At 42.5% G+C, this 72,089-nt stretch overlaps 1 protein-coding gene across 2 annotated transcripts; it reads right to left on the bottom strand.

The window, feature by feature from the left end:
• Positions 1-20,853: 20,853 nt before the first annotated feature.
• SULT4A1 (sulfotransferase family 4A member 1) lies at positions 20,854-55,816 on the bottom strand. 2 transcript variants are annotated; one of them, XR_001411757.1, is made up of 8 exons: positions 55,530-55,816; positions 34,425-34,555; positions 32,724-32,804; positions 32,472-32,598; positions 28,661-28,755; positions 27,065-27,203; positions 24,198-24,327; positions 22,043-22,557 (listed from the first exon to the last, which is right to left on the bottom strand). XR_001411757.1 is itself a non-coding variant. In XM_014940158.1 (7 exons), exons 1-7 carry the CDS (start codon positions 55,696-55,698, stop codon positions 22,445-22,447), a joined length of 855 nt encoding a protein of 284 aa, XP_014795644.1. In that variant the 5' UTR covers positions 55,699-55,816; the 3' UTR covers positions 20,854-22,444. The 2 variants fall into 2 exon arrangements, 1 of the variants encoding a protein (XP_014795644.1); XM_014940158.1 differs by lacking the exon at positions 24,198-24,327 and having other exon boundaries at positions 20,854-22,557.
• Positions 55,817-72,089: the final 16,273 nt, after the last annotated feature.

The raw sequence follows: 72,089 nt of genomic DNA, 5'->3' as shown, positions 1-72,089 counted from the left end.
GAAAAGATTAACCTTTTATTCCAGGAAAGGTCCCTCATTTGTTATTTAATTAGTTTTCACTAATTAATTAGAATTTTTTAAGCTCCCCTGTCTCTCTGGGAGAAAGTGGCTTAGGTCCCTCCCTTTTTCTTCTTTTCTTTTGCTGCTCCTCTTCTTCTTCCTGCTTCCTTTCAAAGTCCTAATCCCATTTTTGTATCCTCAGTATTACACTCCTTCATTCTCTCTTTGTCTGAAAGTTTTCTTAGCTTTGCACTTGCTGGGAACAAAGTTGGACTGGAATTTACAGAATATTTTTTGAGGCAACTCTTTATTGAAGGCCAGATCATAGAAACCCACAGGACAAACTGAAGGAAAAGGAATTTCCCTGCAGATCCCCTTGCAGAAATTCACCCTTTATATTTCACTGGAGTAGGCGAGAGGGGGAGGGGTGTGGTGTGAAAAATATTCAGTGCTCCGCTAAGAAAGCTACTGTGAGAGCACAGATTTAGTTTGGTTTGGGTTTTGTTTTTTTTTTATTTTTACATAGAGATGACTCTACTTCCCTTTTTACTTCATTGATATTAAGAATCCAAGCTTAATCCCAGGTCAGACACAGCTGGTGTCTTCTCAACTTTATTATTGAAAAATTACTTGCACTGGAAACGAAGACAAATGTGAGTCAGCTACTCCTAAAGGGTTGAACTCTGAAACGTAACAACTTTCCCATTACTGAGTCCCTTGGCTTAGCTTCTGTGTTTCATTTAAAGACATGTCAAGCTAAGTGGCATGTTTTTAAATCCCTGTTAAACTGAAGCAGTTATAATTTCTTTCATACACAACAACTCGCAGTGTTAACTCAGGCAATAGACTGATTAGTCGTAAAGGTTTGTATTTTTCAAGTAGGAGATCAGTGGCTCAGCAGACCATTCCCTTCCCTTTGGCAATCAGGTAACATTCCTGTGGCAACAACGCCAATTACACATACAGAAAAAGGGATTTTAGAAATAAAAATGTATAATATCTCAATGTCACTAAAAGCTCACATTGGCAGCTGATTCTGCCTTGAGAGCTAGACAACTCACGAGAGATTCATGATTACAATTCAGGAGCAATTTGACTGCATAATATGGAACACTTACCTTTTGAGTGTGCTGGTACTTCTGGCAACTTTAGTGAACTTTGACAGAAAGTCAGGATACGGCACAGTAACTTTGCCAATATTTCAATAGACAAGGATCAGTCCTACATTGACATCATGTTTTTTAAATACTTCACTTGCATTACTCTTTTTCTTAAACAGCAAAAATAAATTTATCTTATAATTTTGGTTTGGTTTTGTTTATTATGCACTACTACTACTCCTCAACTTATCTAGAATTAGGCAGAGCATTAATTTAATATCTGGTAAATCCCTCCCAAAAAAGTTACAACCTAAAGGTCTTTCCAACATGTAAGATAAAGACTTCTTGACTCTCTAGCTCTATGATCTTTCACATGTACATTCATTCTCATCAGCCTTACCAATGCATCCTGCTTCTATTCCAAAAGACTATTTAATGTGTTTCAGGTGTGTATGTGTCCCCTAAATGACAATTTACTCTTAGCAAAGAATTTAACATCAATCTTAGCTGCAATGAACTTAACCCATTACAGACTGATTAGTCTAAAATGCATATGTAATAGATCAGTTCACCAAATTCAACAAGCAAGGATCAAGTACACTAGGAAAAAAAAACCCACCACAAACCACAAAACAACCGCAACTTAATCACTGACACTATCAGAGAAGAAATTTAAATGTACAGTAATGCTGATTGTGCATCAGAATCCTCCTGGCTTTGATAAGTGTCAGTCATGATATCATATAAACACCCAATGTTCCTTCAAGTCCAATCTGACCATGGTTTGTAAGGTAGAAAATACCAAAAGTGAGCTGAGGAACTCCCCTTTTGCAGACAGAATAGAGCTAGTCCCAGACTCAGAGCTCACAACCCAATCTATGCATACTCATAACATCATGTGTATATAAATACAAGCTATAAGATAGGGTTTTTTTAAATCAAAAAATCCGCTAGTAAATTGCAACTCTTTCAAATAGAGAGATACACTATAGAGACAAAATTCTCATATAAACATACCAATCGTCAAATTTAGCTCACCTCAGTTTTACAAGTTTTCTATGACTTTCACTTGAACAGAAGGTTTTGGCTATTTCTAGAATCTTTTTAATAATATTGGTCTGGAAACTGCTCCCACTGAAATTTTGCTCTTGGCATAAAAAGGAACCGCCTCTAAATGATTATAAACAGCAATGACGTAGCATACCTCTGCCAGCACAGCATCAAATTCAGCTTCTGTTAGATGGAAGAGAAAGGTTCCAATCACTCTCCTGAATTCACCCTTTGTGACTGTCAGGGTCCAACCAACATCAAGCATCTGAAATGCTTTTTTCAGTTCCTCTTCCTTTTCAGCTCTCTTTTGAAGTAAGATCTGTCCAATGTCCCAGGAGAATAACGTGGGATCTAGGACAGAGCTTGCAGGCGTAGCTGTTAAATTTATTAGGCAGCCATCAGATACTCCCAAGTCTGGAAAAATCACATATTTTTCTCAGAATTCAATACAAATCAGTTCATTTCAAGAAATATATAAGTAAAACTGTTATTGTTTGTCCACTGATTTGAAAGCAGTAAATAACCAAACACATATTTTCTTATTGAAAATTTTTTTATTCACATATCTTATTTAAAACATTTTCTTATTTAAAGAAAAGATTCTGGGCTTACTCTTTTGGCTGTAGTAGCACAAAGAGAAAGTTGGAATATACAAGTAAGTTTTAAAAGTTCAAAACAAATAAATACAGTTACAGACAGATGTGTTCCATGACAGCAGCCCTCCCACTTCAAACTACAGAGGGGATATCTTTACCCTGCAAAATTTAGAGCCTTTATTCAGTTATTGAGCTTTGGGAAAAGATAACACGTCATAGTGGGGTCAACATTCATTATCTGTATATGGAGTCTATGGCTGGTAAGTATTTTAGCACATGCCAGCCCTGTTCCCTCTAAACCCACAACCAACGGAGAGCAGAAGTACCTGACAGTGCAATATAGTGTACCAGGATGCCTTACATTACTTAAGACACCTCTGGCTCTCATTAGACTTGAATAAGAACTAAACAAGGACCAAAAGATTTGGCCTGACGCTTCCTTTGGATTCATAATGAGCCAAATTCAGCCACAGCTATGAGCATTTACATTCTACGTGAATCAAAGGGGGCTTTGTACACAAATCTGAACACTGGGGCTAGTTCACAGGCAAACTTCAACCTAGGATTTGCTTTTAAAATATAAATGCCTTCAGAAGGAGATTTGTTTACAAAAAGCAAGATGGCAAAACACAGATTTTTGTTATTTACAGCTTTGCTGCGGTTTTATGAGAGCCAAATTTTTCTTATGCTCATCCCTTCCTTACAATGAAAGTATACAATCATGGACACCTTGCACATTTCATTTCAACTTCAAGCCATTCCAACAAAAGAAAGCATTCAAATTCACAGCTGGATACAGCTTCGGTAAAATCAATCCAGCCATCAGAGCTTACTCCTACAAAGAACCTGACCGTAAATCCAACACTACACGGCAAGGAGTAGAGGAAAAGTGACATGAACCATGGTGGAGGAAGCATCTCATGACAATAATTAAAAATTACTTGCAAGAAGAAAGTCCACATTGGGACTAAGAGAAAATTCATATTTGATTGGTACAAACTATAAATCTTACTGCTCCAGAAAATGAGCTTTCTGTGGTAAGCGTATAGCAATTTCAAATGAGTTCCCAAAGGATAAGATGCATATCAAATCTAGTAATGTGTTATAATTGAAAACAGTGCTCTTGTAGTGACTTCAAAACAGAAGTGAGACAGTGGGCCAAAGAAGGCATCTCTTGAGTTCCAATGAACTTCAGAGAAGGGAAGAAAATAAAGACTCTGCTTCCTCACTTACAACCAGGAGGAACAAGAGTTGGGTGAGAAGGGCCATGGCCTCTTCCACCCTCTCTCCATCACTAGAATTAGATTGATTTTGTTTAGTTCCACAGGATCCAGCAAACATGGTGTATCTGTGACAGACAACTTCTCTCAAAATAGTGAGGTGAACGTGCCCCAAACCCTAAACAGCACAAGGGCTTCTTGGCTGCAGCAACCTGCTACCACTGAAAGGCACCACTGAACCCCAAGCGAACAATAGGACAGAAAGGACTGAGAGGATGATGTCATCTGCAAGTTATCACAGAATCACAGAATCAGCATGGTTGGAAGGGGCCTCTGAGATCATCGAGTCCAACCTTAAAAAAAAAACAAAAACAAACCCACAAAAAATCCAAAAACAAAGAAACCAAAAACAAAACCACACCAAACAAAACACAACACCCCACCACATCACACCCACCCACAAACCAACTATCTCCAGCACTAGAGCATGCCCTGAAGAGCCATGTCTACACATTTCTTAAATACCTCCAGGGATGGGGACTCCACCACCTCCCTGGGCAGGCTGTTCCAGTGCCTGACCACCCTCTTAGTCAAGTAATTCTTCCCAATATCTAATCTAAACCTCCCCTGCCCCAACTTCAGACCATTTCCTCTGCTCCTGTCATTATTCCCTTGGGGGAAGAGGCCAACCCCCACCTCTCTACAACCTCCTCTCAGGTAGTTGTAGAGGGCAATGAGGTCTCCCCTCAGCCTCCTCTTCTCCAAACTCAACATGCCCAGTTCCCTCAGCCTCTCCTCATAGGACTTGTTCTCCAGGCCCCTCACCAGCTTGGTGGCTCTCCTCTGGACACGCTCCAGCAGCTCAATGTCCTTCCTGTAGTGAGGGGCCCAGAACTGAACACAGTACTCAAGGTGAGGTCTCACCAGTGCCTAGTACAGAGGCACCATCACTGCCCTATTCCTGCTGGCCACACTATTCCTGATAAAGGCCAGGATGCTGTTGGCCTTCTTGGCCACCTGGGCACACTGCTGGCTCATGTTCAGCCAGCTGTCCACCAGCACTCCTAGGTCTTTTTCTGCTGGGCAGCTTTCCAGCCACTCTTCCCCAGGCCTGTAGTGTTGCCTGGGGTTGTTGTGACGGAAATGCAGGACCTACCACTTGGCCTTATTGAACCTCATTCCCTTATACAGTGCTTGTCCTCTGAGCAATAAAAGGATTTTGATTTAAAATCCCAAGACTGTGAACACTTAGACTTCAGAACAAACCTGCAGCTGGTTTAATTGAGCGCTGCCTGCTGCCACACAATGATGCTCTGTTTCATGTAGAATGAGGTCCTGGGGTAAATATGATGCCTTGAGAGGAGGGGTGCAAGGCACTGAGACCTTCTGCAGTTGTCACTCTGGCCATGGTCTCCCCCCGGGTTTAAAACAGGATTATGAGAATATACCAGAATACAGGACACAAAAAGAAGCAGTGCAGCTGGCAACAGCTGCAAGAGACACAAAAACTGATTTCTTGACATGACATCTAATTAGCTGATAAAAATATTGACCGAGACAGTTCTTGCTGACTAGCAGTGACCAGATGAAAGTAGCTGACAATTTCTGTGCTTGTGCTGGATACTATCACCTATGTCAGCACTCCTGGGGTTATTCAGCCTGGAGAAGAGGAGGCTGAGGGGAGACCTTATTGCTCTCTACAACTCCCTGAAAGGAGGGTGTAGAGAGGAGGGGGTCGGTCTCTTTTCTCAAGTCACAGGCGACAGGACAAGAGGAAATGGCCTCAAGTTGCGCCAGGGGAGGTTCAGGCTGGATATTAGGAAAAATGTTTTCACTGAAAGGGTTCTCAGGCATTGGAATGGGCTGCCCAGGGAGGTGGTTGAGGCACCATCCCTGGAGGTGTTCAAAAGACGGGTTGATGTAGTGCTGGGAGGTATGGTTTAGTGATGATGCTCCTTATTTGTTGTGTGGGTGTCTGTCAGTTAGGTTGACGGTTGGACAAGATGATCTTTAAGGTCCCTTCCAACCTAGAAGATTCTGTGATTCTGTGATTCCTTAGGTAGACTAAGTCCTTTACTAAATAACACAGGTTTAGCTCTGGAAATGTTTTTGGCCATTATCTTGAAGACTATGCACATTAAAGTACTCTAAAAATCTTTTAAAACCTTTTAGTTAAGAAAGCCTATTATTTTAGCAAGCGGTACAGTTGCTTAGATGTTTATTTAGACTTTTAGACTTTTGCAGGAGAAAAACGCGCGTACCAGACACCAGCTCATTACACTAATTACTCTGTTTTATGAAGAGCCATTATTAATTTTCCGCACCAGGAAATCTGAGGCAAACTACACCGTAAGTATAAACAGAAGAGCTAACTGGGAAAATAACAATCAGGCGGCGATGGTACCGTGTGGCATATGCAACAGTTTCCTAAGCAGGGCTCGCTGGTGACCCGCTAGGCAATGTTAAACGCTCTGCATCTGCTCTGCACCGCTCTACAGCCTGAACAGTGCCTGCCACTGCAAACACCATTAGCTCCCAGTAGGAATACTGAGAGCTGACGATGTTCTACAGCTCAAAACTTGGGGAGATGTCGCTCCGGGGTTGGTTTTTTCAGGTATGCCGAGGTATTTGTCTTTGCCCGTGTGGAACGTGCCTTGAGCGTTAATAAAACAAGGGTGATCCAGGTGATGGTGTTATCACTCAGTCTTTTCCATGCCGTTTTACTGTCATTAGTCACAAAATGCTTTCAAATATTGGCAGTCTTATGCACTGGATCACAGGGTAACTCTATTACGGAGTTAACCCGATCTGACTCTTTAAAGGAAATATTTTTAAAGGTCCTGTTTACTACAAACATAATTCAAGATGAGAAATTTGAATTCTCCCCAAACCAAGTGGCACTCAGAGAGCATAATATAGAATCATAGAATCATAGAGGTTGGAAGAGACCCTTGGGATCATCGAGTCCAACCATCTACCCTACTCTACAAAGTCCTCCCCTACACCATGTCCCTTAGCACTGCATCTAAACGGCCCTTAAACACATCCAGGGACGGTGACTCCACCCCCTCCCTGGGCAGCCTGTTCCAATGCCCTATCACTCTTTCGGTGAAAAATTCCTTCCTAATGTTCAATCTAAACCTCCCCTGTTGGAGCTTGAAGCCGTTCCCTCTCGTTCCGTTGTTAATTACCTGTGAGAAGAGACCAGCACCAACCTCTCTACAGTGTCCTTAATTTCCTTATTTGTCCTACAGTGTCCTTATTTCCTTCTCTTTCTGATACGTGCCAATCAATGGCACCTTGCTCCTGCCATTAAACTGCAACAGTAGAGAAAGCAAATGTTAGCCCAGGGAATTCTATGGGTTCTGTAGCCTTCTGAAAACTCCTGCATAAAGCAAATGTTAGCCCAGGGAATTCTATGGTTTCTGTAGCCTTCTGAAAACTCCAGCTATGCACAAATAACAAAAGCCATATAAAGAGCCTCAGTCAATTCTCTGTAAAGGGAGATGAGAAGTAAAAATCAAGCAGACATTGCACGGCCAAGTGAAAACAGCAGGACAAGAGCAAGGCTTACTAGTCCTCCTTGCTAGCCCCAAAATGTAGCACTGTACAGCATTTTACACAGGGAGCAAAAGTCTTCTGCCCCTCCCTCTCTTCCAAAAAAAAAAAAGAAAAAAAACTCAACCAAAAGCCATCCAAAATGAAGAAACAAATACACAATCACAGTTCAAACACTTCGTTTTCATCACCTACCTCCATACTCTGGACTACTAAGGAGAATGAGAGGAAAAACAACAACAACAACAACAACAACAAAAAACAAAACAGAAAAAAACCCCAAACAACCAACAACTTAAGCAATCTCATATTTATCAAACAGAAAATAAGTAGATCTGAGTACACCATCACCATTGCAGCAATGTAAGGAGTTGCTGGGTACTGTACCTTCATCGTCTACACACCCAAACTGTTCGAATAATCTCTGATTGGGTGTTGACCCAAGCTTGGCTCAAGCAGCTTCTTGGGCACATTTCAGGAGTTAGCTTGGTCAGGAACCATTCCCAATGGGCAGTTTGTGTGCAGCCATCGTTTTCCAAAGGGTGAGAAGTGTTTAACAGTCTGGACGTGGGTTATTCTATGCCAGTTCACCTCAGTGCCAAGAAAGAGTCACAAGCACAATTAATTTACTAGCATAGAAGATCTACAGCAGTAACCCCTGGCAGATGTCCTAGCTCTGTAGCCGTCCATTAAAAAAATGAGCCTCCAAGCATTCTTTCTCCACCATTCAGGTGGAAAACAACCTTTTCTTCTTCATCTGATCCATGGCTAAGTGTCATCATTACTATAGTCACTTGGCTGCTAAACTTGCAGTGGCACCGATGCAAGTTTGACTCCATAGAAACTGTTAACAGGGAGGCTCCATTTCTCAGAAGCCAAGAGCTCAAATGAACAGGGTCTGGCTGCAAGATCTATCCCATCATAAATATGGGCAGACAATAAGTGTATTTGAAACAAACCAACGCAGGCCAAGTTTTGGTTGGTTGCCCCCTCAGGCACCACCGAGCTCTATCTCAGGTATTTGGGGGGTTGATACTAAAGAGGCTGTGCCAGCTGTTTGTATCATGCCCAAGCCAAAGGGAAATCCACAGAGTCTCCAACACTGCTCTGCCCTTTTCACAGGGTCAGCAGACATATTTAAATCAATTTGTTAGCAAGAAGGATAGTTCAAATAGCTAAGGCGGCAACGGCCATGTGGCTCAGTAACTAGGCTGCAACAAAAACACGGTAAGAAGCAGCACATCCTGCTGCTGCTGAAGTCACTGGCAAAGCTGTCTTTGCCTTCAGAAAATCAGGATGGAGAACTACTCTTGTAAAAACCAAACGCAACTGCTATTTTTCTGCACCCCTACACGTTTTCTGGTGGAAGTATATATCCATCTGCTCTACCACCGGTCAGCTTGCCTTAGCTCTCTTTCACAGATCCTTCAGAAACAGTTCATGGCCCATAAGAAGTCCATATACTGAAAGTCAAAGATTATTGATACAAAGCAAACAAATTTAAAGATTCATTACTGAGCCTGTTTTCTCTTCTCACTTACACTGCCTTTACACCTGCAAAATATTAGTGCATGATTCAAGAATAACTTACCTGCACTGAATAGCTCCTGATTTATACGTTACTTGGAATTCACATTGGTGCATAAAAGGTCATAAATCAGATTCTTTGCTTATATTTTTAAGTGCGTTCCTACTAGTACGAGGGCAAGATCCTCAGTTACTATAAATCAGAATAGCTCTGCTTGCTTTCCTATCTTCAGAAGAATTACAGCATTTAGAGCCACTAAGGGATTTGGCCCTCATTTCAATAATTTAATTGATAAGAGTTTCCCAAGTGTCTACATGCAAAGTTCCAGCATCTGAGGCATGTTTCACTGTACTCACAAGATGGATGGATCTTGCAAATGGTATAAACATATTTCTGGCCAGTTTAGATACAAACGTAGAAGGCAGTTTCTAACTAACAGAATAATAAGGGTCTGTTAGAGTGTTTCAGTCAGAACCACGCAACCACGTCCTTTTCTTTTCTTAGAAGAATAAACGAAGCTTTAGAATAGAATGATTTTTCTGTTTGTAAAAGCTTTGCTATTTTGATTGTGCTTGGCAGGACAGATAGCAAGTCTCACCTTCGTTCTCTCTTAGTTTTTTTTAAGCCTAACACTTTTTATGTAGCCTAAAATAGAAGGATCTCGGTAACCTTGTCCTTTCTTTTGCTTTATTCTTTTTGAAAGAGTGCCAGTCTCTGCAACTGTCAGAGAACAATTAAGGCTATGAATTCCCCCCATGCAGATCAAGGGTGGACAGTTTGTGGTTCTAGCACAATTTGTTGTTCTCATGATGGGGTTATAGCAAACAACCAGCAGCAGAGCCACATCAGACTATAAGCTCCTGCGTGATCCGAAATGGGCTACCAGAGCCTTCCACAATATGGTGGGTTGACCCAGACTGGCTGTCAGATGTCCACACAGTTTATCTCTTACTCCCTCTCCTCAACAGGACAAGGGGAGAAAAAAAGATGGAAAAGCTCGTGGGTTCAGGCAAAGACAGGGAAATCACTCATCAGTTAACCATCACAGGCAAACAGGCTCAGTCTGGGGAAAATTAATTTAATTTATTGCCACTGAAAAATAGAATAGGATGGTGAGAAACAAAGACAAAGAGCCTAAAACACCTTCCTCCCACCCTTCCCTTCTTCCCAGGCTCAACTTCACTCCCAACTCTTCTACTTCCTCCCACCAGATGTTGCAGAGTGACGGGATACGGGGGGTTGCAGTCAGTCTAACCCTTCCTTCTCTGCCATTCTTTCCTCCTCACACAATTCCCCTGCTCCAGTGTGGGTCCTTCCCACAGGCTACAGTCCTTCATGAGTTGCTCCAGCATGGAGGCTGCATCTTCCTTCAGGCCATGCCCATCTGCTCTGATGTGGGGTCCTCCGTGGGCTGCAGTATGGATATCTGCTCCACCATGGTCCACTGCAAAGAAATACCATCTTCACCATGGTCTCCTGCAGGGAAAACTCTTCTCCAATGCCTGGAGCACCTCCTCCTCCTCCTCTTTTTTCCTCATATTTTAGTACTTTCAAGACAGGTTTCTCACTTCTTTCCCCTTGCTCCTCTCTCTCACACAGCTGTGCTGTATTTACCCTTTCTTAAATATGCTTTCACAAATGCACCACAGCTGAGGGGCTCACCTGTGCCCTGTAGTGGGTGTATTGGAGCCAGCTGGAAGCAGCTGCATCTGGCACGGGCAGCCCTTGCCCTCTTCTTACAGAGGCTGCCCCAGCAGCCCCCCACTACCAACACCTTGACACCTACAGCCAGTTACACAGGGCAAGTCACCCTGAGATCCAAAGGGAAGGTGAAGCAAGGGCTTCCTGGGAAGTCACTGTTACCTTCCATCTCACATCTCTTCCTGGAGCTCCCTGTCTCTGAGGCATGCAGCATTTCTGCCAGTGTTTGTTAGCCATAGAAATGATTCTGATGTGCAAATCACAACATATCCACTGTAAAGATGGTGCTTCCTCATTCTCTTCCTTTCCTTACCTCCCCAAAGCCAATTATTAAATCCTTAATTAATGTATTTTCAGTCTGCAGTTGCTACTTCTTCCTATTCTCTTCCCATGCCTTGAGGGGGAAAGGCTGATTCTAGAAATATCAACTTCTCAGAGCAGATTCTGCCCTACTCAAAGGATTACCAAAGAAGTTTTCTTCTCAATCATACAATCTAGGGGAAACAGTAGGAGCACTTGCTTTGTAGGAAATCCAAAACAGAAGCAAATAAACATGAAATCTCTCTCTAGAAAGAATGAATAATCACTTAAATACCGTATTGTCTCCTGCATGTAGGCTGTCCTCCCCATGAGTTTTCCAGATTCCAGCACGTGTATTTCACACAGACAAACCACCTCCAAGGGCCCTGCTCCTTAAAAAGATCTGATGGTATTCAAGCAGCTGATCATGTTCACTTACTCCTGTGTTTATCAAACAAGGTGGTACCACTAGAAACATATCTCCAACTGATCAGGCAGGGACCTGGCATCACTCTAATCTGTGGTGATAGCCTTGCTACAGCAGATAAAGACTTTTCAGCAAATACAGAAAATTCCACTCCAAGATTCTCTTCTGATGAGTCATGCAAAACACTGAGATAAGCTACAGGGTGTGCATTTTATTTTGTAAAGAGAATTTTTTATGTTATGAGCTCAGGGACTGTGTCATTTGGTGTCCCAGAAGCATAATTCTCCCAAAGTTAAAGTCAACCTGCAACACATCAAAAAAAAGAAGTTCAATAGCACACAGGCTGCCTCCTATACTGCCCTGTACTTCCTCAGTATGGAGCATGTAATTCTGATTGATTACCAGGGCATGCTCTAAGTTGAGCTATGGTGACAGACTACTGGCCCAGAAAGGTCTTGAACTATAAAGCCTCTCCGTTTCAGAGAACTGTAGAATCATCTAGGTTGGAAGGTACCTTCAAAACCATTTAGTCCAACCATCAACCTAACTCTGACAAAAAGCCCATCACTAAACCGTGTCCCCCAGCCCCATGTCTACCCGTCTTCTGAACACCTCCAGGGATGGTGCCTCAACCACTTCCCTGGGCAGCCCATTCCAATGCCTGATAACCCTTTCAGTGTAAAAATTTTCCCTAATATCCAACCTGAACCTCCCCTGGCACAACTTGAGGCCATTTCCTCTAGTCCTGTCACCTGTGACTTGGGAAAAGAGACCGACCCCCGCCTGCCTACACCCTCCTTTTCAGGGAGTTGTAGAGAGCAATACGGTGTCCGAAAGGGAGGTTTCTCCAAAAGAGGAAAGAACTGTGGAATAAACACCACATAAGCCAGATTCTTCTCTAGCAGGGTCAGTTAGGGATGGCCTTCCTCCTAAGATAGTCCCTTTTCTTTCTTTATTCCCCATGAACATAACAGCGGAGGCCCTCAGCCGCCACACTGCCTTGCCTTCGGTCCAAACCTGCAGCCCTCGCCCTGACAGGGCACAAAGCTCTGAGGCACCTTTCCCTCCGCCCTTGCAGCGAGACCTGTGCCAGCAGAGTCCCGGAGCCCTCCAGAGCAGGCCAGAAGCCCTCCCTCGCGTAGGGAGGCAGGTGCCTCACCGCAGGCCGGCCGCCCGCCGTGCCAGGCCCTGCTCGGTGTTGCAGCCGGTGCAAAGCCTCCGTCGCGCCCCGGCCGGTCCCCGCCGCTCCCCACCCGCGTCCCCGCACCAATCTGCGGCGGCCTCCGGGGCTCCCCAGCCCCGGGCTCGTTACCTGCGCGGGGCCCGCCGCTACCGGCAAGCGTTCCGCCCCGCTTCGAAGGCCTCCCGTTGCCGCGACGCTGTTGCCATGGTAACAGCGGTCTGATTGGCTAGAAGAGGCGCCGCCGTTCGCATGGCAACAGTAAGGGCGGTTCCTATTGGGTGAGGGGCTGGGGTCGTGCTGAGGCCTGCCCTGCCCTGCCCAGGCCTGCCCAGGCCTTCTCGTGAGGGGACCGGGCCGGGCTGGGCCTGGTACTGCCGGTTGAAGGCGGGCCACACGCTGGCCATAAGCGGGTAACGGTAGCCGCAGAGCCGCGTTGTACCATCCCCCGAAGCCCCAGCAGCCCATACAACATAAGGTGTAACATCAGCAAGTTTGCAGATGACACTAAGTTAAGCAGGAGTGTTGACTCCCAGGAGGATAGGGAAGCTTTGCAAGAGGATCTAGATAGATTGGATCACTGGGCCAATGCCAATGGAATGAGTTTCAACAAGGGCAAGTGCAAGGTCCTGCACTTGGGCCACAATAACCCCCTGCAGCGCTACAGGCTGGGGGAAGTGTGGCTGGAGCTGCCTGGAAGAAAGAGACCGGGGGTTTCTAGTTGACAAACGGCTGAATATGAGCCGGCCGTGTGCCCAGGTGGCCAAGAAAGCCAATGGCATTCTGGCTTGTATTAGAAATAGTGTGACCAGCAGAAGCAGGGAGGTGATTATGCCCCTGTACTCGGCACTGGTGAAGCCACACCTCGAGTATTGTGTCCAGTTCTGGGCACCTCAATACAAGAGAGATATCGAGGTGCTGGAGCGAGTGCAGAGGAGGGCAACGAAACTAGTGAAGGGCCTAGAAGACAAATCATATGAAGAGCGGCTGAAGGAGCTGGGGCTGTTTAGTATGAGGAAGAGGAGGCTGAGGGGAGACCTCATCACTCTCTACAACTACGTGAAAGGACACTGTAGAGAGGTTGGTGCTGGTCTCTTCTCACAGGTAATTAACAATAGAATGAGAGGGAATGGCTTCAAGCTCGAACAGGGTAGGTTTAGATTGAACATTAGGAAGGAATTTTTCACAGAGAGAGTGGTCGGGCATTGGAATAGGCTGCCCAGGGAGGTGGTGGAGTCACCATCCCTGGATGTGTTTAAGGGACGTTTAGATGCGGTACTGAGGGATATGGTGTAGGGGAGGACTTTGTAGAGTAGGGTAGGTGGTTGGACTCGATGATCCCAAGGGTCTCTTCCAACCTCAATGATTCTATGATTCTATACTGCCGCTTGAAGGCGGGCCACATGTTGGCCATAAGCGGGTAACAGGAGCCGCAGACCCGCGTTGTACCATCCCCCGAAGCCCCAGCAGCCCATACAACAAGCCCTTGCTGCGAGACGGTGGGCTAGTGAGGGTCCAGGGCCCACCTCAGCCGTAGGGAGGAGGCTGGGACCAGAGCTCAGGACCTGACCCTCAGGTAGGGAAGGGGGGGATCCCCCCTGACTCGAGCCTCACGTAGGGAAGGGGGGGATCACCCACTAGACATGGCTGTGGTGGCCTTGGCGGTGGTGTGTGCCCGCTGGCAGGGCCCAGAACTGAGGAGCAGCCGAAGGGCAGCGATGGTGCCCGCTCACCCGAGTTGGTGTGTGAGTGCTTTTGGTTTACGATTTCATTGAGCGTTTCGATGAGAAATTTGGCACTTTAAGGTTTAATTCAGTATATAATAAATACTTTCTCATGGTGTGGTGATCCACGTGAAGGGTTGGTAGGGTGTTGCTCTCTTAAGCCCTTTTTGTTCATTCCAAAAGGGCTGCATAAATTACTGCAGTCTGACATGAGAAAAGAGGCTTTATTCTATGGCCTTCCCTAAGCTTTGGTGTATTTTTTTTTTAATAGTTTGAATGAGATTTGTTGAAAACTATATTGTAGCCATCGTCTGGGAAAAAATAGTGTCTCTTGCAGAGTCCAGACACACTGGCCACACATCAGCAATTAACCAATAATGCTTTCTGTTTTCAAAAGTCCATGAACAAGTTCAGTATTTCAGTAGTTCTTGATACAGAGTAATGCCCTACAGGGCATGTTAAAGCTTTGATTCCCACAAATATTTGTGTATGGAACTTAACTTTCATGTGGACCCTTTGAATTTAGTTACAGTACTCCTTTAGAGGCAATAACTTTAGCAGAAGTATGTATGATTGCAGAATGTAATGACTGTAAATAGCATCGTCATTATTGCTATGGAAAAAAAAAAAAAGAATAGTTTTGAAACTATTTCTTCATTTCAAAGACTTCCTGTAAATTGTTCCAGATTAGTGAGTAAAAAAGTGACCAAACGATCCATACTTGCATGGTTAAACACCAAATGTTTACAGCTTGAATTGGCCTATACCGTATTTTTGTTTATATTCCTTTTTCATCCTGTTTAGAATACACAGGCTTACACAGATCTTTAATAGTAAAAACAAAGTCAGAACTAGTTTTAGCTTCTGATCTCACTGGGATTTACTGAGAGAACAGTGAACATGTCCAAAAGGCTCTGGCTGTTACAAGAGCCTGACCCCTAAGCATGTGTGGCTGAAGCAGGGTGGTTAAAGAACTGAACTGGAAACCCATCGTGGATCTTCCTCTGTGGGTTTAAATCCTACCAACTATGGAGGGGTGGCAATCCCAGGAACGGAAAGTCTCCTGCAGCATTTCCAGGATTAGCTATTTCAGTAGGGTTAGAACCGCCTTTCTGGGGGGGTTGCAGCACCAGAAACAGCTGAGTGCAGAAGCAAAGAAGAGCAGTGCATGAATAACCTGGGAAAAGTTAAAATCTGCAGTGGTGCGAGCTTTGAGTAGGGAATATTCATCATCACCTGTGTTTCCCCTGGTGAATTTTCATGTATTTATTAAACCCCAAGCATTTGATTAGGTGACGTATGGAAAAAAAATAAAATACTGTTTTCCTGGTGGAGCTTGAAATCTAAACATTTTGCTTGGTTCTTGTTTTGTTCTAACTGGTTCACTTGTGCCGAGTTCTTAGAGCTCTCACATATTTTATGGGTGTCTCTTTTCCAAAGCTGTAAGAAAGCAGATGTAAGGCCTGCGAGGGCTGAAGTCTTAGCACACTGTTACACCAGCTGTGTTACTGTTAGCTGCGTGTGAGGATTAAATTGTCATCTTATGTTCAGTGCTGGCAAAAGCTGAGTATGTGACAGAGATGGTGACAGTGGATTTAACGTCTGGGTGGCAGTTACTTTGAATATCGCTCGTACCACACATATCAGGCAAGTTGGCATATTAGTGGCTGTGATTGGAATCGGTCTGAGCAGTCAGCTGCCATGACGTTACCCTTCTTTCTGCATCTTGCATGCTGTCACACAGCATGTCTTACTGCAGCACTCCCTCCTCCAAAACAAGATTCCTTCCAAAAGTGGGTTGTAGTTAATTCGCTCCATGTGGCAGCGCGAATCTGTCTCCCCTTCTTGCTGAAGGACACGATTCCATCTTTATAGACCCTCTTTCACGGGCAGCACTGGGTCCGTATGTGAAAGGGACTGTTCTCAAGTAAGGACTGCCTTTAGCTGATTGCAGAGCTCTTTCAGAAGAGCTCTGACAGGGACTTGGGTGATCACCTCCAAGCCAGGGCAGCACTGGAGGACATGCTTTAGGTCCTTGCAGCTGCGCTTCACAAATCAGCCTATTATCTGAAACCACCATCCATATCGGTTTTAAGTTAGTATGTCAGCCTGTAAATTACAGCAGCTGAGGAGCCAGCACACATTTGCTTCTGCCGTCTCTCCTCCATGGTGGCCGTTTCTGGCAGGGAGACAGAGTGGACAGCTGGAGGTGGTAGCTCCTAAAAACTCCTCCAGCGTGCATTGCCAGGGCTTGTCATCTGTGCGCAGTGAGAACTCCAGCAAAAGTTGTTGCGTGGCTTTACATTTTTAATCATTGATGAGGTGGCAAAATCCAGTAAAATGGTACTGGCACAGCACAGCTTGAACCTCACAGAATCACAGAATCACAGAATCTTAGTGGTTGGAAGGGACCTCTGAGATCATCGAGTCCAACCACACAAAAAAAACAAAAACAAAAACAAAAAACCAAAAAAACACACACCAAACAAATACAAATACAAAACACACCACACCAAACGCCCACCAAAAACACCGCACCCACCAACTAAACCCCACACTCAACACCTCGCCATAAACCAATAACCTTGGGCACTAGAGCATGCCCTGAAGAGCCATGTCTATACGTTTCTTAAATACCTCCAGGGATGGTGACTCCACCACCTCCCTGGGCAGGCTGTTCCAGTGCCTGACCACCCTCTCAGGAAAGTAATTCTTCCCAATATCTAATCTAAACCTCCCCTGCCCCAACTTCAGACCATTTCCTCTAGTCCTCTCATTCTGGTCTTCTCCCTTGGGGAGAAGAGGCCAACACCCACCTCTCTACAACCTCCTTTCAGGTAGTTGTAGAGGGCAATGAGGTCTCCCCTCAGCCTCCTCTTCTCCAAACTAAACATGCCCAGTTCCCTCAGCCTCTCCTCACAGGACTTGTTCTCCAGACCCCTCACCAGCTTGGTGGCTCTCCTCTGGACACGCTCCAGCACTTCAATGTCTTTCCTGTAGTGAGGGGCCCAAAACTGAACACAGTACTCGAGGTGAGGCCTCACCAGTGCCCAGTACAGAGGCACCATCACTGCCCTAACCTCCTTTAGGTTCCTGCATTAGCAGGGAGTACAAAGGCTTCTCCTTTCTCTAGTAGATTGTTGTAAACAGCTTCACTGTTTCTAAAAACCAGTTTAGGGTAAGGAGTCCAACACCGCTAATGGTAATTCCCACACATTGGAGTCCTCAAGTACAGAAAATTGCCCTGCATTTTTGTAAACTTTTCTCGCATTCATGTTTAAAGACCCCGCAGCTCAGATGTTTTCAGAAGGGTGCTGGGTGTTACGTGCACCTGTGTATGATTCAAGCCTCGGAGCTGGAAAAAGGTGCCAGGTTCCAGCCTGCCTGCAGGATTTGCAATTGCTCTCCCATCTTTGAGAGGAGAGATTTCTCTGCAGGTAGAGCAGGGCAGAATGGCATTAGCGTTATTGACTTCCCTGCCACTCCCTGAAGACAGAACAGCAGGTTTTGCTGGAGTATGACTCCACACTTGAAGTCGAAAACTCAAAAAATGCCAAAATCTGAGTAAGTTTCATTTTAAAATGAAGGTGTTCCTTTTTGCAGACTCCCTTTATGTTGCCAGAACGAAGCTGATTATTGGTTGCAGTTATTTCTGTTCTATCTGTGTGATATGCAGCGTGACAGGTAGCAGAAAATACTCATCTACATATGTTTTATAATTCAAACACTAGAGGACACCAGTCTGCAGATCATGCAGTAAAGAAATCAAATGGATTCAGTGGTGAGCACAACCGGCAGCTGAGGACGCAGTGAGATTAGATATCATCATTTCTATACTCTGTCCTTCCCCTTAGTGTGATCTCTGTCTTTGGGATTATTTTTTTTTTTAATGAGTATTGTTTGATTCAGCTGAATCTCTGTTTAGCTTTTTGTTTTGACTGGAGAGGCAAATGCTGCTCCTTAATCCTCCCTCTAAACCTTTGCTGGTAGCTACGGAGTGGCGTTATTTATAGCCCGAGCAAGACTGAATGGCTTATAATAATGGCGAGTCAAGCCTATAAATCTTTATAATTATCACCAGAACTCTTGGTGCTGTGTTGTGCTGTGATGCTTATACAAAAGCGCTGAGAATCTTTAATGGTTACTCATCAGCTTTCTTCTCCTTCCTCTTTACTGCCCAGCTTCGCAGCAAACCTTTTGTATACCAAACCATGCAAAAATGTCTTACCTAGATTCGTTTCCCCTCAGTTCCTTCACGTTAACGCTTTGGAGGGCTCTTACTGGGGCAAGCCACTTGGTGCTGCTGGCATTTGAGGTGCCTCAGCAGCAGAAGCTGCAGGGGTGGATAGCCAGGAGCCATGGGGGTGCTCAGCACAGCCTTGGGGGGCTCTCTGGGCTGCTCACAGCTAAGGCCTTTCAAGTTCTTGTGATGTGCACATGCTTAGTGATGGAGTGATCCAGGAAGGTGGTATATTTGGCGTATCCATGGAGGTATATTGCCAATGATGGCTGGTTTGAACAAATGTTGAGGGTACTCATTGTAGGAAGCGGGGGCAAGCCACTTGGTGCTGCTGGCATTTGAGGTGCCTCAGCAGCAGAAGCTGCAGGGGTGGATAGCCAGGAGCCATGGGGGTGCTCAGCACAGCCTTGGGGGGCTCTCTGGGCTGCTCACAGCTAAGGCCTTTCAAGTTCTTGTGATGTGCACATGCTTAGTGATGGAGTGATCCAGGAAGGTGGTATATTTGGCGTATCCATGGAGGTATATTGCCAATGATGGCTGGTTTGAACAAATGTTGAGGGTACTCATTGCAGGAAATGAGGTTGCCTCTTGGTGATCTGAGATACCATCGAAATGAAGCTGTCCAAGCCTGCCCTGTGTCTTGCAGATTTGTATCACTGAGTGGGCTACCAGCTGCCTAACTATGATAAATCTCACCAGAGCTAACTTTGCAGCAGTTACCTCAGCAGAAGCAGCTTACCAAATTTGAAAGCTGAAGGGAGAAAAAAATCATTGTCTTGGTTTTGTGGTATTTTTCTTCTTCATCTGCAGTGCATTTGTGTCAACGAGGCATTCTCTCCAGAGGCAATCTGGGGCACTTGGCCAGTGGGTGTCTGTGTCTAGGTGGAGAGAATCACGGTGACATTTTGTCACATTTGTGTCAACGAGGCATTCTCTCCAGAGACAATCTGGGGCCAGCGGGTGTCTGTGTTTGGGTGGAGAGAATCACGGTGACATTTTGTCGAGTCCTGAAAGTTCATCAAAATAGGAAGGAGCTTATTACCTGTGGATTTTAACAGAAAGACTGAAATGCTTCAAAGACCAGAGATCCAAAGGCAGAATTTCAGCATGGCTTATGTGGGAATGGGCTTTGACCAGGCACAGAAGAGCACAGAAGGCAACAGAGCTGAGCTGCAGGAAAGAATAGCTCTGGCTGAGGACAGTCTTTCTGGTCCTAGGAAGCAGATTCTTGCCCCACGACAACTTTGTTGTCAAAAACAAGGAGCACCAGCACAGCAGCAGGCACACAAGAGACTGTCACAGAAGTTATTACTCTTTGTGCTAAGACATACCTTTTTGGGCAAACTAGCTGTTCCTCTTCCAGCCTGGCAGCTGGTGGCCCTCTGCACAGGCTCACGTTGGCAGTGACATGTGTGTATACCTGGCTGTTAAAAATGTGGCCTTAAAACGTTTTTGGCTTTGGGGGCTGGTCACCTGCCTGTAGCAAAGGAGACAGGCTGTGCCTGGGAACAGGAGAAGGATTCCCCGGTGTCTTCAGAAAAGCAAAGAAGGCTTTTAGGTAGCCAGTAAGGATGTATTTCTCATATATCCTCAGGATTAAGTGATTTAAGTAGCTTTTTGGTGCTAATGAAATTTTTTCTGACTCTAATCTGCAGGAACTGTGGGGAGATTTTTGTCTTCCGCTGTAGCAAGGAGAAATTCTCCTACTCCTGTCTTCTTGCAGCTCGTTGTAGTGTGTGGGTTTTGGTCTCCTGTATGACAGAGACTCATAGGACTCCTCAGCAAGGAGGTGCCTGAGAGGTGTAAGATAAAAGTGTGTAAAACACTGCACGGATTTACCAGGGACTGTGTATCATCTGTCATAAGGCAAGAACAAAGGAACACCAAATTACACTATCTAGTGGCAGTCTCTAAGCAAACGACTCCTTTTTCACACAGTGTATTTAGATGAATGACTCCCTGCCACGGGATGCTGCCAATGCCAGCAGGAGGGGAAGAAAACCCTGTGGAGCGCTATTAAAGACAAAGATGCTGACAGAGTCCTGTGCTCTCTATTGTACTCTCACCTAAGAGGCAGCTCATTCAGTCAGATGATGGTTGGAGTTGACACCATCCTTCTGTGGTTCTTCTGCCATAACTTAGGAGGTGTGGGCTGGGGAGAGGATCTGTGGCTCATAAAAAGGCCACCTGACCCGAGCAGGAGGTCTAGAAAATGAGCGAACCACAACGCATGGAACACATCTTTTATTCAATAAGCAAGCAAGCACAGAAGTATAATGTGTAGTGCTTAATATTCATACAGTACTAAAAATATAAAAATAGAAATAAAATTTCACTGAAAGCATTTTCACTCACAAATATACAAGGAAAAGTGCTGTCAAGCCACATCATGCTACACCACTTGCCAGTTGCTGAACTGACAGTTTGTTTCCCAACAGAACTGAAACACTAAAAAAAATCTGCTAGTCCTTCCTCATGGCTTTACAGTGAGCCTGAACGTTTGACTAGCAAAAATGGGCCCCCTGCAGCTGAGAACCTAAAAAGCATAGATGTCATTACCTAACGGAACAATAAAATCATTCTGGAGAGGCTTAGGAGGATAGTAGCCTGCTTCAGGCTGTTTGCCTACCTGTCGTAGAGAATAAAAAAATACAGAAATAAACGTGAATCCTGACTATAATTCAGCCCAGCCATGGCTAACACCTACTGAAAGGGTACTCTGCAGGAATATTGGTGCAATACTCCCACCTCGTGGCATATTTTTAAACTCTCTTCCTTGTGCTGCCCTTTTCCTCTCCCTGCTTATACTGGCACTGTCTATTCATCTTCCACTCAGGCTGGGGGGAGTCCAGGAGCACAAACTGTAAACTAAGTGCCCTTAACTGGTAGTGGGACTAGAGGATACCCAGAGGAGATACCTTCTCTTCTCTTACTGCATCTAACAGGTGAAACTCACATCTCTGCAGGGAAGTGATACAGGTCAGAGACTCCCAATTCCTCAAGAAAGGAGGAATCCTGCACCAGATGCCTTGGTTTTAAGTCCCGTTTTGAGGGACCGAAATAGAGTTTGGGGGCTTAAGAAGCTTCTGTTTGCTGACCTTTGGGATGGAGCTGAACGTCATCCCTCAGGAAAACAGCTATGTGCCATCAACCATGAAAGCATGGGTGGGTTTGGGGATTAGAGTGACAATTGCAGCTATATTTCACAACAAGGCCTGTCTTGCAGAGTATGCCAGTGCACAGAACCTACTCAAATTATACAGGTAAGGGTGTGCAGAACCTAATGTGAACCCCACTTTGATCAGTTACTCTTTTGGAATGGGATTTATTTATACTTGATATACCTGCTATAAAAATAAATGTGACAATTAACCCCTGAGATCATTCTAGCATACAGTTTTGGCCTGTTCCTTGTTTCCCTCTGAAATATTTTTTTTTTATTATTTGGTTTACGGACATTTATTTAGGTTCTAGTGAAAAGCTTTTTATAAAACACATTAAATAATCAATGTGGGGCTGAAAAGGTGTACATTCTAGTTGCATATATGATACATACCTTATACGTATATAATACATTCCGTAACAGCTGAGTATTCTAGTATTGTCTAGGAAGTTCTTGCATGTGGACAAAGAATTAAAATACTAGAAGATAAACAGCTGTTTAGGATCAAAGATAATTGTATCTGATATGGTTTACTTAGATTGTTTTTTCTTTCTTTAAATCTTGTTACACATAATAGCTACAGTAGTTTGTCCAGCAGGTAATAAATGAATGCATAAAGCACTTCTAGCTATATTTGGATATCATATGCATGCATTTTTATAAATAAAAATCGAATGTGAGGTCACATTTTCCCATCTTCTGTTTATAAACTAAATCAAATTTCTCATTCATTGAAACAGTGAAGATGTCTTTCCATAGCCCAACTCGCCCTGAAACACAGAGAAGAAACACAAGTCAGAGAGTGGGCATAACAAGACACCATATCCTACAGTCTAATTATGCAGGGCACACATCATCCCTGAGATGCTAATCAGTCTTAGCTTTCACTGAAGGCTCAATGAGAGGCTGTTCGTTGTCTTACCCAATTCCCCTGCTACAAAGCCTTAAAATAAGTACCATACACCTTGTCACCTGCACCAGCCAAGTATTATACAAGAATAATTCAGATTTTTTGTGAGATTTTGCTCTGGTCTTAATCAGAAATGAATAACAGATTTTGGGTTGGGTATTCATTTAAAAGTGGATTTCTGGTTTCAGTGCAAACTCTGGCTGTTTAATAATTCCAACAGCTAACACCACCACATTTCAAAGTTACCATGCCTTCAGCATACACTGGTTAAGGAACTATTCAAAAGGTACACGGAATGCTGAGTATTAATCCAATTATCAAATTCTGATTACTGAGGTGTAACATTATCATTACTAATTTCTATTGTTTTATGTGTAAAGATAAGTTCAACAGATGAATTTATGTTTCTCAAGATGGAGATAACTGTTAAACATGAGTGCCTAGATTACATCTACAGAAAAGAACAAGTGCCGTGCACCCACTTTGCACAATTTAAATTTTAGTTTTGTATAAATACAAAATAGGAAGCTTTTGGTGGATGCAGTATGGAGACTGAACACTTTTTCCTTGTATGGAGTATTCGTCTACTCCATGGACCAGTAACATAACCCGATGACACTGCTGAAGCCACCAGTCAAAGCTGCAGAGCCTTAGCCAGTGTCTCCCTGCAGTCCAAAATCCATTTATCTATCTCCAAGTCAGCCAGGGTTACTTGTTGGAGAACGAGCCCCGTGGAGTAACGAGACTGAGAGGCCCAATTCTCTTCTCATTTATGTTGGATATAAATAAAGACAAAATCCAGGCTTGTTCAACTGGAATAAATGAAAGGAGAATTGGGACTGTGCTACCAGAGAGTTTAATCATAACAGCAAGAACAAAACTACATGCAGGGAGCTTAATTATGCATTTGATGCATAAGAAGAATACCCATTTAATTTAATTACCATTGCTTTTATGCAGCAACACTATAATTGAGTCCAAAGACAAAACTGTCTGAAACATCTACAAATTACATATTAATATGATGGTGCAGTACGTGTGGAAAGGACTGTTTTATGAAATCAGGATTTCCTATAACTCCTGAAGGTATGATAGTGTTCTGGTTTGTTTTCAGGATCCAAAGATCAAAAGAACCTGAAACGGACTGAAAATGCATCATTTATTGTTTTTTTACCAAATTTCTCCTATATTTAAAAAAAAAAATAAATAAGAAAATGCTTGCAATCATAAATTCAAATCAGTATTAGATGTTTTGCTCTGGCAACTACAATTGCATAAAGTACAGCATGAATCATAAAAGCCTGGATTTCCCTTTCAATAATGATAATAAAACCATTTTTTCCTCTGCTTGGGACAGATAAGCATTTTATTTCTGAATGTCCCTAATAACATGTACGGACAAATGACAAGTTTTATGAAGGACATATGCAGTGGATTATCTGTAACATTTATTATTTTTTTTTACCATACGAATTGATAGCTTGTCAAATAGTCACCCACCTGGTTTATGATTTGAATCATGCAACTGTGTAAATTATGATGTGATAAGAGTCAAAGATAAGTAACATATCTAATCATTGTTCTGCTTTCACAGCAGCTCAGGGTTATCTTCAGAGTAAAGATCAATGTGCTAAAAGAAAAAAAAAATGAAGAACTAAAATAAAGCAAAATAAGAAAGTAAATGTAACTGACAAATTAAAAATATTTGAAACAAATTACAATAAGCTGTCATGTTATTGCCACCATTCTTTGTCACAGAAATGAACAGAGAAGGAACAAAGCACTGTTAATGAAGCTGCGTTCTGAAGTAACAAAATATTGTAAAAGCCAGAGACAGCGAACAAAAGAAATTCAAAATAAGGATATTTTTAATAAAAAGCACACAGTGAACACATGACAAAATATTACATTAAACTGCTGTAGCTCCCTTCCTTCTCTATTACAAAATGGAGGCTTATTTTTGAAGGATCTGCAGATGTTCTACTGACCCTTGCCTGGGGGTTTGCAGGTTCCACTACAGGACACCAGACACTAACACCACGTACAGAGCAGCGGGCATCACCCTGTTTATCTGGATGGAGACAATATGGCCACCAGAGACAGCAGTTGACCCTTCTGCCTGTGGAAGGTCTCACCAGAAGGTCTATTCTCTCTTGTCTCAAATTACCACCTCACCTTTCTTTCACAACTGCCTTTCTGGCTTTCACTGGATGAGAAGCAGGGGTTTGGGCTGTGCACAGTAGGTAGCAGTGCTGCTGCTCCACGCATCTCCAGATCATGGAGGTGAGGAACAAACCGAGGGGTTTGTGTCACATACAAGTCAATGGAGGAGAAGGCAGCTCTGTTGTTTGTAAAACCTTGCACTGCCACAGAACACTTTATCCAATACCCTCAGAACATCTTACCAGACTCATTACTTTGTGATCTTGTGGGTTGCTAATCAATTAGGCAACGGGCCGTAAAATCCCACTGCAAATGAGATGGTCTATTGTTTTCACACAAGATACAAGTCGCATTACATGCTGAATTTTCAGTTTGAAGTAGTAAGGGGAGGGGAGGATTGGAGCTGAAAGCAAGATAACTAAGAGCAGAAAAACCCACCATTCAGTGGAGACCTCTACCAGAAACTATAAGGAATATATTAGGTCTTTCAGCGAAATTATGAACTCTCGTCTTCACCAGAATTTTAACTCAAGCCAGCAAACTTGAGATATTTATTTCAAGAAGACATAATTTACCATAATGTAAGTGAACTGGGGCAAAGAGAGATGCCATCACAGTTATGACAGACAACTGCCCATGGGAATCTGGTTTCCAGGTCCTACTGTGGTATCAGGAGCGTACAGCCCCTACACCACGTACTTCAGAGCCTTTCCATACCAGGTGAGCAAAGTCACAGATAAAAGCAAGGAGGTGTGAGCAATGGCTTCTTGCCAAGTTTGACATTCTGAAATGTTTGTGCCAACATACAAACAGGACAAGTTACTCTGACGATAGTCTGAGCTGAGTAATGGAAAATTGGCATAAGACTCTGCCAAGAAAGACATAAAAGTAGTACAGAATGCCAGTGATCACGCTTTCATGGAAAAGAAAGACGTTTCTTTCATGGGAAAGAAACTTCCTCAAAAAAACCACCTGACTGAGTGTTGGTAAGACTGCAGTTTGACTGGTTAAAGGTGAAATAAAAAATACAATAGACTTCCGTAAGGCATGTGATTTTAGTGTTTTTTAATAGAAACACATAAAGTCAACAAAATGCATCATAAATTAATAAAAAACTGGCTAACTAAAAATTAGTAGTCAAGAAGGACTGACAATATTTGGTATTTTTATCAGAGATTTGAAAATAATTATAAAAATTACAGCTGAGAAAGGTTGTTAGAGACGTAGTATGGAAAGGGGTCCTACACAGAAACCTAAAACCAAAGTATTCAGATAGTGGTCTCTGAGTAAGAGACAGGAACCTGCAAATTAGTTCATCTGAAAAGACTTTGTGATAAATGGCACATGCTTCACGTATGATGCTGTAGCAAATAGTGCTGGTACGGCCACGGATGGACAAACAAAGGGGACAGGGAAAGAAAGTTCCAGTTAAAACTGGATTAAATCAGTGGATAAAGTGATTTTATGTCTGAGTAAGGCATTTGTGAAGCTGCCATAGGAATTCTCCATCTTATGCCCTCATTTTTAAAAAGAAATGTTAAGTGCTATAAAGCAGCCTGCAGAAAATAATTAGAGGGAGACTTACTAAGGTTACTCTTTTAGGCTTATCAGAAGGAAGACTGAGAAAGGACTTACTGACTTTATCAAAGGAAAGATCTATCAGCAGTTTAAGAGACACTTCAGGTTTCTAGAGAAAGATCTCACCAGAATAAATACCTAGAAGCTAAACACATTTTAGATAGCTGAGGTAAATAATGAAAAGAAAAAACTCATAAGGAAAACTACAGCTCCTTGTGATTTGATACCTTCAAATTAGAATTATCTGCTACTCTAGAAAATCTGATATACTTTAACACAAGGGCTTAGGCCAGAATAATCTGTATGAAATTGTGTGGTCTTTGACATGCCAAAGGTCAGAAGGAGCACTGCAGTCTTCTCAGCATCAAGAGCTCATCCCTTGAAGCCAAAGATTCTCTAACAAAGTGGTTTGCATGGTGCTGATCTTGGACCTCTCCATCCTTTTTAGTCACTTCTACCTAACTTCAAGACAAAGAAACCCCCAAATTGCACCAACAGTCAGTTACCTCCTGTCATTTACATGGCAATATTTTGCCAACACCTTAACACATCCTGGAGGTTACCAAGTTGTCAGTTCCTTCTTGCAACTTCCATGATAAGAGTTTTACTGTGGGTTTTAAACATACCCCTGCCAACGGGAAGTGCTTCTGCATTACAGCACTGATCAATGAGTTGATGGCAGTGTTCCACCATGGTTTCCAACTGTGCTTTGTCATAAGAAACTCCTAAGAACCTCACCAGTTGCTCGACCATTGTTGCTAGGTCCTGCAAGAGAGTATTTAAAAAAACAGTTTATTTTACAATATTTTAAACGAACCTTTTAAAATGAGTTTAAATATTTCAAAATAAGTTATATCCTGATGAACGTGAAAAATACAAATGCAGAGGTTGTAGAAACACCACTGTCTGAGAATTTTGCCACGTTCATTTTTGAAGATAAACACGTTCCAAGTAATCAGGGTAAGACAGGTTGGCAGAGAACACGGTCATGTAAGCTCACCTGTTCAAACATTAGAACGGGGAACTGCAAAGTATTTCTGATGCTTCCCACTTCAGACACCACCACACCCTTAACTGATCACTTTGGAATTCTTCCAAAATAAACTGGTATTCCAGTTACTTTGATTTTTTTATCTTGGTAAAATAAATGACTACAAATGTTAGAAAAGCCCTTCCTTCATTGTTAGCTTCTGGGACTGTATTCATGTAGATGGAACAGGATCGAGTGAGGTGGCCTCTGAGTAATAAGCAGACATTAATTTATATATCCAGAACTCCAGGGTTCCTCAGTATTAGTAAGATTTCTGGAGCTGCAAGGACAAAATAGCGATGTTTATCAGGAAGCAGAAAGATAATATGATGCACCAGCTTTCAGCAGCATCCATCAGTGAGCACGGCTAAGAATATATCATCATTCAAAACCATGGGTTTGAAATAATTTCTACTGACATTTTTTACTTATTCGGATTGCATTCCATCATCTTTTAGCATCCCACTCCACCAGAAGGCTCACTACAGCTGAAATTACAATTTATTCTACTGAGTTCGACCCTGATTTTGCCTTTATGTACTTATAGAGATAGAGGCTGGGTTTCTCCTATGTTTGCATTAGTTTTCCAGTCAAATAAACATTTTGAAGTATTTTCATTAATTCTTAAAACATATTATTGCAATAGGAAATGGAAACCAATGAGCTATGTAGTATTTCCACTAAATTTCTGATGAAAAAGGAAGTGGATTTATTAGCCAGCATACTGTAGGGACCCAATAATTACATCCACCTTATGCTACACTAACATCCCTAATTGTTTTCAACATTGTTTCACAGAAGACAGTAAGAACAACCAAATAATCAGAACTAATGCCAAATATAGAGGGCAAAACACTGATGATATATTTTTTTTTTCCTCATTGATACAGCACACACAGTAAGACATTTCTTTTAGATGCATGCCCAGGGCTGAGTGTAGCAATCACTGAACAGTACACACCTCTGCCTTCTCTGTGACTAGTTTAGTGCCTATGGATGCAGGCAGATTCTTGAGTAAATTAACAGGTTTATGAAACTGCTGATGCCCATAGAAGCTATTGAATGCCAGTGCTTTAAAAATAGTATCAGACTTTAGGGAGCCCATATATGGAAGCAAATTTTGTACTTTATGTATTTTAAACACTACAACGCTAAATATAATTAAAATACCTTTTTACTACATCTAACCTACCTTATGCATATCTTCATACTTGAGAAAAAGTACATTGGCATCCATGTGATGTTCCCAAAACTCTTGCACGTGTTCAAACCACGAACCATATCCTACTACAAAGACATGATTGGCATGAGGAAAATGAACACTTTCGTTAAGCCCTTTTCAAAAAGCAAAAAAAAAAAAAAGAAAGAAAAGAGAAAAAAAACTGGAGTGGTTCATAGTCCCAGGAGAACAGCATCTGGTTTTGACGCATTGCCATGCACAGCAAGGAACTTAATTTACAAACAAGTTTTTCTATCAGTTTGGAATATTCAAAAGAACTAACTTAACATAGAGATAAAAGTGTTCAACTGAAAATGCTACCATATTTCATGATGGACCTCTCAGAGCTCTGTATTAATCACACCTGACTATTGAACAGAAATTGAGCCAAAATAAAAGCTACACAGATAGCTTTGCAGAAGGCAAATTTCCAGTGGCTCCAGCCTGTGTGAATTCCTGCGATTAAGCTATCACTCTGCAGCTTCCTCCACTTTGAAGCTAGAGACAACATTTGTGGAAATTTTCATAGAGCATCCCCTATTACAAAGAAATGCTAACAACCATTGCCCTTTCTTAATTAAAGAAGTATTGAGAAAACAGACTCATAAAAATGTTTCGTGGTCATTCCCAGAAAATTAGGATATATTGAGAGAATATTCTATTTATCATTGCATCTTTTGCCCCCTGCCAAAATCTAAGAGATATTCTCTTGTATTGCTTTTTTTTTCTGAACACTTCCAAACAACTTCTGCAGTTATGCCAGAACACAGTTTCAGTGACACTGTTATCAGTCATCTCAACTACACAATAAATCCAGACTACAACCAGACCCCCATGAGGTGTCGAGTGCTCCCCAAAACTTAGAGTGATGTGACGAGGTACTTCCCATACATCACAAGTTGTGAGCAGGCCCAGCATTCAGGGTTGCCAAGTCCCATACATCACAAGTTGTGAGCAGGCCCAATGATGAAAAGCTTATGCCTCCTACCTCCTGCATTCCACCAGCAGCTTGGCTTCAGTTCCCCTATCTGCTGTGTGGGGTTGAGGACTTGAAGAAAAGCTGAGGTGCTACCCTGGGGGATGCTGCGCTCCCAGCACTGCTCAGGCAGTGGCTACTAGAAGCCTTAACCCTCCCCCCAAAACTTTCCTCCTTTGTTTTTCACTTCTCTGATAAAGTCTATATTTGCTCTGATTTCAGTCAATTCATGTGTCCAGCAGAGGTTCAGACACTGGTATTTATTATCTTGAGAATGCCTTTTGCTGCAAATATTACCAGAAGGACAACCTGAAGAGAAATGCATCCTGAGTACTTCTTCATTACTAGTGATAAATTCCCCCAAAGTACTTCAGATAATCAAGGCAGGAGTTAAGCAAATTTTTTTTTGTCATGAAAAGCAGTTTTCAAACTGCTTCAAAAAAGCAATTTTTCATGTACCCAGTATTTTTTTTGTCACTTTTTTCTTTACAGCAAAGTAGCTATAGAAAAACATGGAACTTTTCAGTTTTGTTTTATGAAGGCACCTTTTCCCTTTGAAAAGGAGTTGTTTAATTTTGGTAACTGGAACATTTTCAATGGACAAAGAAATCCGTTTCAGAGGAAAAAATTATTTAATCTGCTGACTCATTTTCAATTTTGATAAAGGTACTGGAAAAACTCCATTTTTGTTCTTCCCACTCCATACACCCCTAAATAAATTCACGCATGAAGCTAACGCATCAGTCAAGCAAAAAGTGTTCCTTGCTGCTCTTAATGGTACAGGGCAAGAATCCATTAAGCTTATGTTAGCAGAGTTTACCTATGCTTTATGTAAGAAACTCCTTTAAGCTATAGAGGATAATGCCAAAGAAATAGAACATTCAAGACCGATCCCTATCCAACTATATGCTTTCAAACAATATGCACTGTATGTAGTTTCAAAGCTAAAATGCACTGAATTTGTTTCAAGATAGGTATAAGGAGGGGTAAAAAGAGTGGGATTGTGTCACCTGGGCTCAGTGCTTCTCCCTCTAAAAGTACTTTGCTGCCTTATGAAAGTTTTTTTGCTGCTGCGTTGCTTCCATGAGATGCAAACATTCAGCTAAATGCTAAATTTACTGTATTACAAAACAGTCCATTTGCACAGTTATGGACACAGAACATGTTGTGATGTTTTACTGACTCTGGGAGGCTGTGATAAAACAGCTAGCTGGATGAAGATATAAATAACTCTTGGGATATTTATATGAAAAAGAATACAGGACCTTCCTCCTATCTTAGAAGATCTTCTAATGTGTCTTTCATATGTCTCCAGTCTAGAAGTTCCTGGTCATGGGCTACAGACAAACATCAGGGAATGCAAAAGAAAAAGCTAAAGGTTTTTCTTTTGGAATGGAAGGAGAGCATTTACTCACCCTGCACAAATTTGCAGGGGAAAGCAGCAAAGGTTTCTAAGGCCTGTTAAATAACCTCCACTTGGTAGGCTTTTACTTTTTTCTTGCCTTTAGTATTACACAGCTCCTTCAGCATCGATTCCTCCAAATTCCAGGTTGAAGGAAAGTTTGCTGCACTGGATCTAGAGGAGATCCTGCTTTCAGAGCACAAGAGACGTGGTGAATTCTTAGTGTCACATTAAGGTATCAAAGAGAATTTGTAGCGAAATAGAAGGCAATAATATTTTTTTTCCTCTTCCTAGGTAGGAAGTGTGACAATCCATTGGCAAAAAGCCTATTGCCAGCCAGTTCCATGAGAACACAGGGTTTGTCCTCCCTGTGAGTTTACACTGCTAGTGCCATGGAGCTACTTAAGGTAGGGCAGCCTGAGTGGGAGGAGAGTGGGTGTGTGTGTCATGGGACAGCCCTCGCTCAAAGGAGTTACTGGGTGAGCAGCTGAGGAGTTGTTGTAAAGCAGGTTATTGTGGATTCTCATCACAGAGGTGTATTTTTCAGACCGTAGCAGCCCGCAACTGCCTTCCTACAGGGACTCACTTCAACTTACAGATGTACTCCAGATCAATCTCAGGCAAGCTAGAGATTTTTATGTGTTAACTGGTATCTTGAGTTTTTGGATGAAATAAAAATGTGAAAGGAATTACTAGAAAAAAAACTCAAGGGAGGGTTGAAGGAGGAGGGAGCCAGACTCTTTTCAGTGGTTCCCAGTGAGAGGACGAGGGGCAACGGGCACAAGTTGGAACATAAGAGGTTCCACTCAAATATGAGGAGAAACTTCTTCACGGTGAGGGTGCCAGAGCCCTGGAACAGGCTGCCCAGGGAGGGTGTGGAGTCCCCTTCCTTGGAGATTTTCAAGACCCACCTGGATGCAGTCCTGAGTAACATGCTCTAGCTCTAGGCAATCCTGCTTCAGCAGGGGAGTTGGACTAGATGATCTCTATGGTCCCTTCCAACTCTAAAATTCAGTGAAATTCAGTGAAAACCCTTAAGGAACAGAGAGACTCCTCCAAAGTAGCTAACAGGGAGATACAACTGAAATGAAATGATGCTGGGATTATTTAACCACTTTTCACAAGGTACCTTACAAAAGGAAGTTTAAAAGAGTAGACCAGAGTTTTGCCTGAGCTAGGTGGAACACTGCTGAGCCCATGAGGTCAAATATCCTAAGGCAATTATTTACAATGCATGGCCATAGTTTGCATGGACAAATCTAAGTCCACGCAGCACTCTGTAGCAACCTCCTTGCTGTATATGCAAAACAAATGCACCTTTATCCACTTCATTTCTGTACTTGCAGAAGGAATGCAGAGATGAAAATAAATGTGTAACAGCGTGTGCAGAGAGAACAGCTCCTTACACTTGTCATTCATAAACCTTCTGCAGAACTCCTGAAACGTTCCTCTGTAGCTCATGGTCCTTAGGGAGCGGTGAAACTGGTAATAAGACACCACCAGGTCTTTGGGGTTGCGAGCCATGTATATTACCTATGATGTTGGGGAAAAAAAAACAAGCATCTTATTGAAAGTCTTCCCCCAGCCCAAGTTTCCCAAAGCACTTAAACAACTGCTGCTGATCTAGTTAAATAAACATGATTTCATTTAATTTTTACCTTTGAATTGCCATTATGGAGGTCTGAAGGCAAAAACCGATACGGTAGGTGGCTTTTTATGAGGCGAGGAGATGTCAGTTCCTACAAGAAATCAGACACAAACATTTCTTACTGTGCATTAGTTTTTGGCACATCTTGAGCTGTCCTGAAGTGTCATACTTGAAGTCCTTTACTGTACTGAGTCATATTCACAAATTCACTTCCTAAATTAAGAGGGGTCTGGACAGGGAGTTACATCTATTCTTTAGATATCAACAAGCTGGATAATGTGTTGGGGTTTTTTGTTCTTTCCCCCCACCTCCCTTCTGCTTTCAAAGTACTTCCATTTGTAGGACCATCTCAAGAATAGAATGTCATAGTTTGATACTAGGAACCTTCAACTAACTTTCTTCCCAGTAATGCTTCCACTAAAATTCCTTGGAAAAGCGTAGAAGCTCTGAAAAGCATACCCATAACTTCTTCACTTTGAAATTTTACTCTTGCAATTTATTTTATCCTCAGCATTATGCCAAAACAATTGAAAGGTTTATCTGAGTGTGTGTATTTTTCTACAACTCGACACAAAATCATCATATGACACAAGTCATGTTCCAGTAGTTAAAAACTGCATAAATCCCTACTGGATCAAGTTGCTAGCACACAGTGTAGATAATGTGTAATCCCAAACTAAGCCTTTTGCTATTGCCACTGCCTCTTTGCATCACGGTAGCACTGAGGTCTCATTGGACTAGGCATCACACAGGTGAAAAAGAAAAGCAACCTCTGCCCAAAAAATACGCTCAGCCTAAAGTAGACTGATGCTGCAGTCGTCGTGGACCAGAAGTAGCTTAAATACATCTGTGCCAGCCTTAGCTAACTCAATTCAACAAGCACTGTGGCTGTTCTAGGATGAAGCCCAGTATTTTGCCTAATCATTCCAAGAGAAGCCCGTACCAGAGGTAGTTACAGCAATGACAAGATCACAATTATATGCCCTGCCACTACGCTCTGAAAAATTCTTAATAGCGTGGAAGTAATTTCATGCAGAATAATCCAAACTCGTCAAAACTACACCTACAGAGTCTGGGTCTCTAAAAATCTATATGTGTAAATCCAGAGTAGTGGGTCTACAGATCCATAGATCTCTGTATTTGTAGTTCCTCTGTCACAAATTGCAGTCCTGAGTAACGTCAAAACTACACCTACAGAGTCTGGGTCTCTAAAAATTTATACGTGTAAATCCAGAGTAGTGGGTCTACAGATCCATAGATCTCTGTATTTGTAGTCCCCCTGTCACAAATTGCAGTCCTGAGTAATGTGCTCTGGGCAATCCTGCTTTAGCGGTGGAGTTGGACTAGGGGATCTCTAGAGGTCCCTTCCAGCTGACAATTCCATGATTCCGTGAAATTCAGGGAAGGGATCAAAGCAAATTTTCCTCAATTGGGCAGCTTCTGTTTACATAAGCAAGGAAGGCCTGGAACTTTTATTCAGGAAACCTTATTTAGGACACGGAGAATCATCTCCTAAAGCATTAAATAGAGTACAATAAAGCTTAATAAAAGCAATTTTAAAGTAACCTAATAATACTCGGAATCATCCCAACAAACTGAGCAAGTCCAGTGATGAAAAGGACAAGGACAGAGGATAAAACAAAGTGATAAACATGGAACCAAGGGAAAACATACCCAAGTGCTGAAAGGGTTTCTCTGCAAAAAATTGTACCTTGATGATGTCCAGACCAGGCTGAGGGTACTCTAGGACCGGAAGCTGTTCATCTATATTCATTAGTCCAATCTCATCTGGATCAGCTCCCTGACTCACTAGATACACCACTTCCTGTAGTAAGCCTGTGCCTGCATAAACCAAACAATGAAAGAGAACACATGGCATTACAGTTCTTATCTAAACAAAAGCGATACGGAGACCTGGACATAGAAATAATGATAACTTTTGTCCTTAACAGTCTGCTATGAACTGTCTGCAACTGCAGTATTAATGTAGTTCAAAAAAAAAGCTGCCTTAGTTTTATTTTAAACACGTGAAGATCTCCTTTCACATAAAAGACCTGGGATTTTTCTTCAGATATAATTTAAATACGTTTCTGTCTCCCGATCATTTTACCTGTTAATTGGAAAGCACTGAAAAAAAGTTTTTCCACTGTGGGTGCTAGCTAGGGAAATACTACTATTTCCATTTTAGAAATGAAAAAAAAAATGAGGCAGTCAGAGGTCATCCAAGTTCACAAAATGCATTAGCAGTCGTACTGGGAGACGGCCAGTGTCCTCTATTTCAAATTGTAGGCAATTCTACTGTTATGCAATGATTTCAGAGTCTATTTATACCTCCACGTTATGGACTGGATAAACCACTGGATGCATCAACACATAGCGAGTTAGTCATAAGCTTCAGAGGCCCCAATTACGTATCTCGCTCCAGTCCAAGGACATTTACAAAGCAACCATTAGATGATATAGCCTTAATGACCACACTTTGGAAAATTAATAGGTATTCCAAATAGAAGTTTGAACAGGAAAACTATTTCAAATTACTTTACCATCAGGCAGGTAGGAAACCCTCAAAACAGGCAAACAAAGGCTCAGAGATATTTGACAGAGGCTTACAAAGAGAAAGCCATGAGGTTCTGGTGAGATGGAGGAACAGAATGAGGAGAGATCAAAGTGAGCTGGCAGGGAAGGGGCCCCAACTTTCAATGACAAGTCTCACAGGCATGGGACATCCTGGCTACTGCAATAGATTGACCAATTATTTAAGAGCTGTGAAAGGTAAGGAACGTAAGACAGGGATTTATTCTCTCTCTCGTGCTGTCTAAAGAAATAAGTAATTGTTCCAGAACTCTTTAGAAAGCACAAGCCTGCTCAACATCCCATGTCCTTGGGAAGATGAGCTGCAAACTCTGAGACCATGCCTTTCACTCCTGTTTTAACTTGAAAATATCTTGTAAGTTGCAAGTAACTTGAAACAGTTACCACTTAATTCTTGTTAACTATATGGGATATGGTGGAGGGGAGGACTTTGTAGAGTAGGGTAGATGGTTGGACTCGATGATCCCAAGGGTCTCTTCCAACCTGAATGATTCTATGATTCTATGAACTAGCACGACTGTACAGAGTATCAGACACTTTGTACAAATTCTGTATGTTGTTCCAAAACTACGAAAACCAGATTTTTTTTACTCAGATTTTTCTTTTTTTAATCAGAGCTAGGAAGAGTTAAAAAAGCCTATGTACTTTAGAGGATGGGTAGAGTGAACACAGTCTGGATACAACATGAAAGAACACGTCTCCAAGAATCGCCTTGGAGGGCAAGTACTTTAAGATTCCTCTGTTTCCTGACTGATTGGTGGGTAAATTAAAATGGCTTGGAAAAAAAGCAACTTTTACATTATCATCACCCACAGAGACAGCTGTCACAGACAATACACATTTGTCGTTAAGGCTGTTCACTCTGAATTTTTAAGTCCAAGCATATATTTTATACAATAAAATTAACATACATATGGTACTTCAGTATCAGTCCTTGTGACTCTGAACGAGCACAACCCTTGTTTCTCATTAAATATTTATTCTGACAGGAGACACCCTGCTTCCCCATAATTTATTTCTGTATTTCCAATTCCGCCTGCAAAGAAAAATGCTATTATAGCAACCTCGTTCCATGAAAGGAATAACTGCACGGGGATAAACAACACCACCAGGACTTTCTAATTTTTCATTACTCAGCTGCTCTCTAGGCAAAAAGAAGCCATCTCCGTTGTGTCTCTGCATACAGAAGAGCTGCAGAGTTGAGGCAGATCTATGCTGAAACTTCAGGAAAGCAGCATGTTCCCTACCAGGTCTCCACAAAGTCCACCAGATAAGTAGGAGGCGAGGGGCAGGAAGCACAGCCCCCATGGCTTTATTACAGAATCACAGAATCACAGAATCTTAGTGGTTGGAAGGGACCTCTGAGATCATTGAGTCCAACCACACACACAAAAAAAAAAAAAAAAAACAAAAAAACCCAACCGCCCACCAAAAACACCGCACCCACCAACTAAACCCCACACTCAACACCTCGCCATAAACCAATAACCTTGGGCACTAGAGCATGCCCTGAAGAGCCATGTCTATACGTTTCTTAAATACCTCCAGGGATGGTGACTCCACCACCTCCCTGGGCAGGCTGTTCCAGTGCCTGACCACTCTCTCAGTAAAGTAGTTCTTTCTAATATCTAATCTAAATCTCCCTTGCTGCAGCTTCAGACCATTTCCTCTGGTCTTGTCATTCGTCCTTTGGGAGAAGAGGCCAACACCTGCCTCTCTACAACCTCCTTTCAGGCAGTTGTAGAGGGCAATGAGGTCTCCCCTCAGCCTCCTCTTCTCCAAACTAAACATGCCATTAGTTCTGCTCAGACCCGTGGCCATGCACTAGACTCAGCTTGATTGCTACCAGACCCGTGGAGCACTGCAGAGATAGGAAATGACATATTCATGTAGGAGGCGTGGGGAAGAAGGGTTCCCATTCAGAAGGAAGTGGGCCTTTGGAAGCTCAGAAGTTTTCATCTAAATGTGCTTCCATCAAAAACAGTAATTCACTGAAAGAGTAATGCTGAGCACAAGGCAGGTACTCAAGGCAGAAAATTAAAAAATCTCCATCAAATACAGGTTCTTCAAAACAGGGCTGCTTTAAATCTGTGAACCTCAGTGCTAATTAGAATGGACATAAACAAGTTACCGTAGTGACGTTTGTAGTGCTGCACATATTCCAGCACCCTATTCCAATTCACACAGCAAGCAGTACTTCTGCAATATCTCTTCTCCAAAGGGGAGGGTTGCAAGCTGACAGTTTAGACGCCTGGCTTCTGGCCATCCAGCAGGTTAGAATTTCTACTCCCTGGACCTGCAATAGAACCACTGATCCTGCATTCTCCCACCCAGGAGCTCTGTGCTAGTTTGCACTTGGGCCACCCACTACATTAGCACTCAAGTTACTCTGCTTAGGATTTTCAGGGTCTTAATGCAAATAAAAACTAGAGATTTAACTTTTGAGGGACCTGCGATTTTTAAACTTGTCACCCTTAATCAATTATCATTTATCCCACACACACGTTCCCAAAAGCCCCACATAAAAAATTATCATTGACCTGCTCTGTTTTAAAAAACCCAACTAAAACACCACATGCTTATTTCACAGAATCACGGAATCGTAGTGGTTGGAAGGGACCTCAGAGATCATCGAGTCCAACCAACAAAAAAAAAAACAAAACCAAAAAACAAACCACAAACCACCACCCACCACCTAAACACACAACAACAACCACCAAACCAAAAACCATCACCCACCCACACAGCACCCCACCACAAACCAGTAATCTTGGGCACTAGAGCATACCCTGAAGAACCATGTCTACACGTTTCTTAAATACCTCCAGGGATGGTGACTCCACCACCTCCCTGGGCAGCCCATTCCAATGCTGGATAACCCTTTCAGTAAAGAAATGTTTCCTAATATCCAACCTGAACTTCCCCTGGCGCAACTTGAACCCATTACCCCTTGTCCTATCATCTGTAACTTGGAAGAAGAGACCGACCCCCGTCTCTCCACAGCCTCCTTTCAGGTAGTTGTAGAGAGCGATAAGGTCTCCCCTCAGTCTCCTCTTCCCCAGACTGAACAACCCCAGTTCCCTCAGCCTCTCCTCGTAAGACTTGTGCTTTAAAAGAAAAAAAAAAACTAGCTAAAAGCCTTTATATATTTAGATATATATAACCTCACGACAACTCTATTGGGATTAAAACCAACTCAAGTTAAATTGCAGGTAGCTGAGCTCAATGTTCTTTTGGTTTAGAAATAATGGCTTAACCTAGCAATAGATAAATGGCAGCCAAAACTCCAGTTTTCCAAATTTCCAAGATTTCCTAGTCCCTGGGAACACCAGCTGGCTGGGAAGCCAAACCAACAGGGGTACTGTACCTATGGATTGGATGAGAGGCCCAAGCCTAGCCTGGAGCTAACAGAATTTATTAAATTTGCCACTGTGGGAGGTGAATGTGAGTCTTCTACTGTAGCCCGATTTCCCCATCTGCATATAAAACATACAGAAATTGGCCATTTGAAGCAACTGATTTAAACAGAACCACCATGTCATGGGTGGAAGTGAGAGTAAATTGCCGAAACTGAGATTTTCAAAGGAGACTATGGGAATAACCTCTGATAATCCCAGTCTATCACAGAATTTGGCCAGATCTAAAAGCCACTCAAACTTTCTTAGTAAAAGGGACAATGATGATACTTGTTGCAGAGAAGAAAAAGATGATATAAAACATACAGAAATTGGCCATTTGAACCAACTGATTTAAACAGATGTCTGTGGGGATGTGCAATATAAAACATACAGAAATTGGCCATTTGAAGCAACTGATTTAAACAGAACCACCATGTCATGGGTGGAAGTGAGAGTAAATTGCCGAAACTGAGATTTTCAAAGGAGACTATGGGAATAACCTCTGATAATCCCAGTCTATCACAGAATTTGGCCAGATCTAAAAGCCACTCAAACTTTCTTAGTAAAAGGGACAATGATGATACTTGTTGCAGAGAAGAAAAAGATGAAGGAAGCTAAAGAAAAGAAAAAAAAAAAAGCACAGAACTGGCCTTTATACTCCCTAGATTTATGGCCTGGCTACCAATAACAATTTATTGTTTCTTGAGCATAACTCATTTTTTAAGTGAAATTAAAACATTGAGTCACGAAGTGGAAAAGGTAGCATGTGTACATATGAAGCAAAGGTTTTTCTTGGAGACAATCACTGGATCTTGAATGTCTCTAGTATTTTACATCATTTTCTCCTTGTGTTGCTGCATACATGTACGTGTAAGTGCATGCCTTGGTTGGGATGGTACAAAAAGAGTAAACACTCACTGACAAACAGGATTAATCGTCAGCCTTTGGGCATGAGACACCAGATGCAACATTCATAAGTATCCAGCAATCTACCCTTTCTTTTTCCAAGTGCAGCAGATCCATGTTTTATCCTGGAGGAAGACTGCTGGGCCCTGTTACCTCCAAGGTCATATTGCCAAAACAGATGTGGAATTCATTTATGCTTCTCCAGTTCCAACTAAAATGGAGCCAGTCAGCATCTGAGGAACTTCAGTGCACTGTACCTGAGAAATGTTCTCCCCTGACAAGTTCTTCTGTTATGTCAATACAACGCCTCAGGAGAAAACAGAGTGTTCCAGTTTATCACACAATATCTGGAAAGAGATGGGATGGGAAAGAGCTGTGATAAGCTACTGCCAGAACTTGCAGGTTTTTAGGAGAGCCTTTTAAATTATCTGTGAACCTGCATTTCTACTCCGCGTAACAGCATGTACAAATGCAGCCCAGTCACAGCAGTCTGGAAGTGTGCTGGTTGAGCTGCACTGTCTTTTTCTGTGCTGCCTAATGATGCACAGACATCAGGACTCATTAACAATCCTACCACACCTGCAGCAGCCCGTATGATGACTGGGAACTCTTCATTTGTACCCCTTTTTCATAGCTGATGCCTCAATTGCAACGATAGCAAAGTCAGCTCATGGCCATACTGCCCCTGCTTATCAGTAACTGCTGCAGCAGCAGGCAGACAGCATAGCAAGAGAGCCAAAACTCTGAAACACCAGAGCTACTCCTTTCTGCTTCTATGCATTAGATGTCTTTTGACGTCAAATTTAGTCTCTGTAGGAGGTAAAAATACACTTTAGTGTAGCTGTTCTCTGGCTCCTCTCACTACTTTCTGGCCACTGGCACCCTCCCACACTGAACCTCACAGATTTGTTCAAAGCGGCATGGCAGATATAAAAACAAACTTTCCTGTGAATTTTTGCTTCCCTACATGTCTTCTAATATAGTTTATTTCAGTTTTCTGGAAAATGAGGATAAATGAGTTAAAAATGAGGGCTGCTAACGTTGTCAGATTGGCCTAGCAAGTGCTGTAAAGTGATTCCCCACATAGTTGTTCTAATTGCCTGCAAGCTCATTGCCCCTTCACCAACTTCAGTGTATATCTGCAGGTAAATATGACACATTCATCTTCACCCTACAATAGTGGAGAGAAAATTAGATTTTTCCATTAGAAGAAAACAATTTCCACATGATAAAAATATCTCAAGGTCCGTATGTTCAAGTTCTCCTACATCTTGGAATTCCAACTGCCTAAAGAATAGGGATTTTCATTATCAATTAGGGTTTTAATAATAAAAATAATGTATACACTTTGATACCATGTTTTTCCAAGTCTTCTGTTCCTAGATGAGACTCAGGATTCTGAATAAAGGCTGAAACTGTGATGTTCTATTGCCAATATTTTTGACTGACCAATTAAATATCTATTAGAGGGCCCGATTTTCAGAAAGGACTGAATACTCATCCTCTAAGATAATGTCCCTTTAACATGGCCTAAATGCCCCTAAGGTCAACAGTGACCTATTGATGGACTGTGTGGAACATGAGGAAAATGAATCCAGGTCTTCTGAAATTTATGGCAACAGCTTAAATAAGACTGGATTTAAAACAAGTCATAACTGCATGATTTCCAGTAACATTCAGTAAGCAGTCTTGGATTTTTACACTTATTAATCAGTTTATTTTTCCACTTGAAACTACTGGCTTTTGAAACAAAACCAGCAGGCTAAATTCTGCTTGTCTTTCACTAGATTTACATCAGAGAATGGAGACATGAGTCCATTAGGTCCAAGATGCGTTTTGAATGTGTTTCACCCGAGGCTGTAAACAGCAAACTGTGAAAATCATATTCTATTTAGGACAAAAACGTACTTTCTGTTTGATAGAAAAGCTGTCACTGAACTGTTTACATACATGTATTATCCACAGAATTATTGCTATTATGTATACAGTATCCTAAAGCACTGCTTTAATGAACCGCTAACAAAACAGTGCTATTTTCACCTAATGCATTAGTACTATTTTTTTTTAAATGGCCGTTGTGTTGCTGCATACATGTACGTGTAAGTGCATGCCTTGGTTGGGATGGTACAAAAAGAGTAAACACTCACTGACAAACAGGATTAATCGTCAGCCTTTGGGCATGAGACACCAGATGCAACATTCATAAGTATCCAGCAATCTACCCTTTCTTTTTCCAAGTGCAGCAGATCCATGTTTTATCCTGGAGGAAGACTGCTGGGCCCTGTTACCTCCAAGGTCATATTGCCAAAACAGATGTGGAATTCATTTATGCTTCTCCAGTTCCAACTAAAATGGAGCCAGTCAGCATCTGAGGAACTTCAGTGCACTGTACCTGAGAAATGTTCTCCCCTGACAAGTTCTTCTGTTATGTCAATACAACGCCTCAGGAGAAAACAGAGTGTTCCAGTTTATCACACAATATCTGGAAAGAGATGGGATGGGAAAGAGCTGTGATAAGCTACTGCCAGAACTTGCAGGTTTTTAGGAGAGCCTTTTAAATTATCTGTGAACCTGCATTTCTACTCCGCGTAACAGCATGTACAAATGCAGCCCAGTCACAGCAGTCTGGAAGTGTGCTGGTTGAGCTGCACTGTCTTTTTCTGTGCTGCCTAATGATGCACAGACATCAGGACTCATTAACAATCCTACCACACCTGCAGCAGCCCGTATGATGACTGGGAACTCTTCATTTGTACCCCTTTTTCATAGCTGATGCCTCAATTGCAACGATAGCAAAGTCAGCTCATGGCCATACTGCCCCTGCTTATCAGTAACTGCTGCAGCAGCAGGCAGACAGCATAGCAAGAGAGCCAAAACTCTGAAACACCAGAGCTACTCCTTTCTGCTTCTATGCATTAGATGTCTTTTGACGTCAAATTTAGTCTCTGTAGGAGGTAAAAATACACTTTAGTGTAGCTGTTCTCTGGCTCCTCTCACTACTTTCTGGCCACTGGCACCCTCCCACACTGAACCTCACAGATTTGTTCAAAGCGGCATGGCAGATATAAAAACAAACTTTCCTGTGAATTTTTGCTTCCCTACATGTCTTCTAATATAGTTTATTTCAGTTTTCTGGAAAATGAGGATAAATGAGTTAAAAATGAGGGCTGCTAACGTTGTCAGATTGGCCTAGCAAGTGCTGTAAAGTGATTCCCCACATAGTTGTTCTAATTGCCTGCAAGCTCATTGCCCCTTCACCAACTTCAGTGTATATCTGCAGGTAAATATGACACATTCATCTTCACCCTACAATAGTGGAGAGAAAATTAGATTTTTCCATTAGAAGAAAACAATTTCCACATGATAAAAATATCTCAAGGTCCGTATGTTCAAGTTCTCCTACATCTTGGAATTCCAACTGCCTAAAGAATAGGGATTTTCATTATCAATTAGGGTTTTAATAATAAAAATAATGTATACACTTTGATACCATGTTTTTCCAAGTCTTCTGTTCCTAGATGAGACTCAGGATTCTGAATAAAGGCTGAAACTGTGATGTTCTATTGCCAATATTTTTGACTGACCAATTAAATATCTATTAGAGGGCCCGATTTTCAGAAAGGACTGAATACTCATCCTCTAAGATAATGTCCCTTTAACATGGCCTAAATGCCCCTAAGGTCAACAGTGACCTATTGATGGACTGTGTGGAACATGAGGAAAATGAATCCAGGTCTTCTGAAATTTATGGCAACAGCTTAAATAAGACTGGATTTAAAACAAGTCATAACTGCATGATTTCCAGTAACATTCAGTAAGCAGTCTTGGATTTTTACACTTATTAATCAGTTTATTTTTCCACTTGAAGTTACTGGCTTTTGAAGCAAAACCAGCAGGCTAAATTCTGCTTGTCTTTCACTAGATTTACATCAGAGAATGGAGACATGAGTCCATTAGGTCCAAGATGCGTTTTGAATGTGTTTCACCCGAGGCTGTAAACAGCAAACTGTGAAAATCATATTCTATTTAGGACAAAAACGTACTTTCTGTTTGATAGAAAAGCTGTCACTGAACTGTTTACATACATGTATTATCCACAGAATTATTGCTATTATGTATACAGTATCCTAAAGCACTGCTTTAATGAACCGCTAACAAAACAGTGCTATTTTCACCTAATGCATTAGTACTATTTTTTAAAAAATGGCTGGAGTCCTAATTATCTCTAACATTAGTGCACTAACTATCACTACAGGACAGGATGAAAAGTGTGATTCTCATCAGTAACTGATATGTCTTGGTACCAGATATTCAAAGGGGAAAGCATTTTACTCTTCTCCTTAAGCTTTAGCTGGGCTGATAACATATATCCATGTCTATGGATGCTCATCATGTCTGCACCAGATGTCATCACCAGTGGAGCAGTTTGTGTGTAGTTATTCCAATTCACTTAAAATTAAATCAGGCAAATTAGCTTAAGGAGTTTCTATTTTTGGTATCAACTCACCTAGCAAATTTTGCCTGGGACAAGCTAGAATACATCCACATAAAATACTCTGTGGGTGGTTCTTTAAAACAAATGAAAAACAGTAGGCTAAGGACACTAACATCCTGCACTAGTGCAGATGCTTTTAAAAGAGAACATCTCCCCATACTCTGAGATTATTTCTCTTTCAGTTTCTACTCGCCAATCAAACACACTCCCATGGTCTAAGAGAGCACAACAGCTATCATAGAATCATAGAATCGTCTAGGTTGAAAGAGACCCTTGGGATCATCGAGTTCAACCATCTACCCTACTTTACAAAGTCATCCCCTACACCATGTCCCTTAGCACTGCATCTAAATGGCCTTAAACACAGTCAGGGATGGTGACTCCACCACCTCCCTGGGCAGCCTGTTCCAATTTCACTCTTTCAGTGAAAAATTCTTTCCTAATGTTCAGTCTAAACATAGTACCATACGTCAGGAACATGAAAAATAAACAGATAAACTTGTTTGCTCTCTTACCAACCATCTGATAGAATGACATCCCTTTTCACCTTTCCCACACTTACTCAAGGTTGACCAGGTGTAAAGTCAACCCAGTACATTCAGTTGTTACCTTCTTTCGCCAGGCTCCTCCCTGGGATGGACATCCTCCTGACCCAATTCAGAGACACCATGCCTTTCACAGCAATAGCGCCAGCACGCAGGGACATGCAGTCACACCGAAGCGTTGGCCAACAGGACAGCAATTTACAGGGAAGAGTACTTTTATTGACTAACATATGCTGCAGGGCAGATTCTGGCAAACTTTGGCCATGTAAACTAACAATGGTCCCTCCTCACAGCAATGGGCAAAAGGTGTATGAGAAAATCCTCAAATCTCACCTCCTCTCTGGAGCATACATAAAAAGGTGCATGCCCTTACCCCAATCTGACCTCAACTGTATCCTGCCCTCCTGCTTCCTCTGTCAGTCCTGTTCTCCTAACTTTTTAGAATCTCTATAAAAAACATGCCTAAACTGCATCATACATTACACCGCAGCAGGAGTTTACTTAATCTCCAACAGAAAGTCCCCCACAGTGTCTAATTCCATAATACTTCACCATACAGGTGACAACACTGTACCAAGAATAACAATGCAGAAAAGAACTTTGCTGTTATCACCAACCATTGTTGGGTTGTTTGGGTTTTCTTTAAATAAAATAAAAAATCACTGAAGTATTTCATTATGTTGAAGAGAAGTGCATACTTACCCTTAGCACCACTGATTTCTAGGACAACTATATCACTTTCTGTGTTCTGTTCTACAGGGTCAGTAATGTGGTCTGTGGCTAAATGCAGAGCCTTGTAGTGAGCTCTGCTGATGGACATGGGATCAGAAGGCAGGAGACAATCACAGAATCACAGAATCTTAGTGGTTGGAAGGGACCTCTGAGATCATCGAGCCCAACCACAAAAAAAAAAACCAAAAAAACCAAACCAAAACAAAAAAAAACAACAACAAAAAAACGCACAACCACCAAACAAATACAAAACACACCACACCAAACGCCCACCAAAAACACCGCACCCACCAACTAAACCCCACACTCAACACCTCACCATAAACCAATAACCTTGGGCACTAGAGCATGCCCTGAAGAGCCATGTCTATACGTTTCTTGAATACCTCCAGGGATGGTGACTCCACCACCTCCCTGGGCAGGCTGTTCCAGTGCCCTCTCAGGAAAGTAGTTCTTTCTAATATCTAATCTAAATCTCCCCTGCCACAACTTCAGACCATTTCCTCTGGTCTTGTCGTTCGTCCTTTGGGAGAAGAGGCCAACACCTGCCTCTCTACAACCTCCTTTCAGGTAGTTGTAGAGGGCAATGAGGTCTCCCCTCAGCCTCCTCTTCTCCAAACTAAACATGCCCAGTTCCCTCAGCCTCTCCTCATAGGACTTGTTCTCCAGGCCCCTCACCAGCTTGGTGGCTTGGTGGCAATAGGGCACCTGTATTAGAAATCTGTGTTGAGATAGTTCTCATACCCTTTGCTGTGAACATGTTCCTCTCCCCATATGGTAAACCCGTTTCAGAGGATGTCTGTCACTACTCAAAGTGCAATGCTATGCCTCCTTTTCAATCCCTCCCAGGAAAATCATCAGGCAAAACCTGCCTACACATTAATGTGTATTTTTCATATATTAGGTGGTTAAATTGCAAGGCAGCACACCAACAGTATAATGTGAAACAACTGCAGGTAAGAGTTACACATATATAGAAAAAAGCAGCACATTTTTGTTTCAGGATTTCAAGAAACACTGTTTACCCTCTACACATGAAACTAAGCAGCCTGTTCAGTCAGCTATTGGTTGTCTAAGGTCAGGGAGAAAAACATTTTGTCTCAAACATGATCCCCCCCAACTTATAGCTGCCCTAAACAAAACTAATCTTTGCAAGGTACCTGTGTCCCTCTGCTGAATTGCAGTTTTAGGTAAACTACAGCAATTTTTACTCTATTTCTGTTGTTGCTCTTCAGAATTAGAAATGGAAATAGATCTAATTGGGAGTATAAAAGGCGATCAACCAATCTATATCACCATGGTATTGCAGGAAAATCCTTGAAGAGAACACAATATTTCTGACAGAAAGCTCTGGTGATCCAACAGAAGCACTGACATTGATCACTATTAATGTGCACTTCAGCTATATATGCAGAGAGCAATCCAATTTTAGCAATGTCTGTAGCTGTTCTGTGTTACTTTGGCAACCCTGCTCAGCAGTACACAGGCTTTTAACTGGATGGTTAACAGTTTATGATTGCCTTGCATCAAGGGGACACTGAAAACAGCCAACATACCACCAAATCTGGACTGTTGCACGTTTAGTCAGTGTGTCTTCTGAACGTGATCCCTATCTTACCTGCTTCAGGCTTGTCTCATTTTGTTGGCTTAGATGAATTTATTACTCATGCAGCAAATGCAGCGAAGGGCTAATTCAGCGCCATTATCTATATCCCATATGGTGATCTAATGTCATTATACATCATCTAGAACGTGCAGCCTTATAAGGGATGATGGCCTTCACATCCTGCACTATAAAAAGCAGGTGGGTAAAAGCATGTGAAATCAGCTTGCGTTTTTTTAAATTATAGATTGATGTTGGCGTTTAGTGACAAAAATCCCTCCTCAGTTGCTTCTGCAGTGCCCTCACTTTTACTTTTTATCCTTTATTACCTCAGCCACTGCCTCAGACTTAATGAGCTAAACCTCCCCTATGTGCTTTCAGCCCCATGATATGCTTCTTTCCTGACATTCCTCAGAATCCCTTCACTCCCCTTCCTGTGGCTTTCCTAAGCCTACAGCTCAGTTTGGCTGAGATGTTATGATGATGGATTGTTTCCTCTGCCATGTTGTTTTGCCTGCACGCACCCACAGAAAAACACTTCTCTCCCTTCTGATCTGCAATATATTCCAGGATTAACACATGACACAAATGGTGTGTTTCTTTTGTAAGAGTCTGTAAAAGTCTCTGTTATACAGAACCATAATTATTTCAGCTCTTGTGCCCCACCTTCCTGCATTCTCCAAGGTGTTAGAGTAACCCTGAACAGGGTCAAAGTGATGAGATGTTGGATGCTTCACTTCATTAAGCCCATTCATTGCTCCCTCCCACTGAGAGGAAAAACACATTCCTACATACTAGCATTATTATGTGCTCAGCTTTAATATCTAGATGCTTAATTCAATTTGAAACATAATTTGCTAGTTTCTCTACAAAAACATAGATGGTAAGTGACACCCCTTGTCCAACAGAATTTCTTGTCATCATACATGAAAAATTCTGGTAGAGAAGAAATACATCCACATGCCTCCAGTGGAAAATGTAGACAACAAGATTATATGACTTATCCAAGGTCGCAGAATCTCGAGCCAAAAAGTGTTATCACACACTCAGTGTATCAAACCTTGCATCACTTCCAAAGCAGCACTGATGGGACAATACACAGGGTAGTTCCGTTCCCTGAGCACAGCGTGTACGAATCCCTACTGTACCCAACAAGAGAAAAGTCTTCATTTAATAAAAGACTGCATAATAAGAATGAAAAATGATGTACGCTTAATCTAATTCAGTCCAATGTTCAAGCATTTTGCTTCCTTTCATTAATATCTTCAGTATGAAGGATGAACATTAACACAAAATGAGAATGATTGGCTGTTGTGTTTGGCTCATTTACATAATTTTCTCATTTTTAGTCTTCGAGGTCATTATCATCTAATCCAGTCAGTAGTGATTTCACGTGTCCAGAATACACTTTTTACACAGGGTAAAACCTGTTTTCCTTTCCCAACCCTTGAGCCTGCTTTCAAAAAGCAAGTTCCTTGAGTTTTGCACTACTTCTCAGCAGGGGAGCAATTATGCTACATTTGCAAAAGATCAAGCGAAACCCATTAGGTAGCTGGAGAATTCTTCCTCTTCTGAACTATTTGTTCTGTCTCTAGTAACATCTCTTCACTGGTTTGATAAAGGGCTCCTGAGAGAAACACTGTTAGCTAGATAACAAAAACAAGCTTGCCTTAACAACAGGTTTTTCTTCTCCACCTTTATTTCCTGTTTGAGGCACACAAGGACCTATTCAGTTCTACTTCCCCTGAAATCGAGTCAAATGCATCAGTGGCAAATTTAACATTGTCTTCAATTACTCATTATTTGATGCTTTTATTTATCAATTCTTTGCCTAGCAGTATTTAAGACTGAGTCAATACTGGAAGGTATTTTGAGCTATACATAAAACAAAAGATAGTCCCATTTCAAAGGGACTTTCAAAACACAGGAACCCAGGGGCCCTAACCCCTACAAACACTTGTCCACAGGTGTTACTTTCTGCATCTGAGTGGTCCTCAATGGAGTGAGTTTAAGCAGCAGATTATTTACTCTTCTAATTGGTGGAAGGAACATGATTTCAGTCACCAAGAGCATGAAATCAGATACAAATATGGATCCCATACATCAGTCCCTAAAAGGACAGCTCATAAAACCTATCTCCATTCAGTTTGCTGTTTCCTTTCTGTTTGTGTAAGAAGTCTATACTTTCTGGCCAGATGGTGTAAGAACTGATAAACATTGTATTGCATTAAAACAGACCAATACCTGAGCTTCGTAAATTACCTGAGATAAACAAACCAAGTCACTGTGGTATTATTGTAAAAGAGAAAAAGTTAAATACCATACTTACTTTGAAAGACATTAACTAGTTTGTTCATCCACATTCATCAAATGAACAGAGGTTTCCTATTTTTCCACATCACAGGGAAGAGCTTGGTACGTGTGCATAGTATTGCCTCAGAAAACAGAGGTCAAAGGAAAAGAATCCCAAATGTATTTTGCGTAAAACTCTCTTGATTTTTAAGACAACCTCATGATTCCCTGAGGCATGCCTCTGGGCCAGTAACACTTGCATTCGTTCTTTAAATGAAAATGGATTAAACTCAAGCCACAAAAACCTTGCAGAGAGAATAGGACTATAAATCACAGAATGGTTAGAGTTGGAAGGGACCTTAAAGAGCATCTAGTTCCAACCCCCCCTGCCATGGGCAGGGACACCTCCCACTAGACCAGGTTGCTCCAAGCCCCATCCAGCCTGGCCTTGAACCCCACCAGGGATGGGGCAGCCACAACTTCTTTGGGCAGAAGAGCAGGATCTCGCTCTTTTGCAACTGCAAAACTGTTGTTAAAAAATAATACCAACAAAACTCTTGGGAGGAGTTCCATATAGAACACTGGAAATTAAGGCAAGTCAACTAATTTAAGACACAAACACCCATGTGGATGCTCATGTTCCCTGAGGGGCCTTATCCTCAATGGCATAAGACCATCTCAGCCTTGCCATTGCCAGAGTAAACCTCTGCAATCCACCACAGCTGACTCACATCACCCTCTGACAGCTCCCAGCCTAGACACTCCCAGAGTTTGGGCACATCCTTGGGCAACCTTTCAGCCTGATTCTCCTCTCAAGTATGAGTGCACGAATCAGGACTGACTGTCAGCAAGTGTTGGACCCGTGCATATATGGATAAGTGGGAAGAACTGGATTCTTTCTGCTCAGGCTTATGTCACATCATTTAGAGGCAACCAGTTAGGCAGCAAGCCAGGGCACCGAAAAAGTACAACTTACTAAGCCATAAGCGGGGTATGACAACGGGCAGGTAACAGAGGACACAGGTACAGTGATTCCCTGACATAATAATCAATGCAGCTCTGTGCAGACCTTTCACCTACTCACTGATTGCTCCAGCAGGTAACTGCAAATATGTCAGCTGGTGGGTTGGATGACCGCAGGATGCTCTTGCAAGCACAGGTCATCTGAAGCCACGTAATCTTAGTCAAGCGGTAATACTCTTTATATTGAATAAAAAGGGTGTTATTGTGCAGTACAATAATGCTTAAAGAACCAGAAACCGACCTTGCCGGTAAATGTAACATCCCTGCCAAGACAATTTTATAGTCTGAAGAAAACGTGAAGTGTGGGATTGCACAAGACAAACAAAGCAAGATTTCACAGAAGGCATAGCTATTTGGCACGTTTTCTTTATGCTATATTTCTTAAATCAAGACATTTTGCCAATATGTTTTTATAGCATGGTCCCGCAGACAAATAAGACTGATTGGAAGGTTTAAGGGAAGAAACAAGAGGCCAGAGAGAAGAAATCCTTAAACCATTTTCACAGACAAAGAAAAACTACACGTGTCTACATACCCAATGGTTCAAGTCTCCCTTTGCTTGAAGTGTAGTAACTTTTGAGTGCTGTGTCTTATTCAAAGAACGTTCCAGATGCTCACAACCAGAAGTCTATTAATTTTAGTGAAGAATCAAACGAGAAAAGTGAGGTTTACATTGTACCCTCTGTATCTGGTTCACAGCCCAGCAGCTGTGATTGTCGCTGCTGTAATGGTCAATGGATCAAACAACTGTTTCCCCACAACAGAATAAAACTCTGGGACACATGGTGTCCCTGGCACGGAAAGATTAACAGGGATTATGGCACAAGGGAAATGGACCATGGAAGAATGCAGAGCCCCTGACACGTTTCGGAGAATGGGGAAAGACAGAAGGATGAACAGAGCTCCTCCTATCAGTCAGGGAAGGGACTGGGGAATAGCAGTGTTCCAGCAAGAGGAGGTGTTTGATTCAGGAGTGCTGGAAATAGAAGAGAATATAGAAAAGGCTAAGAGAGTGGTATGCATGCAGTGGGAGAGGCACACGAGACAGGAGGAGCCAGAAAACTCCCAGGGCATGCAACACATTTTGCCAGCAGATACTCTGAGAAGCATGACCTTCTTGTGTACACACAGAACCTTTCAAACAACTAAAATAATGGACAACTCAATTTAACTTTCTCTGGTTGATTTCATACAACAATGGAGGTAAGCGTAAAAGAACTTGAAACAGGAGAATTCAGTGAAGGTACATACAGGAAAACTGTCCTTGAAATGATCTGTAAATTCACTGTTGGCACTTCATTAAGCCAAAGGCCTACAGTCAGCCAACATATTCCCTACAAGCTAATGGGTAGTTAAAAAAATCCAGTGCTGCAAGGAAAATCCAAAATGTGACCTATAAAAAAACCCTGATATGTCCAGACAGATAAAAGCCGTATCCAGCACTTGCTCCTCTGACCTGTTGTTGAGCACTAAACGCAAGAATTCTGGACTTGAAGCTGGTGTTTGCCCAACAACTGACATTTTCCCACACAGAACTCCAGAAAATTATTTGGCAAAATAATCAACATGGCAGCGACAGCTTCATTATTAATGTAAATAGCTCACTTTCTCAAATTACCAATTTTCCAAAACGCATTAATTTGTGGGCTTTGACCCAAGAATGCAAAATGCACATTCATTCAGAACAGCTACAAGATGGGATTAAGAGAGCTATTGCACACCACTTCTGAGTAAAACAAATGGACAGATCATGTACAGTCAGGGGTTAGTATCATAAGACACAGCAAAACAGTAAGTGAACCTGGACTCAATACTGCGCTTTAGGGACTGATTTAATTCCTCAAAAATCATTGACCTTAACAGACAGCTAATCTAGCTCTTGGCACAGTGACTGAAGTAATTTGCTTATTCATTAATTCTGTAGTTTAAGTTCGTAGAGAAGAATTTTTATTTTCAAGTAAGGTACAAAAAGCTCTCAGTATGAGAGAGTTCAAGGAAAGCTGTGACAGAGGCACAGTGTTTCCTATAACATTGCATCTGTATCTTATCTGGGAAGCAATCTGTTGCACGAGCTCCAATTATTTAATGCTACAGAGAATGGTATTCAATTTTACATTGGCAGCTACTGTAAATCTCTGTGTTCCATTCAGCCTACCTATTCTATACCAGAGTTACATGAAGGATGAAACTCGTGACTTCATTTATTCAAAAGCACTAGCACACCTGATTTTAAATTATGCATCACGATAAAAAGGTTTTCTGTAATTACAGTTCTACTGTACGCATAAGCATAGCTGCGGATTCACATATTTACATGTCTAAAGGAGTCTCTGGGTTTTAGGCATAAGTAGCTCCCAAAAGCTGTTACCATTGATTGGACACAGGTGTTAAGAATAATTAAAGATATAAGGAGTATCATTATTTAGGTATCCATCAGTGGAAATCACATTAAAGCAGATTCACTTTCCATTAGGCTTATTACATTATTCCCAGTAAGGCCACCAACGTATTCAATTTTCTACCATTATTGGACCAGCTTTTCCTGGAGTCACTCCCCATTTACCAAGATCTGTAACTATTTCCAAGCACCACCTCCACTTCACATGTTTAGAGCTGTATCGCTTGTCTTGCAGAGTATAATGCCTTCAAAATGGCACACATATTACTTTATCAGTCCTTAGCATCACTGAACCAGTCCTGACCCTATAAGCCACTTGTGTATTTTCTTTGCCAGATAAACCAACATATGGTCAACAGTCATTGATGAAGCCTTCTGCTATTAGACTGTAACATCAGGCTCAGGAGAGCTAGAAGCTCTGGCCTCTCACACATCAAGCGGAAGGCCTTGCTTGTTGTGTATTTTCCAGTTTGAGCAGATGGAGAGCTGGTGAAACACTGAACAAAACTGATTTCCTGAAGAACAACAAAAAAGTTTTCCATTGAACCCGTCTGACACTGATGCATTTTTCCTTCTCCTAAAATTCTGTTGTCAAAAGCATTCTAGCTATTTTGTTCAAATGTAATTTATTAATAGAAACTAGCTGGGTGATCCCAACCACATTTTAAAGATTATAAAAAAACCCAAAGTATTTCACCCCAAATAATTGCATTTTGTGCATGAAATCTGTTTTGCAAACCTTTTTTTTTTTTAATTACAGAAACATAATGAGAATTCTGATTAGCTCCAGTAAATAGAAAAATCTTTGTCAATGCTACTGAGAGACAGGAAGATGAAGTTGTAGTGTTAAGGTAATGCAGAGGAGCTTGGGGTTCTGGATTCAATTTCTGGCTTTGCTATAGACTTCCTGCATGACCTTGGCTAAATCAATGGGAACCATATTAGGGCAGCCTAATTTCTACTGACATGCCTGTCCCTAGCCAGCAGACCCTTTGATAATTGATTCAGAAGCCCTAAATAAGGCACTGAGGCGTAAGCCACATAGGATCAGCTGACAAAACAAGTTCCAAGGGTCTCAGTAGACCTCAGGCCTCCTAAAGCTGGAGCTTGCAGACAGTTTTATTATCTAGAGCCTACTCCCATGACAGGGGCATCAGATTCCTCAAGACCTAAGTATTTTCTTTCCTGATAAGTAAAATGCTACAGCTCCTATTTTGATCCCAAAGCTAATCCCCTTTTCTTTCCTGATAAGTAAAATGCTACAGCACCTATTTTGATCCCAAAGCATTAGCTCCAGCTCCTCCACACAACACTGTACCTTCAGTTTTGGTGCCCCAGTTCTCAGTCTTCCTTTTCTTCCTTCCACAGTGACTGTTAGCAAATCCTTTTGTAGTAAACACTGCCAGTAACTTCCTTAGTGGACCTCAGCTGGGGCCCCAAGAGACTTAGTATGATTTTGCTATACTCACAAAATAATAGCAAATTTAAATATGCTTATGCAAGCTGGCTTTCCACGGCCAACTGTATGGCCATCAGAACTAACCTACTGCCAGCTGACATACTGGTTATATTGAGTCCAGCTACTCCTTATCTAATGTATGCATCTCTCGAGCTCCAGTCAGTCCTTAACAGCCTCATTACTAATGAAATCCCCAAAAAAGCCACGAAGAAAAATACCTGAAACTGCTTGAGAAATGATAACATAATAGATGCTGCATTACAGAAAGCGTGTATGTGCTTGAAGCTGCACACCAAGAAATAGAAAGATGTTAGCCATCCATTGGAAAAACAATGAAGTCAGTCAGAAACCTGCAATACTGAAACCTCATTTGACAAGGGTATTTACAGAGCTAACATCTGTTATCTCCAGCGGACTTTGAATTTTCTAGAAAGAGATCATCTTATTGCCAGGAAAAAAAGTCACCCAAGGAAGAGTCCATCCATCCCTGTTCACTTCTGGTTTTACCAGGGGTGTTACAAAGCTACCATATCGTCTGCCTCTCCGCAGGCAGCATTTTATCCATGTTCATTCTGTTTCAACCTTCTTTTTTTTTTTTTTTTTTACCTTGGAAATGGACAGGATAAGAAATTGAAACACAGAATATTAAAAGCAGGTACCTGAAAGGTACAAAAATCGGGAAAGGATGTGTTTATGGGAGAAATGCAGGGTTGTAGTGCTAACAGGGGATATTTCTGGTTAATTCAAGACGGCGCAGCGAGACCGTTACTTCGAGCACATGCTCTCCCAGAAGGACCAGGGCGGCTGCCTCGGGAGAGCAGGACACGGGGGGCTGTGGAGCTGACAGGAATCCCTTCGCACGCGACGTAACGCTCCCGCTTTTCTACCCATACGCCCAGCAAGATCTCCATTGCCTGGGGCCAGCATCTTCATCTCCCAGTAGTTCAGCTAGCGGGACCACCGAGGAACCGGGACCACCGAGGTGAGGACCACCGAGGAACTGGGACCACCACCGCTTGGCGCTGGCTTGTATCTAGACTGGGTGGGTTGCCCACAGGGGCAGGGAGCTGCAGGCCCTCACCCCTACCCGGGATGGCGGGGGCGGCCTGCCCCCTCAGCTCAGAGGGGCTTTCAGGAGCCACCGGCCTGAAGGGCAGCCTCTCTCTCCACACAGAGGCGCAGGCCTCGCCCCGGCCTCCCGCGGGGGCGCCCCGCCCGCCGGGCGGGGACGCCCCCCGCCCCTCCCGAGGGCCACCGGCTCGCCCCGTCAGCGGGGGCGGCTTATCCTATCGCCCCCCCGCCTCCACCCCTAGCTAGGGACGAGGGGAGGGAAGGAGGGAAGGAAGGGGAAGGGACCCAGCCAGCCCGCCTACCTGATTTGGGGTAGGTGACAATCCAGACGTCGCTGTCCCTCACCGGGAAATTGGCGATCTCCTCCATCTTGCCCCGGCAGAAGGGCGGCAGCCGCACCCCATTGTACTCGAAGTACTTGCTCTCGAACTCCCCCGGCGTGCTGGGGGTCTCGGCCTCGCTCTCCGCCATCCTCTTCCCTGACACGGGGGCGGAGGGCGGCGGAAGGAAGGAAGGAAGGGGGGCGAGGTGCGCTCCTGCGGGCGGGCGGGCGAGCGAGCGGCGGGCGCGGTAGCCCCGGCCCCCGGCACGCCCCCACGCACGCACCGGCGGCGGGGTGTGCGCGCGCGGTGATGTCATGCGCGCCGGGCGCAGCGCGCGGCCCCAACGGCCGGTTTAACGGTCTGTTCTACCTCAGCGGCCGCCCGGCGGGGAGAGAGGGGCTGAGGAGAGGGGAAGGCAGCCGGCCGGCTGCCTTCCCCTCTCCTCAGCCCCTCTCTCCCCGCCCGGCGGCCGCCTCAGAAGTAGAGGTGCTCAGATTTAAACCTCTGGTGGTTTATTTAACACCGTATCCCCCTTCCCAATCTCTTGGGTGTCACCTCTCTCCATCCGGCAGGGTCGCAGCTTTCATTACAGCATAGGGCGTCCTGCGGGTGGGCGCAGGCCTGAGCACCCGCCCTGCCAATTCTGACTTGCTCCCTCACCGTGAAGAAGTTTTTTTTCCTCATATTTGAGAAATATAACCTCATATAACCTCCTATGTTCCAGCTTGTGCCCGCTGCCCCTCATCCTCTCACTGGCAACCACTGAAAAAAAGTCTGGCTCCCTCCTCCTTCAACCCACCCTTTAGATACTTATAAGCATTGATAAGGTCTCCCCTCAGCCTTCTCCAGACTTAAAGAGTCCCAGCTCTCAGCGTTTCTCCATAAGGGAGATGCTCCGATTCTTGAATCATCTTCGTTACCCTACGCTGGACTATTAAAGGCAGCCGGCCGGCTGCCTTCCCCTCTCCTCAGCCCCTCTCTCCCCGCCGGGCGGCCGCCTCAGAAGTAGAGGTGCTCAGATTTAAACCTCTGGTGGTTTATTTAACACCGTATCCCCCTTCCCAATCTCTTGGGTGTCACCTCTCTCCATCCGGCAGGGTCGCAGCTTTCATTACAGCATAGGGCGTCCTGCGGGTGGGCGCAGGCCTGAGCACCCGCCCTGCCAATTCTGACTTGCTCCCTCACCGTGAAGAAGTTTTTTTTTCCTCATATTTGAGAAATATAACCTCATATAACCTCCTATGTTCCAACTTGTGCCCGCTGCCCCTCATCCTCTCACTGGCAACCACTGAAAAAGAGTCTGGCTCCCTCCTCCTTCAACCCTCCCTTTAGATACTTATAAGCATTGATAAGGTCTCCCCTCAGCCTTCTCCAGACTTAAGAGTCCCAGCTCTCAGCATTTCTCCATAAGGGAGATGCTCCAATTCTTGAATCATCTATGTTACCCTACACTGGACTATTACCAGTGGTTCCCTGTCCCTCTTGAACTGGGGAGCCCAGAACGGGATGCAGTATTCCTAGGCTGGTATCAGAGCTGAGTCATTGACTTGGCTTGCTTGGTGATCATTAGGCAGCAGAAAACACCCGTATCCCATGTCGCGGACGGAGTGATTAACTTCACTAGTTAAAGTGAAGCAGTGAAATATTTATTAAGGTGAAACAGTGATTTAACAAAACCAGTAGTAAGTGTGATAAAATCAATGGTAAATGTGATAGTGTTTTACGAGATTCGATGTCAGGGTACACTCTATTATTTACTGCACAGAGGACAGGGTCAGACAAGCTGTCAGGGAGACCCTCCCGTTGAGTCAGGAGGTTCAGAAAGGACCCCCTTGCTTTCTAAACTCCTTCTCAGAGAGGAGTCTAGGTGCGGCTGGATCCAATCCTAGTCCCAGACTTGGTCAAGGGTTTATGTCTAAGGGATTATATACGTGCAATCAATCCTTTACATTACTTAGCTAAGATTTCAAAGTTTAGTATGCTATTAGTCACTTACCGAGAATCTGTTGCGGCAAGGAATCTCTCAACCTTGAGGAGTAGAACCTTAAGCGAGCGTCCTCACAAAAGAGGAGATCCTGGCATGCAGCCCGCTGCCATACAGGAGAGCTCAAAGGGCTCTTGGGCTGTCCACTATTTATGCAGTAAGATAATTGACCTATAGTCATATTTTCATGGCAACAAAATTTCTAGGTCCCCACTCCAGACAGTATTTTGACTATGCTGCCAGCCATCCCCCAGAGACCGGGTGCAAGTTATCACAGCTGCTGTTGTGATGGCCGTGGTGGCCAAGGCCGGGCAGGAGCCGAGAGGGAGTGGGGGGGGCAAACCAGGGAGAGCACACCGCCACATCCCAACACTGCTGAGGGCTGGTTAGTGAAGATGTGTCTCTGTCTGTGCTATAGCTGCTGTCTGCTCATCCTTCACCCTTCCTATTAGAGCAGCTCTAATCTCACTGCTCCTAGCAGCACAAATGAGAGAGGCCTCGGGCAAAACTCAAATAATACTCCCAAGTAGGCTTTATGGGCAAGACAGCCCAGGTGCTGCTGTTCAGGGTATTTAAGGCCTATTTGTGGCTGATGGGAAGGTATAAATACTCTAACCTTCTTTAGATCTGCTTGTGCTATGGAAAAGAAGATTGGTTTGTTGGTTTGGTATGAATGAAAAGCTAGCAGCAGTTCAACAAGATTAAGACTTCTATTAGTTTTGGAAAGGTTAGTGAAGAGTTTTGGTTTAATTAGCTCTTATTAGTCTTACAGGAACTGTTTGCTTGGAAAGGTTAGTGAAGAGTTTTGGTTTAATTGGCTCTTGTTAGTCTTACAGGAACTGTTTGCTTTTTTAATGTTTAATTATGTATGCTTCTGTAACAGTCCTAAAATATAATAGAAGTTCTTTAAAAGCTTCAGATAGTTTGTATCTGAAGCACTTCCTATCTGTAATAATATACATTAGAAAGAAACAAAATAAGCATGTAAAGCAAGATAAGAGGGTACCATGATTTGGAAAATATGTGTCTCTAAGTACCAGAGAGAAAATTATTGCTAATTTCAATTGAGTTTACTGAATCATGAACAGCAACCAGCTGGAGGTTGTGTCCTATCAAACTGTCCCTTCTACAGGAACAATCTCAGGAAAAGCAACAGTGCAAACAGTTGAGGGCAGTCTGCTTTCAGCCTTTATAGTTCCATCTACCAACGTACATAACTCAACAGTTTTACTGTAGTTTACTTACATTCATTCATATTAATAATAAACTACAGACACTAAAGCTGTCATTACAGTAGGTAGGAAATGTCCACCAAAAACTAACACCAAAATACTGTTTCATTGCATGAAAATGGTTTGCAGGGAATGTGTTAGGAAAAAAAAAAGTAACCACAAAACCAACCTTAGAGAGAAAAATTCATCCCAGAGTCAATGGATGACTAATAAGACTTGCCCGAGAAGTTAAAACAGGTTCAAGCCCCCATGAGACTGAGTTTAGTTTTGAGCCTGCTTCTTCAAAACACTGAAATCAGAATTATCTGTTAGTATCTAAAATAATTTTTCCAGTTTAAAAAAAAATAATACTGAGTTTAGTTTTGAGCCTGCTTCTTCAAGACACTGAAATCAGAATTATCTGTTGGTATCTAAAAGAATTTTTCCAGTTTAAAAAAAAAAATTAATAAAAAGTGGGTTAACAGGAATAACAGATAGCTGGGCAGTTGGTATTCTGTATTTTAAGATAATATTGTAAATTCAGAAGCAGATTGTTTTGGCACTAGTATCTATTCTTTTATTTCCTATAGTGTTTTAAATGGTCGTCTTTTCCTTGCTTAACAAGATTACTTAAAACTTGTATTTTCTATGGAAAGTAGAGCTGTGAGGTTTTCTAGCCAATCTTTGAGGCAAAAATTACTAGATGTTTCTGATTAAAAACATTAAGCTATACTAGTAATAGATAACTTAAAAAATCCAACAAAATGGGCAGACTTAAATTATAATCTCTGTAACTTTTTTAGTTTTAATTTAGTTTGTTAAATTCCTAACTTACTCCTCAGGCATAACCTTCGCTCCATACATCATGTGTAGGGAGCCATATTGACAAAAGGAAAACCTCAGTTTCTGTTTTCTCTTTAAGTTAATAGGAGTTGTGCAAATGTATCTCAGGGTGGAATAGCAGCTTCTGTAGAGCAAAGAGCCAGGCAGGCGTTACCACAAGGGACACAGTAACAATTTGGAGTTATCTCTTTAGCAAGGGATGCTTTTCCACTTACCTTACAATGTTTCAAATCAAAGAGCAATTGGAGCCCAGTGTGGCTGAAAAACCAGGTGCCCTGGATTAGCTGCATTTGGAAAGATCACCCTTGTGTTACAGGTGCAGTAAATCCTAATGTAGGCATGTTGGACCTATAGTGCACAAATCGCACAGCTGATGTATGGATGCGGATGTTAAGCATGTGGTATTTACTGCATGTGTGCAGATCACCAGCCCAGTGCTTACTTAGATCTGACATATCTGAGTTACGTCAGGTTTGCTGGGAATTCAAAGACAGCTGAACTAAAAACGCACTAAAAACCACAAAAGCTGTTTGTTTAGGAATTTCCTGTGAAAAAAAGGCTATAATCAATATGTTATGCTCAGAGGGAGTGCACCATTCACAAACAGGGCGGTCTACAATAAAAATGGTAAGCTGTTTGTTTAGGAATTTCCTGTGAAAAAAGGCTATAATCAGTATGTTGTGCTCAGAGGCAATACACCACTCACAAACAGGGTGGTCTACAACAAAAATGGTAGAGCTGGTAGACCATCATTCAGTTACCAAACGACCTGAAGATGATTCAGTATTAGAGCTAAATAAAAATCAAATATGCTGTAACAGGTGAACCATGCTGGAGTCTTTCACTTACCCTCAAACTAGAGAGGAGTTGTGGAGGGAATCACAATATATAGCCTTCAAAGTAAATTTTGGTAGATTGCTTTTTTGTTTAAAATAAAAATTTTAGTGGTATCTTGGTCTATTTGAATCTGTTCCCAGCCTCTTCACTAACACTTAGACCATTCTGTAATGAAAACGATTCCAGAACATATAACTATTCAGTGTCCCTATCAAGGAGCAGAAAGAAAGGTGAAAAAGTTTGGATTCTCTTACGATGTAAACTGGGACCAAATTCACATAAGTCACTAGACTTCCCCTCTGTATAAAACTTGGGCAAGACATGGGAAAGAAGATCTTAGGAAAAGAGTGAAATGCTGATCTTAGGAAAATGTTGTCACTTGAAGAAGGTAGGTTTTAACACTGGAAACAGACTGTTCTGTTCCTATGCTGTTTAGGCATGTCAGTATTTCTGTGGTCTATCCCTACAAAAGGCACCCAATATACCTTTGTACTCCTGAAGAGTCAGGAGGTGTCTCCTTGGTTTTGCTGTCAGATCTGCTGGAGATACTGTAAAGAGTGTCCATCTTGAGGTGTGTCCTGGGTTTGGCTGGGATAGAGTTAATTTTCTTCCTAGTAGCTGGTATAGTGCTGTGTTTTGGGTTTAGTATGAGAACAATGTTGATGACACACTGATGTTTAACTTGCTGCTAAGTACTGATTATACTAAGTCAAGGACTTTTCAGCTTCTCCTACTGCCCTGCCAGGGAGGAAGCTGGGAGGGGGCACAGCCAGGACAGCTGACCCAAAATGACCGAAGGAATATTCCATAGCATGAGACATCATGCTCAGTGTATAAACTGGGGGAAGATGGGTGGCCACTGCTCAGGGACTGGCTGGGCATTAGTCAGTGGGTGGTGAGCAATTGCATTGTGCATCACTTGTTTTGTATATTCTATTATTATTACTACCATCTTTTCCTTTGCTGTCCTATTAAACTGTCTTTATCTCAACCAACGAGCTTTACTGCATTGTGCATCACTTGTTTTGTATATTCTATTATTATTACTACCATCTTTTCCTTTGCTGTCCTATTAAACTGTCTTTATCTCAACCAACGAGCTTTACTTTTTTTCCCATTTTCCTCCCCATCCCACTGCGGGCAGGGAGGTGAGCTGTGTAGTTGTCGGCTGGGGTTAAACCACAACAACCTGTGTGCATACTGTTACACGCACAAAAACGGAGTTTCAGCTTTCAAAATCTTACCTGATGAAAAAGATAAATCTGGTAATGCTTTATCTTACCTCTTTATTAAACCATTACAACAACAACAACCTGTGTCAAGGTTGGAGGGGCATGTTCAGCAGAAGATAGACTTGTTGGGGTGCCGACTGCAGTTTAGTTCTAGACGTGAAATCTGGAAATGCTGCCAGGGGTATTGCATGAAGCGCTCGTAGTGATACCCTAATAATAGCATGTGATGTTGTATTAATGCAGTGAACGGCTGTGCAGTAGGTTGGTGTTCACAAAACACTGCTGTCTTCTAGTGGTTTCCATTTGTTCAGTGAGCACACGTGGTCTTTCAGGAACTTTTCTTACTGACTTGGCCCAAATATGAGCCGTAGCTGTGATCCCTTTTCTGCTAGGATTTCTATGTAACCTTAACTAACTTTGTCTCCCTGTGCTTGAACTTCCACCTGTCAAAACAGTGCGATTACCGTAATCCACCTCCCAAGGCTATCTGAAGATAGATCTCTTGCCTCTCATTGCCCAAGCACAAGATTCAAGGTCTTTTTAGGAGGCAAAAATTGATGCAAATCCTAATTTCCTTGGTGTGATCCTGATCAATATGGTCAGCATGCAAAGATTTGAATTTCTTCCTAGTTCATAATTAGTACTTGAAACAAGAGCCAGTTACTCAGAGCCCAAGGCTGCAGAAGACCACTGTCCTGGTTTGAGTTTCACCGCTCAGCGCCAACTCTGAGAAAGCTCCTTACCATATAATATTTTGCAAAAATTTACAGTGCTCCTAAAATTATACCCTACAGTGTTTCAAATTCAGTGGACCTGGATCATAACTACATGTAGACATCGTGTATCACCTTTATTCTTAGCGCTATATTTCCCAGCAGGCCGTCTAGGGAGAGACTTTCAGACAAGATGGGTTTGCCTTTCCATCAGCCTAAGCAGCGTGAGGAAACATGAGGTCACTTTGCTTATGCATCGCCCATGAAATGAGGGCAGGGACATAAAAAGGCAAGTAACAAAAATAATCAGCAAGCTGGGGTATCACGTCAAAGGAAAAGCGCAAGAGGTGCACCAATATTTTTGGTAAGTCAAAGCAAAGAACACAAGAGGAAGATGAGCAGCAAATAAGTCAGCACTGTAGATTTGCTTTCCAGAAAGGTCAGAATTGCAATTTTGTAAACTCCCACCACAAATTGTGCAATGACAATTCCACCAGACAAGACAGTATGAGATACCTTGCGTAACTCTGCTAGCCACGCTGTAAATATTTTCCCCAGTGGGTTGTAGATAGCTTTAGCTATCTGCACATTTCTAGCTCCATTCCATCTTCCCACAACTTGGAATTTTTGGTATTTTTAACAGCAACTTTTATTCAAGAAAAAAAAGGGATAATCTTTAATTGGGGATAATTTTAATAGCATAACTGGTTATGGCTGGGACTGAGCCATAAAGAAAGAAAATTTCTAACTTAATCTGCCCTAGGTTTCATTGGAAATGTTCACAATGTGGGCCTGTAGGCCCAGCACGTAGGGTGTCTGGATTCCATTGCAAACTCTTGCTACTGCCATCGGTGAATCTGGGTGTGTTAATTCACCACCCTTTGCTTCAGTTACCCTTCTTTTTAAAGGGGGACAGCGACAGATGAACATATTTATGCATTCTTGGGAGAAAGTACAATTCAATAATGATATATATAAGAATGCTATCAATTAATTGTGCTTATTAATTATTAGTCTTATGTTCATTATTTGTGTCACTATTAAAGCTGAAGACAAACAGTTTGGGGATAACTTAAATGGTCACTTAAGTGGGCTGCATAGGGAAGAGTGTGGCCAGCAGGTCAAGGGAAGTCATTCTCCCCCTCTACTCTGCACTGGTGAGGCCACAACTGGAGTACTGCGTCCAGTTCTGGGCTCCCCAGTTCAAGAGGGACAGGGAACTACTGGAAAGAGTCCAGCAAAGGGTAATGAAGATGATTCAAGGATTGGAGCATCTCCCTTATGAAGAAAGGCTGAGAGAGCTGGGACTCTTTAGTCTGGAGAAGAGAAGGCTGAGGGGAGACCTTATTAATGCTTACAAGTAGCTCAAGGGTGGGTTGAAGGAGGAGGGAGCCAGACTCTTTTCAGTGGTTCCCAGTGAGAGGACGAGGGGCAGCGGGCACAAGTTGGAACATAAGAGGTTCCACTCAAATATGAGAAAAACTTCTTCACAGTGAGGGTGACAGAGCCCTGGAACAGGCTGCCCAGGGAGGTTGTGGAGTCCCCTTCTTCGGAGATTTTCAAGACCCACCTGGATGCAGTCCTGAGTGGCATGATCTGACAAGATCTGGGTGGTCCTGCTTTGGCAGGGGAGTTGGACTAGATGATCTCTATGGTCCCTTCCAACTCTAAAAATTCAGTGAAAGTGAGATCAGGGCACTAAAGGCAAATGATTGTTTCAAGGCAGTGTGGCTTTCACTGTATTCTTACAGTAACTGTTAGTTTTCAGTGTGTTAGGAGAGGCAGACAACTGAGTGGCCTTTGGATACGCTAGTTTTATTATCTCTGCTTATAAAGGTTGTGCAGCTATCTCATATAAAACTTGACTATTTTTGAGGGACCTGATTTGAACATCTCGGTGATTCAGTACCACAGAACCAAATCAGTTCTACAGGAGTTTTTGTGATTGTTATGGTTGCAACACCGTAGAAACTGAAGCCTAACGGGAGGTGAGCTGGATGTGGCTGCATTAGTCCTAAAGGCTGGGGCGGAGAGTTATTTTCCCTTCTAAATGCCTCTGATTTCCTCTATCTCAAAGCAAGCTCCTACAGAAGTAGCACAGATACAGTTGCTCCTGATGACACATAGTGAAAAAATTTTGATTTGTTTTATGCTTCTAAAAGTTGTGGGTTGTTTTTTTTTTCTAAACATGAGCATAGAGGTATGAGGATGGATAATCTTCAAGTCATGGGCCTTAAACCACACAAGACCCCGAGTTCCTGAACGGACTTTGAAGTGCATGCTTTTGTATCAGTTTTCCACCGTTCAAACAGCTGCAGAACGTCATGCCCATTAAGTGGGAGCATGTGTACATGAAAAGACAGCTCTGAGCTGACTCTGCATGAGTCAGGCTGTTGTGTAGCCAGGTTTGTGTAGTGATGTAGGGAGGCTTCACTGCTTCCAGACAGCAGCTCAGCCTTCTGTGTGTGCCTGAGCAACTGCACATGCATTTAAAGGCTTGGGATGGTATTGAACTAGGGACTCTGTGTGGTGCTTTGCAATGCCTACCCTTCAGGCACTTTTGTAAAACCACTCAGATACAAGATCAGCATTTCCCAGCAATTACAGCTCCACACAAGACCCCGAGTTCCTGAACGGACTTTGAAGTGCATGCTTTTGTATCAGTTTTCCACCGTTCAAACAGCTGCAGAACGTCATGCCCATTAAGTGGGAGCATGTGTACATGAAAAGACAGCTCTGAGCTGACTCTGCATGAGTCAGGCTGTTGTGTAGCCAGGTTTGTGTAGTGATGTAGGGAGGCTTCACTGCTTCCAGACAGCAGCTCAGCCTTCTGTGTGTGCCTGAGCAACTGCACATGCATTTAAAGGCTTGGGATGGTATTGAACTAGGGACTCTGTGTGGTGCTTTGCAATGCCTACCCTTCAGGCACTTTTGTAAAACCACTCAGATACATGATCAGCATCTCCCAGCAATTACAGCTTTATAAATGTAGCCTCTAGGCTTCAAATTTAAAAAAAAAAAAAAAGTATTAAAGGAAATTACCTACTAGAGCTGTGGAGTCATTTTCACAATGAGGATGTAGATAGCAATAAAAGTTCATAGCAAAGAAAGGAGCTGCTCAGCTGGCTTTCTGAGGAGTGTCTGGAGTTGCTTTAATCTTTAACAGGTGTTGATCATGGTTCTAGATTACTTGCTACAGAAGGCAGTAAATATGCCATCCTTGACAATCTTTTATGTGATTTCAGAAAGCTACAGGACAACAGTCTCTGATATGGCAGTAAATATGCCATCCTTGACAATCTTTTGATTTCAGAAAGCTACACGACAACAGTCTCTGATACACATTCATTACAAAAATTGCCTTGCATCAACACAGAAAACCAAATGGATATGCACAGCTGTGAGGCACCTTTCTGCCTCATTTACTAATGAATTTCTGGGAGAGAAAAGGCCAGAAGGAAGGGATTAGGGAGATTGAGGGGAAACCATTAAAAAAAAAAGAGAAATATCTCTGCTACTGAGGTGAGCAAGCTAGAAAGTCAGGGAAGAGACAGGAGGGTTGCAGAAAGGCAGCATGAAGGTAGTCAATCTAGGAAGACTGGAAACACTTACCAGACAGAGGTGGAAGGGTCTAGAAGCTCAAATGAATGTGCCAGGTTGCTTGCAAGAGTGGGTGATGGCTTGGCACTGAGCCTGCAGCACCCAGGAACATTAAAGGTCCCAGAAACATAAGAGACAGAAACTGAGGGGGAACATTCATTACAAAAATTGCCTTGCATCAACACAGAAAACCAAATGGATATGCACAGCTGTGAGGCACCTTTCTGCCTCATTTACTAATGAATTTCTGGGAGAGAAAAGGCCAGAAGGAAGGGATTAGGGAGATTGAGGGGAAACCATTAAAAAAAAAAGAGAAATATCTCTGCTACTGAGGTGAGCAAGCTAGAAAGTCAGGGAAGAGACAGGAGGGTTGCAGAAAGGCAGCATGAAGGTAGTCAATCTAGGAAGACTGGAAACACTTACCAGACAGAGGTGGAAGGGTCTAGAAGCTCAAATGAATGTGCCAGGTTGCTTGCAAGAGTGGGTGATGGCTTGGCACTGAGCCTGCAGCACCCAGGAACATTAAAGGTCCCAGAAACATAAGAGACAGAAACTGAGGGGGATGGGAAATGGAAAAACTACACAAGGGGCCTAAGAGAAGTTAAGAGCAGGTTTATATAGTACTGTGATCCATACTTAAGCACTGTAGATGTTGACTAGCACTTAAGGTCCAGCCATTGAAGAATACATGACTTGAATTACGTGAATCCCATCAGTACGAATGTGGCTATTCACATACTTACAATGACCATGTGCCTTATTGTATTGATGTGTCAATAATAAAGGTATTAAAATCTGCAATTTTTGAGTGGAACTGATAGAAGTAATGTCATTAGTGACACAACTGACACAATGTTTCGCTGAATTTTTAGAGTTGGAAGGGACCATAGAGATCATCTAGTCCAACTCCCCTGCTGAAGCAGGATTGCCTAGAGCATGTTAGAGCATATACTCATTGTGTATGTTCATGCATGTATATATCACATATGTATGCACATAACTAGTCACCTACTACTTCAGAACAGATCTGAGTCGAGATAGCTATGATGATCAAGAAAATACTTGCTGTTGATCTTGGTCCTGAATATTCCTGTTAAGTTGTTCTTTCTATTCTGTCTGCATGTGAGCACATACTTGTGATGGTTGTCAAGGTTAGACTCATTCTCAAAGGCATTCCCGGAGAATCCGGTATTGTGAGTTGTATCACCTGAGCCTCAAAACATACAGCTCAGGAAGTGTGATGAGAAAACTTTTATCAGGGAGACTAAGCAACTGGCTCACGTGGCTCTCACAAATAACCCTGCTTTTTATTTTTTAACTCCCGGAGGAGTCCTGGGTTAAGGACTACCTTCATTCTATGTGAGACACTACATAGCGACAAAATGTACGTATCATGTAGACAGTCAAAGAACATAATTCTTACAGACTAGAGTCAATGAAAAATCCTCCTTTCTTCTCTTTCGTCAGCATCTTTGGAGCAGGTGGTGCCTGATACATGTTACCTGTGAACTTGAGCTACAACAGTACTGCCATCCAACATTGCCCTCAGCTGAACATGTTTCATGCATTCTGAAGGCAAAGTAAGTAGTACCATACGTGATTTATCATACAACTAGAGTGCTTCTTTTCAATCTTCAGAGGAAGCTTTGGGATTTTTGGGTTTTTTTTAATCCGAAATCTGTCTCCTGAGCTGTTTTCTAGTTGCTTATTTGATTCCTAGGTGTATCGTGGAGAAAGGGAAATTTTGAGGGACTATTTCCTCTTCTGTAATTGTAGACACTCCAGGATAACAGCTTCTATGGAATAAATATCCTGTATACCTACCAATTGCTGCTGCTGCAGCTACTCTGAGGAAAAGGGACTGCTCAATTCAAGCAGAATACTCAGCAGTGGGAAAGCATAGGGGCTGGAAAGAACTTGAAAAGGCAGAAGGAAGTGTGACAGATGCCTTGAGGAGGATAGTTACTCAAAGCATCAAAATGACATTCCTACTGCTCACGCTGTAGAGAGTACAAGTTGCAGGTGTGGACCATGACCTTGCTGCTTGGTGAACATGGGCAAAATAAATCCCCCTGACAATTATTCCAGACATTGGTGCAGTAGCAGGCATATACTGCTGAAAGGGAGGGAGATATATTTTTCATCCAAGGGCTTGAATAACATTTCTTAATATGTAAAGGGAGTGCAGACAGAGTAGCTCTAAGCCTTTGAGAAACTGCAGCCTAGACTTTCCTCATGCTTTGCTAAGGCTTCTTGTGTGAGTGGTAGCAGCTACTGTATTGTTCTTCAGGACATGTCCTGTTTCTGATCCTCCCTGTTGCTCCTTGTGCAAAATGCCCTCCTTGAAGGCTTGTGTGGCACAGGAAGGGAGAAACCAGGGTCTTCCTCTATTCTTAATACAGAAAGTCTGTTCAGCAGAGAGCAGGAAGAGGTGTGAGTAATGCCTACAGCATCACCTGTATGGTGCGTAAGGCACCAGGAGGGAAAACAACCCTCAGGTACCCGAGAGTGACTATTGACTGAACTGACTGAACCTTCCTTGTGTATAAGACAACATAACTGGTTCTGTGAGAATAGCAGTATCAATTCATAGTGAACTTTTAAAAAAACCCCACATATTACTACTGTGCATTACTATATACCAGGCTTCAAAGCCACTCTGCCCTGCGAATTCTGAAGTGATATACAAATGGAAGAGCAGGGTCTTTTAGTGGCACTTGCTGTATTTGGAAATGAAGCAGTTCATCTTTCAGCTGCCCAATCCACACGTTGACTATTGCAAAGTTGAGACTTTTTGTTCCAGGTCACCTCCAGCTCCATGCTGATCCTTATAGCTGGCAATACGGTTCTTCAGACAAACAAAAGGACTATGGTATAGTACCTGCTGGCACGTGGCGCTATCATGAAAGCACCCATGAATAGTTCAAATGTAATGTGTCTTCTGCAAATGGCTGCAGTCATCTCCTGTGGGTGGACCTGTAATGATGATAGAGGTCACAATCTTTAAAGAGTGTGTCATATGTTCAGGTGTAATATGACTTATCTTAACCAGACTCATTAATTAAGCTGGCAAATAGCTCTATATGTTTTTCTTATGTGGTATGTTATACCTTCAGTAGCAAGCCTACCTGTTTGCTAAATACAATTTGGAGCCTTTGCAATATAGTAACCTACTATTGTTCCTAATTACCTTTATTATCATAGTTTAGGTACTGAGTGCTAAGAAAGCATAGATGCTGGGTTAAAAAAAAAAAAAAGCCAACAAAACTATAAGACTGCAACTTAAATGCTCATTCCTGACTCTTACCTCACTGGTTTCTATGAGACTGCTCATATGAATTAGGGATGTAGGACTAGTCTCTAAAAAGAGAAACAATACAAATCCAATGTACTCCAGGAGAAACAGTATTGTTCTGAAGTGTAGGCATGTGGATGGGAAATAGAAGTCTTAGTTTCTAACCCCAGCTTTGCTCTAATTTACTTGACGTTCCCACTCATGTTCTTAAACCTTCTCTTTCTGTACTTAAAAAAATGTATTGTCACGGAGTCTTTGTGACAGACTTACTAAAGATTCCTCCCTTATAGCAGTCTCTTCTGAGTTAAATGTGAGAGTGTTCGCCACGTGTCCAGTGCTGTGTTCTTCCCACCTCCAGCTCCCAATACTTCATACTTGTTCAGCCTTCAGCTACACAGCAGAGCAACCATGACTTTGCAAGACTATTAAAACTTCTTTCATACTTGTTCAGCCTTCAGCTACACAGCACAGCAACTATATCTTTGCAAGACTATTAAAACTTACTTCTCTTATTTGTCTTCTGTTGCAAGCTTAGTAATTCTGCCACTGGGACCTGTACGTGTGAGATGAACAGTACAAATCCATCCAGGGAACACCTGATGCCCATACATTTTATTTGTCTTCTGTTGCAAGCTTAGTAATTCTGCCACTGGGACCTGTACGTGTGAGATGAACAGTACAAATCCATCCAGGGAACACCCATACATTTAGTATAGTTTGTGTAAGACAGGAAAGGACATCAGAGCAATAGGAGAAATTAAGGCACAGAGGAGCTACTTTTATGACTTAGGAAAGCTGAGCAAAGACTCGCTCCTAGTTGAGAGGCAGCTGCAATCAGCACATAATTAAAATCTTCTGTGGGAATGATATAGAAGAAATAAAATTTTTATCAGGCACTGACACAGAGAGAACAATTATTAGGGAAAGAGGCTGTTAAAAAGAAGTTATTGCCCAAGTGGTGCTGCATTGACAGGCTTGGGAGCTTCTGACCTAGTACTGCAAGCTATTCTGGTTATGTCCAGTACTTGTTATACATTTAGTATAGTTTGTGTAAGACAGGAAAGGACATCAGAGTAATAGGAGAAATTAAGGCACAGAGGAGCTACTTTTATGACTTAGGAAAGCTGAGCAAAGACTCACTCCTAGTTGAGAGGCAGCTGCAATCAGCACATAATTAAAATCTTCTGTGGGAATGATATAGAAGAAATAAAATTTTTATCAGGCACTGACACAGAGAGAACAATTATTAGGGAAAGAGGCTGTTAAAAAGAAGTTATTGCCCAAGTGGTGCTGCATTGACAGGCTTGGGAGCTTCTGACCTAGTACTGCACTTCCTGTAGGCCCCCTTCAGGTACTGGAAGGCTGCTATTAGGTCTCCCCGGAGCCTCCTCTTCTCCAGGCTGAACAACCCCAGCTCCCTCAGCCTGTCCTCGTAGCAGAGGTGCTCCATCCCCCTGATCATCCTTGTGGCCCTCCTCTGGACCCTCTCCATCAGGTCCATGTCCTTCTTATATTGAGGGCTCCAGACCTGCACACAATACTCCAGGTGAGGTCTCACCAGTGCAGAGTAAAGTGGCAGAATCACCTCTCTGGACCTGCTGGCAACGCTTCTTTTGATGCAGCCCAGGGTGTGATTGGCCTTCTGGGCTGCAGCTGCCCACTGCCTGCTCATGTCCAGCTTCTCGTCCACATTATACATTATACATTTAGTAGAGTTTGTGTAAGACAGGAAAGGACATCAGAGCAATAGGAGAAATTAAGGCACAGAGGAGCTACTTTTATGACTTAGGAAAGCTGAGCAAAGACTCGCTCCTAGTTGAGAGGCAGCTGCAATCAGCACATAATTAAAATCTTCTGTGGGAATGATATAGAAGAAATAAAATTTTTATCAGGCACTGACACAGAGAGAACAATTATTAGGGAAAGAGGCTGTTAAAAAGAAGTTATTGCCCAAGTGGTGCTGCATTGACAGGCTTGGGAGCTTCTGACCTAGTAGTGCAAGCTATCCTGGTTATGTCCAGTGCTTCGCGTGGCTTATGCAGGAAGCCATTCCAGGAGCAGAAGACAAGGTGTCTGAGTCTGCCTATATTCATGTGCCATCTGAACTGACTACAGTAAGCCTCAGAACCATCTCATTTTCTCACGGATGAGCCTTTCTTGTGTTTACACTGAAGGACCCTGATTAAAGGCCTGGGCAAGCAAAGATGGAAAAGAAAATTTGTGAGAAAGCTTCAAGTGCTTTGGGTCTGCACTGCAATAAGCATTGCCAGAGTCAGAATTGCTGTTTTGATAGCAATATTTTTTATATTGTAAAAAATAATAAGGAAGCAAGCATCCACTACTCATGTTTCATGTGGCAATATTTCCAGTGCTAGAGAATACACTTAATAATAGTATAACTCAAGGCTTTTTTTTTTTTTTCAAAAAGTGTGCAGTTTCAGACAATGCAATTTGTATTCACAGACTGAAACTGCAGTGGTTTCCAATTGAGGGCTGCAGCTGTGACTACCAGATGTCATCCCTCAATACTAGAGACACATTGGGCATAAACATAAACTGCATTTCTTTTCATCTTTCCTCTGTCACAGGGACGAAGCAGTCTTGGATTTAAAATGGATTTAATTGGATTTTGGTTAAGAAAGGACACCTCTTAGCCTAGGTAAATAATATATACAAGCAGAAAGCATATAAAGGGAAGAATAGGACTCTAGCTGGAATAGAAAGTTTGTTTCCCCCCGACCAATTCTAGGTACGACATGACCTAACATCCTTGTTTGTAATCCTTGTTTAAACTATCTTCTAATTATACTGTTGCATTTGCAAA

The sequence above is a fragment of the Calidris pugnax genome, unplaced genomic scaffold, assembly GCF_001431845.1.
Source record: "Calidris pugnax isolate Ruff unplaced genomic scaffold, ASM143184v1 scaffold36, whole genome shotgun sequence".
Lineage (NCBI taxonomy): Eukaryota > Metazoa > Chordata > Aves > Charadriiformes > Scolopacidae > Calidris > Calidris pugnax.
This window is presented reverse-complemented; position numbering and strand designations above follow the sequence as displayed.

Excerpts from the sequence above, each read along its gene's own strand:
- SULT4A1 (XM_014940158.1), bottom strand. The coding sequence starts at position 55,698 with ATGGCGGAGAGCGAGGCCGAGACCCCCAGCACGCCGGGGGAGTTCGAG. Across the intron at positions 32,805-34,424 it reads CTGGTCTGGACATCATCAAG|GAACTGACATCTCCTCGCCT; the intron begins GTACAATTTTTT and ends GATTTCTTGTAG. Across the intron at positions 27,204-28,660 it reads AGTATGAAGATATGCATAAG|GACCTAGCAACAATGGTCGA; the intron begins GTAGGTTAGATG and ends ACTCTCTTGCAG.